Below are 71,490 nucleotides of genomic sequence, written 5' to 3' on the forward strand. Positions count from 1 at the left end.
GAATTAACACATGTGGAATTACAGTGCCTACAAGTAGTATTCAACCCCCTGCAGATTTAGCTGGTTGACACATGCGGAATTAACTTGTCATTGTGACATTTGTACTGTAGATCAGCCTGGAAGTGGGAAATGCACTGCAGCAAATTTTTTTTTTTTTTTTTTTTTTAAAACGTTAAAAGTTAATTCAGAGTGTCATTTATTATTCAACCCCTCAAACCACAAGAATTCTGTTTGGTCCCCCTAAAGTATTAAGAAGTAGTTCAGGCACCAAGAATAATGAGCTTCACATGTGTGGATTAAAGATCTCTTTTGCCAGCCTTTTCTGACTATTTAAGACCCTCCCCAAACTTGTGAACAGCACTCAGACATGGTCAACATGGGAAAGACAAAGGAGCATTCCAAGGCCATCAGAGACAAGATCGTGGAGGGTCACAAGGCTGGCAAGGGGTACAAAACCCTTTCCAAGGAGTTGGGCCTACCTGTCTCCACTGTTGGGAGCATCATCCGTAAGTGGAAGGCTTATGGAACTACTGTTAGCCTTCCACGGCCTGGACAGCCTTTGAAAGTGTCCTCCCGTGCCGAGGCCAGACTTGTCCGAAGAGTCAAGGCTAACCCAAGGACAACAAGGAAGGAGCTCCGGGAAGATCTCATGGCAGTGGGGACATTGGTTTCAGTCAATACCATAAGTAACGTACTCCACCGCAATGGTCTGCGTTCCAGACGAGCCCGTAAGGTACCTTTACTTTCAAAGCGTCATGTCAAGGCTCGTCTACAGTTTGCTCATGATCACTTGGAGGACTCTGAGACAGACTGGTTCAAGGTTCTATGGTCTGATGAGACTAAGATCGAGATCTTTGGTGCCAACCACACACGTGACGTTTGGAGACTGGATGGCACTGCATACGACCCCAAGAATACCATCCCTACAGTCAAGCATGGTGGTGGCAGCATCATGCTGTGGGGCTGTTTCTCTGCCAAGGGGCCTGGCCATCTGGTCCGCATCCATGGGAAGATGGATAGCACGGCCTACCTGGAGATTTTGGCCAAGAACCTCCGCTCCTCCATCAAGGATCTTAAGATGGGTCGTAATTTCATCTTCCAACAAGACAACGACCCAAAGCACACAGCCAAGAAAACCAAGGCCTGGTTCAAGAGGGAAAAAGTCAAGGTGTTGGAGTGGCCTAGTCAGTCTCCTGACCTTAACCCAATTGAAAACTTGTGGAAGGAGCTCAAGAATAAAGTCCACATGAGACACCCAAAGAACCTAGATAACTTGGAGAAGATCTGCATGGAGGAGTGGGCCAAGATAACTCCACAGACCTGTGCCGGCCTGATCAGGTCTTATAAAAGATGATTATTAGCTGTAATTGCAAACAAGGGTTATTCCACAAAATATTAAACATAGGGGTTGAATAATAATTGACCCACACTTTTATGTTTAAAATTTAATAAAATTCAACTGAGCAACATAACTTTTTGGTTTGTAAGATTTATGCTTCTGTTCATAAAACCTACTCTCATTTGCAGTTTGAAGGCTCTAACTTATTTGCATCTTATCAAACCAGCTAAATCTGCAGGGGGTTGAATACTACTTGTAGGCACTGTATATACTTCACAAAAAAGTGTGAAACAACTGAAAATATGTCTTATATTCTAGGTTCTTCAAAGTAGCCACCTTTTGCTTTGATGACTGCTTTTCACACTCTTGGCATTCTCTTGATGAGCTTCAAGAGGTAATCACCGGAAATGGTTTTCACTTCACAGGTGTGCCCTGTCAGGTTTAATAAGTGGGATTTCTTGCCTTATAAATGGGGTTGGGACCATCAGTTGTGTTGTGCAGAAGTCAGGTGGATACACAGCTGATAGTCCTACTGTTAGAATTTGTATTATGGCAAGAAAAAAGCAGCTAAGTAAAGAAAAACGAGTGGCCATCATTACTTTAAGAAATGAAGGTCAGTCAGTCCGAAAAATTGGGCAAACTTTGAAAGTGTCCCCAAGTGCAGTTGCAAAAACCATCAAGAGTTACAAAGAAACTGGCTCACATGAGGACCGCCCCAGGAAAGGAAGACCAAGAGTCACCTCTGCTTCTGAGGATAAGTTTATCCTAGAGTCACCAGCCTCAGAAATAGCAGGTTAATGGCAGCTCAGATTAGAGACCAGGTCAATGACACACAGAGTTCTAGCAGCAGACACATCTCTACAACAACTGTTAAGAGGAGACTTTGTGCAGCAGGCCTTCATGGTAAAATAGCTGCTAGGAAACCACTGCTAAGGACAGGCAACAAGCAGAAGAGACTTGTTTGGGCTAAAGAACACAAGGAATGGACATTAGACCAGTGGAAATCTGTGCTTTGGTCTGATGAGTCCAAATTTGAGATCTTTGGTTCCAACCACCGTGTCTTTGTGCGACGCAGAAAAGGTGAACGGATGGACTCTACATGCCTGGTTCCCACCGTGAAGCATGGAGGAGGTGTGATCGTGTGGGGGTGCTTTGCTGGTGACACTGTTGGGGATTTATTCAAAATTGAAGGCATACTGAACCAGCATGGCTACCACAGCATCTTGCAGCGGCATGCTATTCCATCCGGTTTGCGTTTAGTTGGACCATCATTTATTTTTCAACAGGGCAATGACCCCAAACACACCTCCAGGCTGTGTAAGTGCTATTTGACCAAGAAGGAGAATGATGGGGTGCTACGCCAGATGACCTGGCCTCCACAGTCACCAGACCTGAACCCAATCGAGATGGTTTGGGGTGAGCTGGACCGCAGAGTGAAGGAAAAAGGGCCAACAAGTGCTAAGCATCTCTGGGAGCTCCTTCAAGATTGTTGGAAGACCATTTCTGGTGACTACCTCTTGAATCTCATCAAGAGAATGCCAAGAGTGTGCAACGAAGTCATCAAAGCAAAAGGTGGTTACTTTGAAGAAGCAAGAATATAAGACATATTTTCAGTTGTTTCACACTTTTTTGTTAAGTATATAATTCCACATGTGTTAATTCATAGTTTTGATGCCTTCAGTGTAAATGTACTATTTTCATAGTCCTGAAAATACAGAAAAATCTTTAAATGAGAAGGTGTGTACAAACTTTTGGTCTGTATGTATACACAGTGGGGTGAAAAACACACAACACAAAATGCAGTTTTTAAATGAAGGTTTTTATTATTAAGGGACAAAGAAATCCAAAGCTAGAGGGCCCTGTGTGGAAAAAGTGATTGACCCCTAAACCTAACAACTGGTTGGGCCACCCTTAGCAGCAACAACTGCAATCAAGTGTTTGCGATAACTGGCAATGAGTCTTTTACAACACTCTGGAGGAATTTTGGCCCACTCATCTTTGAAAAATTGCTGTAATTCAGCCACATTGGAGGGTTTCCGAGCATGGAACGCCTTTTTAAGGTCATGCCACAGCATCTCAATCAGATTAAGTTCAGGACTTTGACTAGGCCACTCCAAAGTCTTAAAGAAGTTGTCCGCTACTATAGAACATGCCCCCCATTGATGTAAATGGTGGAAATAAGACTTTTAGCAAATACCTTGCACTGTCAATATTGCCGACTGCTCACAGGCATCACGTGACCCCCGGCTGCAGCCTCCTCTGGCATTTGCTGATGTCACGTCTAGTCGGGCGTGACCCAGTAACACGCTCCCTGCTGATTGATGGGCTGTGTGCAGGGTTTCTGTGGGCGTCACAGCCCAGCATCCACAGCTTGGTTTCCCAATGAATGCAGGAGAGGAAAAGCAATAGCGCCGCTCACAGGCAATATTGACAGTGCAAGGAGGGGGGCATGTTCTCTAGTAGTGGACAACCTCTTTAATTTTGTTTTTCTTAAACCATTCAGAGGTGGACTTCCTGGTGTGTTTAGGATCATTAAGCTGCTGCATAATCCAAGTTCGCTTCAGTTTGAGGTCACGAACAAATGGCCAGACATTCTCCTTCAGGATTTTTTTAATAGACCGCAGAATTCATGGTTCCATTTACCACAGCAAGTCTTCCAGGTCCCGAAGCAGCAAAACAGCTCCAGACAATCACACTACCACCACCATATTTTCCAGATGGTATGATGTTCCTTTTCTGAAATGCTGTGCTACTTCTACACCAAATGTAATGGGACATGGAACTTCCAAAAAGGAGCATCTTGTACTTCTAAGTCTTGTTCAGTGGTGGTCGGGCTCAGCCTCCCTTACCTCGGCCATGTCTCTGAGCACCTTTTACTGCTTTGTCTTGCTCAGTGGTGGTCAGGCTCAGCATCCATTACCTCAGCATGTCTCTGAGCACTGAAGACCTTATACTTCTTTGTCTTGCTCAGGGGTATTCAGGCTCAGCCTCCCTTACCTCGGCATGTCTCTGGGCACTGAAGACCTTGTCCTTCTGTGTCTTTCTCAGTGGTGGACAGGTTCAGTTTTCCTTACCACAGCCATGACTCAGAGCACTGAACACCTTGTACTTCTGGGTCTTGTTCAGTGGTGGTCGGGCTCAGCCTCCTCCCCTCAGTTGTATCTCTGAGAACTGAACACCTTGTAATTTTGTGTCTTGCTCAGCGGTGGTTGAGTTCAGCCTTCCTTACCCCGGCCATGTCTCTGAGCAGTGAACACCTTGTACTTCTTTGTCTTGTTCAGTGGTGGCCATGTCTCTGAGCACCTTGTACTTCTGTGTCTTGCTCAGGGGTGGTCGGGCTCAACCTTCCTTACCTTGGCCATATCTCAGAGCACTGAACACCTTGTACTTCTGTGTCTTGCTCAGTGGTGGTCAGGCTCAGCCTTCCTTGCCTCGGCTGGCCGTGTATCTGAGCACTGAACATCTTGCACTTCTGTGTCTTGCTCAGTGGTGGTGGGGCTCAGCCTTCCTTACCTTGGCCATGTCTCAGAGCACTGAACACCTTGTACTTCTGTGTCTTGCTCAGTGGTGGTTGGGGCCAGCCTCCCTTACCTTGGCCATGTCTCTGAGCACTGAACACCTTGCACTTCTGGGCCTCAAGGGAGGTTACAATTCTGGAAGATGACAACACTGGAGGATAATGGCTTCATGGTCGCTTCACATTTGATTCTTCTCAAATCTTTGGTAGATAATATGCGCCACTTTTTCACAACACGATTTTTTGCGACGCTGTTGACTATTTGCAACAAAACTTTTGATGGTTCTGTGATTGCGCACCAATATGTGAACAATTTCAGGAGTGCTGCCTTCCTTTGTAAGACTTCTAAAAATGTATAACTTTTCAGAGTCAGATAGTCATAAGTTACTTACCGGTAACGGGATTTTTCGGAGACCATGACAGCACCACGAGAGAGGGGATCTGCCCACCAAGGACAGGAAACCTACAGGCTTAAAAGGGGCGGCTCTCTCTCCCGCCTCAGTTTGGATTACAGAGCATTGAGAGGACCACCAGGTTAGTAGACATGGTAAACAATCAAAAATAATATTTTTATACAACACCACTAAGTGAGAAAATGATAATTAATAACTGAGGAGTGCTCCCATAAAGTGAAGGGAGGGAATATAAGGGTGCTGTCATGGTCTCCGAAAAATCCTGTTACCGGTAAGTAACTTATGACTTTATCGGTCGACCATGACAGCACCACGAGAGAATTGCAGAGATGAAGAAGTTTAGGGAGGGACCACAGCCTGGAGCACCCTTCTTCCAAATGTGAGGTCAGATGAAACACCCAAATCCAGTCTATAGTGCCTATAGAAGGTAGATGGAGAAGACCAGGTAACAGCCTTACATATGTCTTCCATCGAGACACCAGTCTTCTCCGCCCACGAGGTCGCCACTGCTCGGGTAGAGTGAGCCTTCAACCCCTGTGGCGCTTCCTCCCCGCTGGAGACATAAGCTACAGTAATAGCTTCCCTGATCCACCTAGCTATGGTGGACTTAGCAACCTTAACCTTTCTAACCCCTTGGTAGGAGATAAACAAGGAACTATCTTTCCTGAAAGCCTGGGTGACCTACAGGTACTTAATCACACATCTTCTCACATCTAAGGTATGGAATTCTGCCTCTTTTTGGTTACTTGGATTAGGACAGAACGAGGGTAGGATTATTTTTTGGAGTCTATGGAAACGGGAAGCTACTTTAGGGAGATATGCTGGGTCAGTTTTAAGAATTATTCTATCGTCCAGGATCTGAGTGAAAGGTGAAGCTGAAGACAGAGCCTGGATGTCACTAATCCTTCTAGCTGATGTTAGAGCTATTAGAAGCGCTGTTTTAAGGGAGATGGACTTAAGGGATGCCGAATCTATTGGTTCAAAGGGTGAACCAGATAATGCTTTTAGAACTAAATTTAGATCCCAGGTTGCTAAATTGCTTTTGATAACAGGCCTGGATCTAAACGCAGCTTTGATAAAGCGAGAAATCCAGTAATTTCCTGCCAGGTCACAGTTATATAGGGCACCTAAGGCAGAGACTTGGACCTTAAAGGTACTTGTTGCCAACCCCAACTCGAGGCCCTTCTGTAAAAGCTCAAAAATTTTTCCAATTGGCACCCTCTCACCAACTGTAGAACCAGAGAAAGATAAAAATTTCTTTCACGTTCTGGCGTAAATCCTGGTAGTGACAGGTTTTCTACTACGCATTAATGTAGCCACTAGGTTTTGGGACAATCCTTTGCATTCTAACAGAGACCTCTCAAGTTACACACCATCAAGTGGAGGCCAGGAGCTTGAGGATGGACTATTGGACCCTGGCCGAGGAATTCCGGAATTTCGGGCAGGACCCAAGGATCGGAGATGGACATGTTCCTCAGGCATGAGAAACAGGGCCTCCTGCGCCAAAAGGGGGCGACCAGAAGGACCCTCGCCTTGTCCTCTCTGATCTTTCTTAGGACCATGGGAAGAAGATTCAGTGGGGGGAAGGCATAGGCCAGACTGAAATCCCAAGTCACTTGGAGAGCATCCACTGCCAGAGGGTTTTCTCTGGGATTTAGGGAGCAAAAGAGCTCTGTCTTTCGATTTAGCCTTGTGGCGAAGAGATCTACCACCGGAAGCCCCCATTTTCGGACTATTTGGGAAAAAATGTCCTGCTTTAGTTCCCATTCACCTTGCCTCAGAGAGAAACAGCTTAAGTAGTCTGCCTTTATGTTTTCTTTTCCTTTGATGTGGAGGGCCATTAAGGAAAGGAGATGGCATTCCGAAATCTGAAAAAGACGATCCGTCACTCTCATCAGTGATCCAGAACGTGTACCCCCCTGATGGTTCACGTAAGCTACCGCTATCCTATTATCTGAAAGGATCTTAACGTTTTTATCATGAAAGAAAGGCAAGAAATGATTAATCGCTTTATCCACTGCTAGTAGTTCTTTAGCGTTGGAGGAAAGGCCCTTTTCCGTGTCTGACCAGGACCCCTGGGCAACCAAGTCCCCCAGATGGGCCCCCCACCCTCGGGAGCTTGCATCGGTTGTAATTATTTTAGTGACTCTAAATACCCAGGGAACTCCTCGTGACAGGTTCGCCTCATTCACCCACCACCGCAAGGATTCAAGTGACTGGGGTGACAAGGACATTCGTCCTTCCAAGTGCCCATCTCACAAAACTTCATTATGTAGGACGTCCCACTGTACAACCCTGGAGTGGTATTGTGCCACAGCACCCCGGGAAGGCAAGATGACAGGGTACCCAACAAGGACATCGCAGCTCTAAGGGACATGACTGGGTTTGATAATGCTTTCTCTACCAGGATTTTAACCTCTTGTTTTTTGGCTTCCGGGAGGAAACATATTTGAAGGTCTGAATCCAGCATAATACCCAAGAACTGCTGTATTTTTGAAGGCACTACCCTGGACTTCTCTAGATTTAGGATCCAGCCTAGATTTTGTAAGATGGAGGATACTAATTTTAGGTGATTATAACATTGGGAGGCTGAGTCTCCAACTATCAAGAAATCATCCAGGTAAGGGATAATTAAAATACTATGTTCCCTGACATGAGCCATGACTTCCGCTATAATCTTAGTAAATACCCTGGGGGCTATGGCCAGACCGAACGGTAAGGCCCTAAACTGGAACTGCTTAATTTCTCCAACTACGAGCAAAGCCACCCTAGGGTATTTCTGGAAATCCATATGTATAGGTACATGGTAATAGGCGTCTTTTAGATCTAATACTACCATGTAACAGCCTGAAAAAAGTAACTTTATTGTAGATTTAATGGATTCCATCTTAAAGGTGGGAACGAACAAAAACTTATTAAGGGCTTTAAGGTTAATAATGCACCTAAAAGAACCATCAGGCTTAGAAATCAAAAAAAGAGGTGAGTAGAATCCTAGCCCCTTTTCTGCTGTCAGGACATCTACTAGGACCGCTTTATGGACCAAGTTCAGGATTTCCACTTGTAGGGGCGTCTGCTCTAATACCGAGGTACGGTTTGGGGTCAAGATGAATCTCCCACGAGGAATCTGCCGAAACTCGAACCTCAGACCCGAACCTACCAGATCAAGGATCCAGTTACTAGCAGAAATTTTTGTCCAGGCAGGTAAGAAGCCCAACAGCCTCCCCCCTACCTGGGCTGCGAGTCATTGACTCGGTTGTCGGGGTCCCCGGTTAGAAGGAGAAGAGTCAAATAGGAGCCCTCTACCTTTCGGTCTGCGGTATTTCCACTTCTCGTGACCCTTCTCCTATGGACAGGACGTTTATAAGCGGGGGCAGACAAGCTAGGGAAACCTTTCTTTTTGTCACTGGCTTTATCCAGAAGTTTGTCCAGAACAGGCCCAAAAAGATGCTCTCCTTCACATGGAATAGTACAGAGTCTCGTTCTTGCTTGAATATCCCCTGGCCAACATTTAAGCCACAAGGCTCTACGGGCTGCGTTGGACATGGCGGCTGACATCGCTGCCAATCTGACTGAGTCCGCCGAGGCATCTGCCAGGAAGGCTGCTGCCCCCTGTAGGAGTGATATATTTGATAAAATCTCCTTCCTGGGGGTGTTATTTCTCAAATGGGATTCAAGTTGGTCCAACCATTTCATTAGGGACCTGGCAGTACAAGTAGCGGCAACCGCTGGCTTTAAGGCCCCCGCAGACATTTCCCAGGTCCCTTTGAGAAAGGTGTCAGCTTTCCTATCCAAAGGGCCCTTAAGAGCCCCCATATCGTCAAAGGGGAGAGAGGATCGCTTAAATGCCTTAGCTATAGCCACATCTATTTTTGGGGCTTTCTCCCAGGAAGAAGAAGCTGAGTCTTCAAAGGGGTATTTTCTTTTAAAGAACGGAGGAAGAACACCCTTTCTTTCTGGTCTTTTCCATTCTCTATGTATCAAGTCCTGAATCTTATCATTAAAGGGAAAACTTCTTCTTTTCCTTTGTCCCAGTCCCCTGAACATTACATCCTGGACTGATTTTTCTGGTCTGGCCTCTGTAATACCCATGGTTGACTGAATTGCTTTGATCAAGCCATCAACTCCATTAAGTGGGAAACAATGCTGACCCGCACCACTATCTGATGAAGTGGATGATGAAGAGGCTGAGTCGTCCGAGTCCAACTCATAAGCCGACGACAGAGAGTCATCAGGGGCTGGGGAGATCTGGTCTGTATCCACATTTACTTTAGTCTTTTTAGAAAGTATTTTACTAATTTCAGACCTGACCAAGGTTTTTAATCCTGAGGTCAAGCTAGGGGTCTCCTTCGCTAGCGTCTGATTTATACAGGACTGACACAATTTTTTGGGATACGAGTCGGGAAGGACGGTGTTACACAATGCACATTGAACATGCTTGGTCTTGGAGGTACACTTCTTCCCCTATTAAAAATAGAAGGGGAGAAGGGATACTCCATTACTAAGTGAACTTTCTCGAAGATCACTTACCCAGGTGGCTCAAAAGGGCTGGTACCGATTTGGAGGAAGGACCCTTCTCAGCCGGGGGATCGTCCCTGGAGGCTGCAGATTCGTCCATCCTGCTAGACCCAGGCGTTACCAGTAACACGAGGGCGATGCACTTTTTGGGACTCCCCAAACAGCCGCTGAGATGGTGGAGATGGCGGCTGCTGAACTTGCTGCTGCTCATTATCGGACTCCATGATGAGGAGAACAAGCTGGGAAGCCCTGAACAGTGGTGCTTGGGCCAGTTAAGTAGCACCTGTTCCACACCTCAGCCACCTGATTTTAATTGAATACATTCCCTTTTTTTTTTTTTTGCTCAGGGACGCTTGGCGCCCCATCGCCACGGTTAATACCGCACTTACAATTCGGTGCACGTGACCGGACTTCCGGGTCCCGGTCACGTGATCGCACAGAGGCGCAGTGACGTCATCGGGCCGCGACTTACAGGAGGAGGCCGGAAGTGCGCGCCCGCACGAGCCTCGCGCCGGGAAGCTCCAGTCGCCGCCGCTCCAGGTAGGCTCTGCCAAGATCAACGGGCCTGCTACCCCGGATCGGGGCGCAGCGTCGGATATCCAGCACGCTGACCTCCGCTGGGTGTCGATGGGGACAGCATCCCACGCAACCCGCATATCTTCAGGGCTATGGTGGGCCCTGCCACCCCAGATAGGGGCGCAGTCCCACTGCAGTCCGGATCAGACCAGGGGCAGACTCCTCCACAGAAAGGGGCGCAAACCTTTCTGAAGCAGATGATAAAAGGGCTGCCACCCCAGATAGGGGCGCAGCCCCCTGCTTATCCGGTGCCAAAATGCTGTGCCACTCCCAGACAGGGGTGCACCCACATAGCAGACGCTGGAGCTGCAGATCCCAGATAGGGGCGCTGCTCAACAGCCGTCGCCATCCGGTTCTTTCCACGAGCCTGAAATAGGTTACCTCCATCAAGGACAGGAAACCAAACTGAGGCGGGAGAGAGGGCCGTCCCTTTTAAACCTGTAGGTTTCCTGTCCTTGGTGGGCGGATCCCCTCTGTGGTGCTGTCATGGTCGACCGATAATCTCTTTTTTGGCCTATTGTGCCTGAGGAGAACAAGCTGCCTAATAATTCTGCACACATGGATAAAGAGTGGTGTATCACTAGCCCTCACCCCACAACTCCCTAATTACACAAATATTCATCACCTGATCTGCTTCATCCAATAAACATTCAAGTTTATACAGCGCAGAGTTGGAAAATCGGCATAAAAATGATGACACTCAGTTGCCAATAATTCTGCACAGTGTGTGTGTAACTACCTTCGTTCAGAACAGGGATGTCAAACACACAGAGGGCCAAAATGAAAAACTTGGACAAAGTCGCGTGCCAACCAGTATACAGTATAATGAGCCCCACATAGTCCTCCATACAGAATAATGGCGTCCACATAGTTCTCCATACAGAATAATGGCGTCCACATAATCCCACATGCAGAATAATGGGCCCCACAATGTTTTCCATACAGTATAATGGGCCCCACAAAGTCCTCCATGCAGAATAATGACCCAACATAGTGGTGGTGGTTCTGGTGTCGAGGGCCAAATACATTCACCCTGCGGGCCAGATTTAGCCCACGGGCCAGAGTTTGACACGTATGGTTTAGAACATACGTGTCAAACTCTGGCCCGTGGGCCAAATCTGGCCCACAGGGTGGTTTTATTTGGCCCGCAACACCAGAACCACCACCACCCCTATATGTGGGTCCATTATTCCTTTTGGAGGACTATGTGGGGCCCATTATACTGTATACTGGTTGGCCCACGAGTTTTTCATTTTGGCCCTGTGTGTGTTTGACATCCCTGGTTTAGAACATGACCTCATGCATGAATAAGTGGAATTAATGCATGCAATCCTGTCCAAGAACGACGTGTATCCTTCATTTATGTATGGCTCTTCCACATGTCTCTATATGTATGTAACGTGACATCCATATGTACCATGACCCTATCCATGTAGAGCGTATCTCCTCTATGTACTAAGGGGAAAGGTCTCTCCTTGTGGAGAGTCACATGCCTGATATGACAGTGTAAGGAGACATGTAAGCCATGCAATGCTCCTCTAAGAAATTAAATATGCAAATTTACTCTTCAGAGAGGAAGAAGACTAGAACTGTAGTGTCACCTACTGGAAGTGGCAATTTTAATAACGAGCCTTGTCACATGACGGAGGATAAAAGCCAAACCAGAATCTCAATATGCAGTCACGTTTCGAGGTGTTGCCCCTCTTCAGTGCAAAGCATGAGATCTGACTTGGCTATATAAACGGCCTCTGACTGTGGCCTAAGGGCTCATTACAGGGTCGATCTTGACTTTTAGGATTGCCACTTCCAGTAGGTGGCACTAGAGTTCTAGTCCTCTTTCTCTCTGAAGCCTCTCATACAGCCAAATCATATATCATGCTTTGCACTTAAGAGGGGCAACAAATGTCTGAAAATTGAGATTCTGATTTGGCTTTTATCCTAAGGCTATGTGCCCACAATGCATAAATGCTCCGGATTTTTCCTGAGCGTTTCTGCATCTCCCTGGCAGAAAAAATGGATGCGGATTGTACATGCGGATTGTACATGCGTTTTTCCTGCCAGGGACAAGCGGATGTGAAGCGTTCTTCACATGCATTTCCGCATGCGGGTTGTCGAGCGCTTTCCAAGCGATTTTAGCATCACTTGGAAAGTGCTTGACAACTTGGTCACACTATATAAATCCATGCAAACGGCATGGATTTATATAGTGTGACCAAGTTATAGTAAAAGAATGGTAAAAAATAAACATTATACTCACCTTCCGATGGCCCCCGGTCTCCTTGTTCGATGCGTCCGGTGTGTTAGGCGGCTCGCGGTGGTCTAAAAGGACCTTCCATGACGTCATTTAGTCATGTGACAGGTCACTTGACCGACGACGTCATGTCACATGACTAAATAACGTCATGGAAGGTCCTTTTAGACCACCGCGAAGCCAGGACGCATCACTATTGAGACCGGGGGCCATCAGAAGGTGAGTATAATGTATTTTTTTATTTTAACAACTTTTTTTTCTTTTTACAGGTACTATGGTACCTGGGTCTGGAGGAGAGTCTCCTCTTCTCCAGACCCGGGTACCATCCGCACATTGAATCGTTTAATATCCGCATGTGCCATGCGCATATTAAGCGATTCAATGCAAGTCAATGGCGGCGAAAACACCGCGATTACACAAAATAATTGGTAGTGCTGCGGATTTTTCCGTAATGATAATCTGCAGCGGAAATTTCCGCAGCATGTGCACAGCACATGCGGATTATCATTGGGGAACATGGCAGACCTTCTACCAAGCGTTTTTTTAAGCGTTTCTGCAGCGGAATTGCCGCTGCAGAAACGCTTAAAAAACGCATAGTGGGAACACAGCCTAAGTCATGTAGCAAGGCTCTTTAAAGGATCAATACTGACTTTTAGGATTGCTACTTCATTGCACTGGAGTTCAAATCCTCTTCCTCTCTGAGGAAGTTTGCATCCTCTAAGTACGTAAAATGACCACATAGAACAAGTCTAATCAAAGCGCGTAACATGACGTTTTCACATAGCATAAAGCTGCTACCAAAGAGGTCAATAGGGTAGACGAGTCTAGAACAAGACATAGTGTAATTGTGTGGTGCATAGGGGTCCGATTGAGACCTGTCCCCTTATACCCCGCTGTGGGTTTATGAGCGTTTATCTAAGAAGAGTCCAAAAATTCACTCCGGTGTTTCAATTTGTTGCATGTCAGTATCAGCTTAAGTATTTTGCAGTTTGGAGGTACATGCTGATTGGTTATTTAATATCCCTGATTTGGGACTCCAGATGGGGAAGGAGTGTTACCAGTGAATACATAGGTTAATAGGGGTTTCCTTTGCTGTACTAGCTCTTCTCCTATTTTACTGCTGCTCTCGGTGGGACTTGTGCTCCTAATCATTTAATTCAGCAACCAAAGTAATCATAAAACAGCAGCCGAGCTTGTAAAAAGGAGTCAAAAAAGTGGGGATGGGGATTTTCATCCCAAAACAGCATTGCCTCCTTTCAATGGTCATTGCTCAGGCTCATTCGCCTGCTTATCTGAATCTCTAATATTATTATTATCCGTGATGTCATCAATAATTTTTCAATTTAGACATATAAAAACTGGTAAAGTACAGAACCTTTTTGTTTTAGGCTCCATATAAATCTATAGGAATAAGTCATCTGATGGGAACATGAGAATATATAAGCGACCTGGCCGTATAGACAGAGGTGAACAGCTCCGTGGACGAGCCCAGACAGGATCACAGAGGTACCAGGGAAAAAGGATGTGTGTGAATGAGGCATCAAAATTTCCAGGGGTCCCTCCTCCCTTTCTCTCGGATATAAAGCTGACAGCAAACACCATTAAAGCTTTATTGACACCTGATTAACAGCAGAATAGATAATAACCTTATGGTACAATCTATCTTACATAGAAAACTTTACAGAGGATTTCGTAGATCTCTATTCCAAAATGTTTACATCCAGCAGATTCATTAAAATCAGAGTTGAGAGCGGAGAAGGAATAACTTAAGACACTGGAAGTATCATACATCAATGGGGAGGGGTATATATATATATTTATATGGGGAGAGGTATGCAATTATATCCTCGGTATATTGTTCTCTCCGGTGAGGCCACATTATTATAACACTGGCCGGATGTAACATGAATGACACAGGTAATGCTGCACTCATCGTCCTCTCCGGCCATCTTTCGCAGGAGGCTGCTACAGCGGAGCTTTATTTTGCTATGTGGTAGCCTAGGAGAACACAAGGGGACGAAGCTTCAGCGGCATCTACTCTAGATGAGATTCAGGGGGCCACAGCTAAGGATGCACCCCTCCAAAATAACATTACATTCACACCATTCAGCCCTCAATAGATGCCATTAGAGCTACAGCTCTGGGGAAAAAACACATTAAAGGAGCTGTCATTTTGCAGAGGGGAAGGGACGCAAGTCCTTCTCTGCCATACCTGCACACAGTGTTTGACAGCTCTACATGTGTAAACTGGAGGGACTCAAAGAAAGCAGGACACAGGCTTTCTCTATGAGTGTGGAGCTGTCAATCATTGTGTCGGTGGGAGGAGCAGAACTCTGACTTTCTTTTTAGGGCTCGCTCACACCAGCGTATAACTTGGACGAGTAATATCTGATGTTTTATAGAATAGCACTCGGACCAATATTATACTATGAGGCATGAGAAAAAAATTGCAGCATACTGCGAGAGGCTCTGCATATCGAATCACAAGTACCTATTCAAGTCTATGGTGTGTGTAAAACATCGGACTGCACTAAGATGTCATCCGACTGCAGTCCGATTTCCGTAGACACAGACAATGGATAAGATGGACAAATTAAGTTCTCCGTCTTCTCCGCACCTGTGATATGATTCACTCAGCCGACAGAATCGGATCACAGAAAAATGACACTCGTCTCAAACTCCAATCAGAGATTGAGCCGAGTGTCATTACCATAACTGATCCGATTCTCTCGAAAGAGAAAATCATCGCTTGTGTGAGGGAGCCCCAAGAGTCCAAAATCAGCAAATCACAAAACATCTATCCTAGAGTTCAACCTCTACCCCACTATCCTCAGGTGCCTTTAGATCTGACAGCCACTTCAAATACTGTTGGCTTTTTCTGCGATGTCCAGGATAAAACTCAAAAACCGCACAAAAAAGGAAAGGACTGGAGGACAAACAGGGCACTGCCATATAACATATACAGATATAACAAGACCCCTGTTTTACACAGTGTATTGACCTGAGACACATGGGTTGGAGGCTTCACCATGAACACCCATCAGGAAAGCCAGGTGGTGAAGTATTCCAAGGCTGGGGCACAGTTTTTGCTCTCTTGTGTCAGCCTAAGTAAGCAGCAGGGTCAGAGAATACAGAATGAATATTAGAGCTGACTAATAACCCATTGTTAATCAAATGTCTGCACAGTCCCTCTGTAGATGTACGATGTGGGAGGACCATGTGTCTGCAGATTTCAGTGCAGCCTTCGGGAGTCACGGGAACACTAACAGGAGAAAGGAAACAACCCATACAAAGAAAAAAAGAACCTTAAAATATTTTAGGGAGCCTCACACCCAAAGTAGAAAAAATAAAAATCTATAACACATTCGTTCCCTCCTTCTAAAAGTACCGGATCCAGAGTCTGAAAAGGAAACCGATAGCTTGGAGAAAAGAGGGACATGACAGCGGCCTCCCTTCTCTGCGCAGCCAACGACACAGACGGTCACCAACGATTAGGAGGACGGACGTGAGCCGCTTATCTGCTGTTCTAAAATCTTGAACACGATGCCGATGCGCAAGAAGAACTTCCTCAAGATGGCACGGAGCTCCGGGATCAGGTCAAACTGCATGATCTCACACAAGTGCGGGTAATACTTGGAGGCGTGAGCCCTGAACTAGAGAAGGAGTCACAAGTAAGCACACTGTACGTCACCCACACATATTAACCGTATACATTTCTTTCAACCGCAGCCCAGTTTTTTTTTTTACACTTCATTTTTTCTCCTTGTCTTACAAGACCCATAACTTTATTTTTTTAAATTTTCCGTTGGCATAGTCATATAGCGGCTTTTTTTTTTTTTTACCTCTACCGCTTCATTGGGATACACAGAAACCCATGGATATATGCTGCTGCCACTAGGAGGCTGAGACTAGGCAATAAAAAGTTAGCTCCTCCTCAGTAGTGTACACCTACCAACCGGAGCCAAACCGATCAGTTTTAGCTTGGTGTCAGTAGGATGCAGACATGGGGCTGCGGCTGCACCCATTTCTACCATACACCCCTGGTTGCCTGTGTCTCAAAATGAAGGCTAAGATAAAGAGATTTTACACTAAGCACCCAAAATCTTCAGTTTTGATCGACATAGTTCATTTTACTAGATAATGTTCTAAAAAATAAAAAAAAATGTTTTAAGAAAAAAAAAAAAAAAAAAGACCCTTGCAATTCCGCCATTATTTTCAGGATTTTGTTTTTACAGTGATCAATGTACGATAAAAGCGACCAGGCAAAATAACTCTTTGTACAATTACGGAGATACCAAACTTTTATACTTTTTTTGAGTGGTAAAAAACTGAATTTTGTATGAAAAAAAATAAAAAAAATATTTAGTGATCACCCTATGGGATAAATAATTTTATACATTAATAGATTGGACATTTACAATGGCAAAATACCAAATATGTTTATTTGGCACCTTTTTTTCTTTATTTTGATATTGGTAAAGGAGGGAGATGCAAACTATTTTTGGTACAATTTTTAATACTTTAAAAAAAAATTGTAAATTTTTTTTTTTTTTAGTACCCAGGTACTTGAATCTTTGATCGACTGATCGCTCGTATTATATACTGCAGTACAATAGTTTTGCAATATATAGTGAAAATCACTGTCTCCTTTGTAGTGCAACCTGTGACTGTGCTTCACAAAAGTATCAAGTAGGCGGCAAAGAGGGATTTTTTGTACTCACCGTAAAATCTTTCTTGGAGCCTTCATTGGGGGACACAGGACCATGACCATGGGGTGTATGCTGCTGTCGCTAGGAGGTTGACACTAGGCAAAAAAAGAAATAGCTCCTCCTCCGCAGTATGCACCCGCCTACAGGCACTAAGTTCACCAGTTAGTGGCTAAAGCAGTAGGAGAAACATAAAATAACCAACTATGCAATGCCCAACGGGGCACAACCGTGAAAACTGAATGAGATGCCCAACAGGGCCAACTGGACATATGCCCACAATCAGAGAGGGTGCTGTGTCCCCCAATGAAGGCTCCAAGAAAGAGATTTTACGGTGAGTACCAAAAATCCCTCTCTCTCTATCGCTTCATTGGGGGACACAGGACCATGGGACGTCCCAAAGCAGTCCCTTGGGTGGGAGAACACCAGATTGTCACAGACTATGTCAGATTGCGGGCAACCGCTGCCTGCAGGACTTTCCGTCCAAGACTGGCATCAGCCGAAGAATAAGTGTGGACCTTGTGAAACCTTGAAAAGGTGTGGAGTGAAGACCACGTTGTGGCCTTACAGATTTGAGAAGCCGAAGCCTGATGGCGAACCGCCCAAGAGGCCCCCACCGCCCGGGTGGAGTGAGCCCTTACTCCCGGAAGGGGAGGTTTGTCCGAGACGCGATATGCCTCCAAAATGGTCGAAAGTATCCAACGGGCGATGGTTGACTTGGAAGCAGGAAGACCCTTGCGATGCCCCTCAGGGATGACAAACAGGGCATCCGAACGCCGAAGGGAGGCCGTTCTAGAAAGGTACACACGTAGAGCTCTGACCAGGTCCAGTTTATGCAGGGACTTTTCCAGTGGATGCACTGGAGCCGGGCAGAAAGAAGGCAAAACAATGTCCTCATTGATGTGAAAAGAGGAGACTACTTTTGGCAGAAAGGAAGGCACCGGCCTGAGCACTACCTTGTCTTGATGGAAGACCAGAAAAGGCGACCGACAAGAGGGGGCTGTGAGCTCCGCAACCCTCCTAATCGAGGTAACCGCCATCAGGAAAGCCACCTTCCAGGAGAGAAGAGAGGCTGAGATGTCCTGAATGGGTTCAAACGGGGACTGTTGTAGAACGCTTAGGACCATATTAAGGTCCCATGGGTCCACTGGAGGGCGAGAAGGTGACGCCAGATGGGCCACCCCTTGTAGAAACGTCTTGACTTGAGGACGGCCAGCCAAGTTACGTTGGAATAGAATGGACAAGGCCGAAAATTGGCCTTTGAGAGTGCTTAGAGAGAGTCCCGCCTCCAGGCCAGACTGAAGAAAGGCCAAAATGACCGGTAACGAAAAAGACATGGGAGCCAGCTGATCCTTCTCGCAGTGACGAAAAAAGGCTCTCCAGGTTCTGTGGTATATGCGCGAGGTAGCGGGCTTTCTGGCGTTAATTAGGGTCTGAATGACGTTGTCAGCAAAACCCACCTTCTTCAACACCACGGCCTCAACGGCCATATCGTTAAATTCAGAGAACGAGAACTCTGATGAAGAATAGGTCCTTGAGAGAGGAGATCGGGACGGTCTGGTAGTCTCCAGGGGGAGTCGACGAGCAGGTTTACTAGATCTGCGTACCAGACGTGTCTGGGCCAATCCGGGCTACTAGGATTACCGGTACTCCTTCTGTCTTGATCTTTTTGATGACTCGAGGGATCAAAGGTAGAGGGGGAAAGTTGGAACTGTGACCATGATATGACTAGCGCGTCCTGAGAGATCGATAGCGGATGGCGGGACCGAGCTACAAAGGATGGAACCTTGTGGTTTAACCGAGACGCCATGAGGTCGTCGTCCGGCGTGCCCCACCGTAAACAAATTTGGTGAAACACCTCGGGATGGAGAGACCACTCTCCTCCTGAGGCAAGGCCCTGCCGACTGAGGAAGTCAGCCACCCAATTGTCGACCACCGGAATGTGGACTGCTGAGATTGCTGGAACTGTCTTCTCGGCCCAAACTAGCACTCTTGCCACCTCTTTCAAAACGGGCTTGCTGCGCGTTCCTCCCTGATGGTTTATGTATGCCACGGCCGTGGCATTGTCCGATTGTACACGGACTGGGAACCCTGCTAGGATCTCCTGCCAGTGAGGCAACGCCAGGTAGATTGCCCTCATCTCCAAGATGCTAATCGGTAGTGAGACTTCGTGGGGACTCCACCGGCCCCCCAACCGATGAGGCTGGCATCGGTCGTGACCACCTGCCAGTGAAGCGGTAGGAATGACCTTCCGGGTCTGAAGGAAGAGGGGCGGGACCACCACTTTAGTGACCCTCTCACTTGAAGAGGTAACCTGATGCGTCGATCTAGAGAGGACGGGTTCTTGTCCCAAGCTGAGAGAAGGGCCAGTTGAAGAGGCCGGGTATGGAACTGGGCAAACGGCACTGCTTCCATAGCTGCCACCATCTTTCCCAGGACACTCATGCATAGAAGAAGGGAGTGTGGACTTGGGTCAGAGAGAAGGTGGATCCCCCGGCGGAGAGTGTTTATCTTTTCCCTCGGAAGGAGGACCCGGGCAAGGGTCGTGTCGAACTGCATCCCTAAAAAGGTTATGAATTGAGATGGGACCAGGGAGGATTTGTCTGTGTTGATCAACCAGCCTAACCGAGAGTGTGTGTTCAAGGTGATCTGGAGGCTGTGGAGACAGTCCCTGAAAGTGGGGCCTTTGATTAACAGGTCGTCGAGGTAGGGGATAATTACAATTCCCCTGGCTCGTAGAATGCCCATGACCGTCGCCATTACCTTTGTGAAAACCCTCGGGGCGGAGGCAAGCCCGAAGGGGAGAGAAGTGAACTGGTAATGTGCGTTCCGGAAGGAAAATCGAAGGAACTTCTGATATGGTGCGCAGATTGGGATGTGAAGATACGCATCCCGAATGTCCACTGAACATAGATATTCCTCGGTTTCCATAGAGGCGATTACCGACCTGAGGGACTCCATTCTGAAGTGCCGGATGCGTACTTGTTGGTTTAGCTGTTTGAGATCCAGAATCGGACGTAGTGAGCCGTCCTTTTTTGGAACAACGAAAAGATTGGAGTAAAAACCTGAAAACCTTTCCTGAAAGGGGATGGTAACTATTACTCCTGAGCGCAGAAGGGAGGCAATGGCCTGAACGAAACCGGGGAGCAGAGATGGTTGTGGGGAGCGGGAGCTGAGAAATCGTGCTCCTGGGCTGGAGATTAATTCGATTTTGTAGCCGGAGGTAACAATCTCCTTGACCCAGGCGTCTTCTATTGCCAAGAGCCAAGAGTCTAGGAACAGAAGTAGACGGCCGCCCACCCTGGGAGAAGTCCCAGGTGGGAGTGACCAGTAATGCTGAGGAAAACCTGTTGGATCGTGAACGGGATCCAGAGGACTTGGAGGAGTGACCCTTTGCGCGCCAGTTGGGAGTGGGCCTAAAGGAAGGCTTACGTCTCTCCCGCTGTGCTGGGATACAGTCCTGTTGAGAGGAGGGGCTCGGTTGAGTGAACTGACGAAAGGACCGGAACTAAAGGGAACGTCTTCTAGGAAAAGGGCGTTTTGGTCTGGGTTGGGGAAGGGAGGTGCTCTTGCCCCCAGTGGCATCAGAAATGATCTGGTCTAACTTAGACCCAAACAGCCTGAGCTGTTTAGCCCATGCGGACACCGCTTTTGATACCCAAGTTGAGGCAAAGGAAGAACAAAGGGAGGCGCCAGCAGCCTCAAAGGCTGACTTAGCCACGGCCTCAACCTATCTATCCGTAGTGTCTTTAAGGGAGGAACCGCCTGGAAGAGACAGCACCGTTTTGGCTGAGAGGCGAGAGACAGGAGGATCCATTGCTGGGGACTCCGTCCATTTACTGACAAGGTCATGGTTAAACGGGTATAGCATGTTTAGCTGTCTCTTTCCTGTGAAGCGCTTTTCTGGATGCTCCCACTGTTTCTGAAAGACACCATCAAATTCTGCATGGTTAGAAAAAGTGCGTGCCGGGCGCTTAGTTCTCTTGAAGGAAACGGAGTGGTTCTGAGGAGGGCTCTCGTTCTCTTTAACATGCAGAGTCTGATTGACGGCCGTTATAAGGCTGTCAATCATGTCCTGGATCCTGGAATATTGGTCTGTGTCGGAACCAGAGTCTGAATCTGATGCAGAGTTAGATCCCAGGGCGACTTCCGGGGAAGAGGTGTGAGACGCAGGGAGCATCTTGGAGTCTGGAGAGCTGGAGGATGAGCTTGTGTGAGTCCGTTTCTGAGAACGTGCTCTAAGTCTGCCCTTGGGAGGAGGGGACAGGGGTGCCTGCGAAAAGTCTGTGGGAACGTTCGGAGCACTGGTGGCCGTGGATAACATAGGCAAGCGTTCTAAGACCTACACCAGAGATTGAGATACCTTGGTGAGGTCAGAGACAGACTGGGACATAGCAACAGCCCACTCGGGAGGAGAGGGAGTTCCTTCGTCCTGGGCGGCGGGGGGATCTTGGGGTGCCAGCATGGCAGGAGGTTTGCAGGTCAAGCAGAAAGCTGTTGTGAGACAAGCGGGCTACTTAGTACCGCAAAGAGCACAGGCGTAGTATGTGACTATGTGAGCGGGATGGACTGAAAGCTCCCTGGGTTTGGGCATATGTGCCTGACCAGGGATAGTGCAGAGGAGGGAGTCTGTGGGCAGGAAAGGGTGTGGGTAGGTGCGAGGGCAGAGCCTACCCGATCCTGAAGTAACCAGGGTCCCGTGTCCCCCGACGGAACTCCGGAGGTGAGGCTGGAGCGGGCCACTGTTGTAAGGCAGGAGGAGCAGAGCTGCGGTGAGGCAGAGTGATGGCTTCGGAGTAGAAGGTGGGGAGGAGCAGAGCACGCTGCCTTGATGACGAGGAGCGCCGAGGCTCTGAAAGGCGGAAGGGAAGGGGGCGGCTTGAAGGACCCGACCGTTGATAGGTCCGCGGGAAGGCTCGAGGGCGTGGCGGAAGTGTCACCATGCTCCTCGGCCCTGGTTGGGCGATTGCCGGAAGGGGCGTATACACGCCGGTAAGAGGGACAGCCCACCAGAGATGCCCCCTGACGGGGAAAGCGCGGGCAGTTTTGCCGCGCATAATGGGGAAGAAGGAGGGGGATGCTGAAGATGCGAGGAAGGGGGCGTGGCCCGGGAAGCGCTGCTGAAGTAAGCGCCATGTTTGTGAGGATGTGAGGGGGAGGAAGTGTCAAGCAGCGCTGGGGAACTGGGACATGCGGTTGAGAGACAGTAGGAGATGTACCTCTCGGTCCCAATACCTCTTCTTCCTCTCCCCTTCTGAGGATGATCACAGGAGGTCCTCCGTGTATAAGGGGGGGATCCTGGCTTGTCCTCCTTCCCGCACTGTCCGGTCCTGGACAGTGCAGGAGACTGTGTCAACTCCAGAATCTGGGGGAAGGTCACCCGCATGGACCACCATCTCCCTCCCAGGCCACTCTGAGGAGGGGGCGGGGGGGGGGGGGGACAGGCAAGGACTGGCCACCAGGAATCACCCTGAGACACCGTGAGGTGACAGGGGATAAGTCCTGTCCAGCGGGTCCGGGAGTGGGCGATGTGGGGGCTGCCACACTGCTCTCTTGGTCGCTTGTGAGATGGGTTAACAGGGGACACAGTGTTCCCTGTTAGTCATGAAGAGCTGTATCTGAAAAAGAAAGAACAAGTATTAATAAAACACAACAGGGTTGGATCTGTTAGGATTCAGGCCTACCTCCTACAGACACTAAGCTTAAACTGGTGAGCTTGGTGCCTGTAGGCAGGTGCATGCTGCGGAGGAGGAGCCATTTCTTTTTTTGCCTAGTGTCAACCTCCTAGCGACAGCAGCATACACCCCATGGTCATGGTCCTGTGTCCCCCAATGAAGCGATAGAGAAAAGAGGACTTCAGCAGACCCCCAAGCTACTGTGACAAACCATCGACTCCCCTCGCCATTGCATTGGAGATGGGGGCAGGATTAATGGACTCAATAACTGGGATCGCACCATTCAATTGCCCCATGAGAAAGTGGCGTGTTATAGGGGGACGGTTCGCTCATTATTTAAGGAGTGTATAACAAAGAATCAGCTTACCTTCTCATCACTAACTTTGAGGGTTTTGGTCAGGAGTAACAGCAGTAGATTGGTCCAAGCCTCTCGATGGCTTTCAGAATTTACAGTAATAAAATAAGCCAGGGCTTCGCTGCACACACTGTAACGACAGAGACAGACGTGAGAGAAGGAGAAACATCCGTCCACTGCCGCCTCCACTTGCGGATTCTCACAAATCTGGTTGAGGATGATTGGACATTTGGGCTATCACAACTCTTACTTTAGCAGCCGCTGCTCTATATCCTCCCAGGAATCTCTGCGCCGCTCATCTGTGTACATGCGGAACAGGATCCGTAAACAGCAGGCAAGGCTACTGGTCTCTTGCTTCAGTAGATTAGGCTTGGACTTTCCTTTAAATCCTAAAGAACAGGAAGTGGTTACAGTACCAGCTAAAGGGCAGAGGTCTTGGATCAGCAGCAGTGAAAAACCACAAAGACAAGTCCAGCTATACCTTTATACGCCCAGTCTGTTCCTCCGTTACTGAAAAATCAGTGTGTGAATTGATATGCAAATAAGACTGAAGAGCTATGGTAGATCTGAAGCCTCTGTCACTCTAGCTCTATTCCCCGCCCAGTGATGCCTTCTCCTGCTTCAGTGACAGCCTCTATTCTGGGTGACATCAGATAAGAGAGCTGTCATTCAAGCAGGAGGAGGCGGCACTGGGTGGGGGATAGAGCTGGAGTGACAATGGCTTCAGATCTACAAATAGCTCTTCAGCCTCATTGGCATATCAATTCAAATGCTGATTTCTCAGTAATGGAGGATTGGACTGGCCATGTAAAGGTATTGCTGGACTTGCCTTTGAAAGAGCTACATGTACATATAAATAGTTTGGAGGGTGAAATTCTGCTGACAGATTCCCTTTAAGTCTTATGCAGCCATACCTGCTCTCCACAGCGCCGTCCTCTGCTCATTATTAGAATTAAAGGCTTTGGCAAACGAGTGGGATTCTTGGAGGCAGTCCAATAACTTAAAGAGATGTGGTGTGGACATGAATTTGTACATTCCTTGGTCTTCATATTCAGCTTGGAAGTCTTCTGCCAGTGTATCCCTCTGTATAAGAAACATGGTGTAACTACAGCGTGACCCATATCCCCTTTATTATAACATTTCCACCATACATATCCATCCCGACGCATCCCCTCTAGTATAAGGATTATATATCCATCCCAACCATCCCACTCTAATATAAGAATTATATATTCGTCTTGATCCATCCCCCCTATAGTGTAAGGATTATATATCCGGCCTGACCCATACCCCTCTAGTATAAGTATTATATATCCACATTTCTATCCCATATAAAGACATTAAACCCAGAGCCCTATAGATCATAGCATATTAAGGTCTGACCTGTGCTGCAGCCATATGTTCAGCATCCTCTTTTCTGCTGGTACTTGGAAAAAAGACAATATTATCGATGGTCTGGATGAGTTCTAGCTGCACAACGCACTTTATAAGGAGCCCGGCAAATAACTTCTGGTCAGCAAGTCCTGAGCAAAGACAGAAACGTGATAAATCAGCGGCCAGTCACTACACAGGATGGAGGGCAAATCGCACACAGCACACTACACAGATGGACTGCATATGGCACTGGAGGGAGAGGGTAGACTGTGCTTCGTATGAGACCTTGGAGGGAGAGTAGTGTAGACCGTGCTATGTATATGACACCTGAAGTAGATGGTAGACTGTGCTCCATATGTGACACCTAAGGGAGAGGGTAGACTGTGCATCGTATGAGACCTAGGAGGGAGAGTGTAGACTGTGCTCCGTATGCGACACCTGAAGTAGAGGGTAGACTGTGCTCCGTATGCGACACTGGAGGGAGAGGGTAGACTGTGCTCCATATGTGACACCTGAGGGAAAGAGTAGACTATGGTCCGTATGTGACACCTGAGGGAGAGGGTAGACTGTGCTCCATATGTGACACCTGAGCTAGAGGGTAGACTGTGCTGCATATGTGACACCTAAGGGAGAGGGTATACTGTGCATCGTATGAGACCTTGGGGGGAGAGTGCAGACCGTGCTATGTATATGACACCTGAAGTAGAGGGTAGACTGTTTTCTGTATGTGACACTGCAGGGAGACGGTAGACTGTTCAATATATGACACCTGAGGGAGAGGGTAGACTATGCTCCGTATGTGACACCTGAGCTAGAGGGTAGACTGTGCTCCATATCTGACACCTGAGGGAGAGGGTAGACTGTGCTCCATATGTGACACCTGAGGGAGAGGGTAGACTGTGCTCTATATGTGACACCTGAGGACAGGGTAGACTGTGCTCCATATGTGACACCTGAGGGAGAGGGTAGACTATGTTCCATATGTGACACCTGAGGGAGAGGGTAGACTGTGCTCCATATGTGATACCTGAGGGAGAGGGTAGACTGTGCTCCATATGTGACACCTGAGGGAGAGGGTAGACTGTGCTCCATATGTGACACCTGAGGGAGAGGGTAGACTGTGCTCCATATGTGACACCTGAGGGAGAGGGTAGACTGTGCTCCATATGTGACACCTGAGGGAGAGGGTAGACTGTGCTCCATATGTGATACCTGAGGGAGAGGGTAGACTGTGCTCCATATGTGATACCTGAGGGAGAGGGTAGACTGTGCTCCATATGTGACACCTGAGGGAGAGGGTAGACTGTGCTCCATAGGTTACACCTGAGGGAGAGGGTAGACTGTGCTCCATATGTGACACCTGAGGGAGAGGGTAGACTGTGCTCCATATGTGACACCTGAGGCAGAGGGTAGACTGTGCTCCATATGTGACACCTGAGGGAGAGGGTACACTGTGCTCCATATGTGACACCTCAGGGAGAGGGTACACTGTGCTGTGTATGTGACACCTGAGGGAGAGGGTACATAATGTTATGTATGTGAATCCTAAGGGAGAGGGTAGACTATGCTCCTTATGTGACACTTGAGGGAGAGGGTAGACTGTTTTCCATATGTGACACCTGAGGGAGAGGGTAGACTGTGCTCCATATGTGACACCTGAGGGAGAGGGTAGACTGTGCTCCATATGTGACACCTGAGGGAGAGGGTAGACTGTGCTCCATATGTGACATCTGAGCTAGAGGGTAGACTGTGCTCCATATGTGACATCTGAAGGACAGAGGGCGAGCTATGCACTGTGTATTACACTACAAAGGGAAGACTTGCAATGTGTATTACTCCAGAGGGAGAGGATAGACTCACTTTCGTTGGGCTTCCCCCTCCAGTTCTCCTCGGTGGTATTGGACAGCTGGCTATGAGCCCTCTCAGAGGGATTCCTGTCCTGACTGCTTATTGACTGACGATCTATATCCAGATCCTGTGGAGCAGACAAAATAATACAATGCACAAAAGATCAAGAACACCATAAAGTCAAACCCTTAACAATACAACCGGAAAGAAAACATACAATGTGTTAAACTCACATAGCGCCTATCCGTGTTATCATCTTCCATCCCAGAAGGTCGCCATGTTAATAATCTAGAGAAAAAGAATCATATTTGATAAATGGACTTCACATACCTCCAGCACCATGTGCAGATGACTGCCCGACACTTACACACTTGGGATGGTGGTCCTGAAGATATCCAACATACAGGTACACGTCTGATGCCAGACCTCAGGACTAAACTTCTCTCCGTTCAGTATGACCAGGTTCTCTAGGCAATTGGTGCCCGATCTTGCCAGCTGCTCATTATCTGCACAGCACAGAAAAGAATAAGCAATGGATATAACCACGAGGAGCTCCTGCTGCTGGTACCAGTACACATTTGCCTCCATGTGACACACGGACCAATGAACGGCAACACTGAATACAGTGATGCATTGGGCATTGCCCCATCAGTTTTCCATACAACAGGCACCTGCACAGTTACATGGTCGCATCTCCACCTGTGATTACCAATCCCCCCCCCCCATGTATGTAGGCAGCAGGTGTCAGCGCTATTGATAAATGTGCACAGAATCCACGTGAAATGTAAATAAGGCATGAGAAGGACAAGCAGGGAGGTTCGCACCTTGTTTCACACACCAGTGTAGCTGGGTAAGGATATCAGAGAGCAGAACGCTGTTCAGGGCCTCATAGAATTGGGTGAAGACATCACAAATTGCGTAGAGAGCGTGGTTACAGGTTGTAGTCATCCACTCCGATTTCTACAAAAAGAAAAAAAGTTGGATTTTTGTTCTTCCTGTAAAATCACATGGTCGTTGAATACATTAGGGGATACAGGACCGTGGGTAAACAACCTGCCACTAGAAGGCTCGAGACAGGGTGAAGGATAAGCGTCGGCTTCTCCTGATGGGCTACACCCTCTCCTCGGACACCAGGCAACACATTTTAGTGCCAAAGGAAGTAGGTGAGCAACTCCAAAAAAAAAAAAAAAAAAGTAACCAGTAAAAATTCCACAACAAAAAAACAGAACAGAACACGACCTGAACCTGAAGAAACACACACAAGCAGCAGGAAACCATAACTGAACCCTGTGACAAGAGAAGGGTGGGAGCTGTGTCTCTACATGTATTCCACCAGAAAGGGATTTTATGAGAAGTAAAAAAATCCATTTTCTCATTAATAGCATTGGGAGACACAGGACAATGGAATGTTCCACACCAGTTTCAATGCGTAGGAGAAAAACAACAGCTATCCATGGGCATTGCCTAGCAGACAGGCCTGCAAAACCTCGTGTTCCAAGCTAGCCTCGGCAGACGCCATTGAGTGGATTTTGGTGAAGGTGTGAACAGAGGCCCGGGTGGCAGCCTTACAAGCCTGAGAAACAGAGGCCTGATGACTGAAGGTACCGTCACACTTAGCGACGCTACAGCGATCCAGACAATGATACGACCTGTCAGGGATCGTTGCTGCGTTGCTGTGTGGTCGCTGGTGAGATGTCAAACAGTCAGATCTTCCCAACGACGCAGCAATGATGCGGCGACCCGTAGCGACCTGTATAACAATGCATGCCTATGTGTTTCTGTGTCTGAGTCGTCAACAAGGTTGTTGGTAAGGTGTCAAACACACCGATGCATGCTACCCAGAGGGGCCTCAACGATCAAAAAAAGGTCCAGACCATTCCGACACGACCAGCGATCTCACAGCAGGGGCCTGGTCGCTGCTAAGTGTCAAATGTAGCGAGATCCCTGCTGAGGTCACTGTTGCGTCACAAAACTTGTGACTCAGCAGCGATCTCGCTAGCGATCTCGCTTAGTGTGACGGGGGCTTAAGAGGCCTCACCTGCCCTTTTAGAATGAGACGCTAACTGAAAGGGTGGAGATTTGTCTTTGTAGGCTTCCACAATAGTCGACCTGATCCCTTTAGTAAATCTTGTCTTGAAGGCAGACAGGCCTTTGTGTGTTCCATCAGGGATAAGAAAATGAAAGTCAGAACATCCAAAAGACTTCCGTAACCGAAAGGTAGGCCCTAATGGACCAGGCGGTGGAGAGAACATTCACATGTATACACTGGAGATGGACAAAAGAATGGGGTTGAAAAAAAAAAGAAAAAACAGTTTTTGAGGCACAGAGTCGAGTATGATTTTGAAATTTAGAGATACCACCTCCCTGATGTCCCAACCACCAAGAAAGTGATTGAGTGGTGAAACACCTTCATGTAGTGGACAGCTTTGTGGCCTTGAGGTGGTCCTGCCAGGAAGTAATTTAGGGTTGTATGAGGGTTGGGAGGACAACTTGTTGCCTTAGAGGAAGAGAAGTCAAAAGGGAGAGAAAACTTGTGGAGTATCTAGATGTCTTGGGGTATCTATATTTCTGGAGAAGCAGGGCACTCATGCCCCTAGTAGCATCCCTGATGGTCTTATCTATTCGCTTTCCAAAGAGCTTGCCTCCTGTGAAGAGGAAACTAGTAAGGGCCTGGACGCTGGTTCAGATCCTGGTCCTCTGACCAAAGTGAAGCAACAAACAACCACCAAATTGGCTGCAGTGTGGGCTGCAGGTTGTGCGGAGACAAGGGAATCCTCTCAAAGGAATTTTGAGAAGTGAAGCAAATGGGAAGAGATGGCAAGAAGATCCTCCTGAGGAGCGCCCGAAGATAAATTCTAGTGACGATTGCTTAGCCCATTCTGAACAGGCCTTGCTGAAATACACCTTTCTGAACAGGCCTTGCTGCAAAGGTAGGATGTAAGGTGGATCATGCTGTCTAAAAGGTCGCTTCTGAGAGGAAGTCTATCTTCTTATCCAGCGGGTCACTAAAGAACACCTCATCAGGGGCAAAGTAGTTTCATTAGAGACACACGCTACATGGGGAACCATGGAAAAGGAAATGGACCACATGGCAATTTATTCTTCCGCATATAGGAAAGATGGCCTCAAACCTCCTTAAAGAAGACATGCGCCTATCTGGGCATTTCCATTCTTTGACAAGTAGATAGACAAAGTTTTCACAGTTGGGAAAGGTGACCAGTTGGTGGCTGTGAAGACAGAAGGAGACAGTTTCCTGGGAAAGAGAGACAAGTGTGTCTTTGACCTGGACAGTGTCTCTCACTGCCAGAATAAGATCCTCCATGGCCCAAGCTAGCTTTGAATCCTGCTCAGATTCCACGCCTCAGAGGTGTCCCATGTGAATTCGGACAGTGTAGGGGAGGAGCGGTATCATTTGCTGTAGCTCTGTTCTGGAAGGGATCCGGGGCAGCAAAGGAGGAGAAGAGGGGGAAGCGCCTCAAGCTCTATGCCATATGTCTGATGACTGTGATTTCACTGTATGAACATAAGTTGCACTGTCTGATATTGGGCTTATGGTGATTTGAGACACAACAAACACTCAGGCACATCATGTTACGAGGCATCTAGTAATAGGAATTATGGGGGGGGGGGGATCAGGTAAATCTGCATAGGTTCTCACTCACCTCTATTTGTTGCTCCGGGAGTTTCATATTGTCAAATATCCGGAACACGATGCGGAACAAATCGTGCCACCAGTGATTCTCATAGGTGTGCCCATAACTTTTCATAATCTCAAACATGACAGTGAGGCCTCTGAAAAGAAATTAAGAAAAGTGAAGAAAGCCAACAGACAAATATATAAAGTGTTTTTTTCACATCTTGGAGATTTTTCCGTGTATTTCCAAGTAAATTGCAACACTTGAACTCAATGGAGAATAACCTCAGCAAATCTACGACCTATACGCTGAAAGAATAGACAAGTCTGCGCGGCAGGTCAAATCCCATCCACTTGTTCAAATCCCATCCACTTTGTCCTCAAATCCGGATGGTAAATTTACAGCATTTCCACTATGTGTGAACGTAGTCTAATGGTTAAGCCACATAATAAAGGACAAATTCTACATGGTGTCCTGCAAATTTGTTTTCATAAAGTTGAAACTTCAGCATAACATTTTTTAGGAAAACAGAAATAGTGGTCATGGGTGATATTCTCTTTCTGAACTTGTAGCACTTTATTTTCAATTTGTTACTACTTACTATCTCAGCTTCGTCTTCTACTGTTAATATCATGGGTTAAAGAGAGCAAAATATTACAATTCATTATACATTACCTTGTCCGCACATCCAGTTTACACCTGTTGATGATGCAGGAAAGCTCAAAAAGGATGGGAAACCAGCCACGGACCCAGACCCTGTCCCCGGGGGCCACATTCATGTCGTCGCTGGTGTACTCTCTAAGTGCCTGCAACAGATTAAGTCCCAATCGTCATTAACTGAATAAGATCATGGACCAGATAGTTAATGACTCGGGTGGAAGGTATATAGATGGAGGCTAATGTTCAAAACTTTGGACCAATGCAAAAGATCAAGGTGAAACTACATGCGAGACGTACACCGTGCTTTGGAGAGAACTAACCAACCATCACGCACCTGAGGCTTCTCCGAGACGTACTTCGCACAGTAACGGATGAGTCTAATGGCCTCCATGCTGGTGTCTGGGAAAGCAGCATTGCAGGCAAACTCTGACAAACACTTCACAGCGTCCTGAAAAGAGTCAATGGCTGACGGAAAATGGTGCTGGAAAACATTGGCTGGGGAGACAGATAGATGTGTTATAAAGATGTGCTGAATAGCTGTGCAGATACCAGACCAGCGCTATACTTACTGACAATGTGGTTCACAGTTTGGAACGTCAGCTCCACCAGGTTTCCGTTTGTTTCAGCCGCAGCCTGATAAAATACTGCAAATATGTTTTTCCACCCTGAGCGGATGTTCCCGGCTTGCATGTTCACCATCTGTGCCAGGCAGCGGATTACCATGTCCCGAATAGTGGGAGACCTAAAAAAATGGGGTAAACATTAGGCTTACAACACAGACTACAGGCACCAGATCCAACGATATCTTAAGACGTTACCTGTTCTTTTTCATTATGTGTTCAAAAGGACGCAAGAAATCCTTCTGGAAGCGGAAATTGGCCAACTCGTCTTTTTCCAGAAACTTCATAGATAACTGTCTGAGGGAATCCACGGCAAATATGGCAACATCTTCGTTAGGGTTGCAGCCAACCTGTCAGAACGACACAATAATAATCTAAGACAATAAAAAATCTATTCCCTGAGAACACGCAGTGCCCAACAAATTAGTGTCACTGACACAAAATATGGCCACATGTTTCACCATCACGGGACCGCATCGTCTAAGGCTATAGGCTGCGAGCATACATCACTAGAGCAGGCCAACAGCAGACGAGCACAGGGCCAGTAGTATTGATCACATAATATCTGATCAGGTCACGTGGGGATGTGGCTTTCATGACACCACACCAATGACTATGGCACTGGAGAATGACGAAATGGCTACTAAAAGGCTTGCAATACAAAGCCTAAAGTCAATAATTTACAATAATACAGGAACCAACACACAAGTATCATCAATTTCAACTATGAGGATAAAGAGCACAGGTCCTGTAGGGATTGAGGGACATGTTTAGTGTGCCGACTCCTCCTGCTCCCTCTTCGACCGCCTGCAATCTGGCTTCAGACCGCATCACTCGACTGAAACTGCCCTGACCAAAGTCACCAACGACCTACTAAATGCCAAATCCAAGCGACACTACTCCATCCTCCTCCTTCTGGACCTGTCATCTGCCTTTGACACAGTGGACCATTCCCTCTTACTCCAGATTCTGTCATCTCTTGGCATCACGGACTTGGCTCTATCTTGGATCTCCTCATACTTAACAGACAGGACATTCAGCGTCTCCCACTCACGCACCACCTCCTCATCTCGCCCCCTATCTGTCGGTGTCCCCCAAGGTTCAGTCCTAGGACCCCTGCTCTTCTCCATCTATACATTTGGCCTGGGACAGCTCATAGAGTCTCACAGTTTTTGGTATCACCTCTATGCCGACGACACACAGATCTACCTCTCTGGACCCGATATCTCCCCCCTACTAACCAAAATCCCACAATGTCTGACCGCCATCTCATCCTTCTTCTCGGACAGATTTCTAAAACTCAACATGGATAAAACAGAGTTCATCATCTTTCCACCCTCTCATTCACATCCCCCATCTGACCTATCTATCAACGTCAATGGCTGTTCACTCTCCCCAGTCCCACAAGCTCGCTGCCTTGGAGTAACCCTGGACTCTGATCTCTCCTTCAAGCCACATATCCAAGCCCTTTCCACTTCCTGCCGACTCCAACTCAAAAACATCTCCCGGATCCGTGCATTCCTCAGCAAAGACTCTGCAAAAACACTAGTGCATGCCCTCATCATACCCCGCCTCGACTACTGCAACCTCCTGCTCCGTGGCCTCCCTTCCAACACTCTTGCGCCTCTCCAATCTATCCTAAACTCTGCTGCTCGACTAATCCACCTGTCCCCCCGCTATTCCCCGGCCTCTCCTCTCTGTCAATCTCTTCACTGGCTCCCCATTGCCCAGAGAATTCAGTTCAAAACTCTAACCATGGCATACAAAGCCATCCACAGCCTGTCTCCCCCATACATCTGTGACCTAGTCTCCCGGTACTTATCTGCACGCAACCTCCGATCCTCACAAGATCTCCTCCTCTACTCCCCTCTTATCTCCTCTTCCCACAATCGTATACAAGATTTCTCCCGTGCATCCCCCCTACTCTGGAACTCTCTACCCCAACACATCAGACTCTCGCCGACCGTGGAAACCTTCAAAAGAAACCTGAAGACCTACCTCTTCCGACAAGCCTACAACCTGCAGTAACCACCGCTGCACGACCAGCTCTACCCTCACCTAATGTATCCTCACCCATCCCTTCTAGAATGTGAGCCCTCGCGGGCAGGGTCCTCGCTCCTCCTGTACCAGTCACTGACTCGTTCTGTTAAGATTATGTAAATGCCTTTGTTATGTATATCCCTATCACATGTAAAGTGCCATGGAATTAATGGCGCTATAATAATAAATAATAATAATAAGACGGCTCTAGGAGATTGACACAAGCCTTAAGTCCACCTTCCTACATTGCAGTATAAAAAAGAAAAAAACAGGGTGAGTGGCTCAGGGAACAAATAAGAATCACCTTGTTGAAATGGTCGCCAATCACTTGCCATATCCTCGACCACTGCAGACGGATGCGGTTCATGTTGTAGTATGAGATCTCCACGATCTTCTGTAAGCTGAACATGCGAGGCTGGTGGACAGAGGCCAGTTCATCCATAGACACGGCGCACAACCAGCGAACAAAGTCAACTGGAAGACACAACAGAAGACAATAATACTGCGACTGCATGCCGACATTTACCCTGACCAGAGACCCCTACATCCCGTGGGGGCTCACACCTACCTATTGCATATCCATCCAGTCGCGTGGAGCCAGTGAAGATCCTGCAGATACAAATAGGTTTTATTATTCCTGCAGAAATCCCATAACACATCGTATAATAACCAGATAAGCAGAATACAGGAAAGGAAACTGAGCCTTCCATAGTTCTGTACATGATGAGCCCTGGCAGTAAATAACGAGACTGTGGGTAAAAGATGAGGACCTGACAATGGGTCTACTGAAGGGTAACAACTCCCTGTGGGCTAAAGACCGAACCAATGATAATGCTAGAGTTTATGGAAGATTTAATGGATCCTCACCGGTCCACAGCGACAACAACACTCTGTGAGCTGGTCTCTCCAACAGATTCCTGGATGCTCGCCATTTGCTTCTTGTCAACCCCACCGCCGACCAATGTGCCTACAAGAGAGCCAGTATGAGAAAAACGGAGCAGTGGGACCCCCTCCAACAGCCCAAGGGAGATATACTCACTAAGTCCAAGGCCCATGAACTCCTCCCCTCCGGTGGTGTAGCTCTTAATAATACCTTCTCGCTCCCGGCCTCCCGCCGAGATGTAGCGTGTTTTAACTCCTGTACCGATTAGCTGAGCCAGTTCTAATTGACTGATGCACTTCAGAACCTAGAACATCGCACACACGACTCAAACAACTATCCCCAATCTGACGAGCAGGACAAGCGTTATCATGCAGGACTTCTCCCATCAGAGGAGCAAAACTAACCTCATGCCACGAGTTGCCCAGATAGTTGCCATCAGTATGAGCCACGGTGATGAGAGTCTTGATGGTGTCGATGTTCTTCTGCTTCATTTCTGTGATGCTGGAGCTGGCGGTCAACAGAGAGAAGCGAGCCAAGGCCTGGACATATGCATCTCTTTCCAACTTTCCGGAGAAAAGCAAACCAAGTCAGATGCAAGAAAGATTAAATAGCCCAGACTATATTACCACCTATAACAGAGAGGACATATGCAGGACTACTCACCTGCATGCCAAAGATGCAGGAGATCCTGATAGCACAGCGGATCCCCTCCAAACACAGGTTGGTTACTTCGTTATCATCACAATCCTGGAGGCCGATGCTATAAGCAGCAAGAAGCGGCGTCCACACGAGCTGCAGGGAACGCCAGTCATGAGACAGAATTCCTACCGGCCTTAATGACAAGTATCAGGACTACTTCACTTACCTTAAACATGGGCCTGACGTGCTCCAGGTGGGTGGCACTAGTGAATGGCGCTTTGGCATGGCTCACAGCTTCCATAAGAGCCTTGGCTGTTTTCGCCATTTGTTCCATTTCCATATTGTACAACAATCGACGCTCCTTCTCGCTAGCTACACCTGAGCACCAAAACACAAGATCCAGATACTTTTTTGGGGGGGTATCACAGCTATTGCATAAATCACTGCTGACAACAAGCCTCTATGTCATGTCTGAGAGGTTAACAACATCACTGATTATAATGGTAAGATAATTACACTGCAAGCAGCCTTATTCTATATGAATAGATATTTAATCTACTATTGCTGACAACCAACATGTATATCATGTCTGAGAGGTTGTCACAACTCTGCCCCATTACTGACATCACTAGATATGACAAAGTGATCAGACAAAACCCACACTGATTATACTACAGTAACAACTATTCATCTATTACTGTTGACAACCATCCTGTACATCGAGTCTGAGAGGTTGTCACAGCTCTTTCCGGTGATGGACATCAATAAATAGAACCTGTAATTAGATTCATAATGCCCAACCATAGGCAGCATTAAATCAGATCCCAGCTGCGTTATTGCAGACAGGCATATTTTTCTCTGAAATGCTCCGATATTTCATAGAAAACATGGTTTGAAAAGCCCGGCAGGGGGCTATAGGGAGAGACCTGACTAGCCAAGTGACGTCCAAGGTCAGCTTGGTCTTTCTCCACTCCGATTGACAGGTCTCTCCCTTTGTACACATATGGGACAAAAGAAAAAGACCTGTCAATCAAAAACTAAGCTGGGCGGGGAGAAGCCGGACAGTGACATTATCAGACTAGTTAGGTTTCCCCTTAATAGTTCCTGGTCAACTTTTCAAACTACATTTTCTCTGAAAAACATCAGTATTTCAGACAAAACATACCCATCTGCAATCACGCTCGGACAGCATGAATCAGGGCCTTTTAAATATCAAAGTAATTTTATCACATCACCAAAAATGAGATCCACATCTTAGACTACAAATGTCCCAGTTACAGACATCTATCTATATAAATCAAAATGTAAATGCTCGTTTGTTCAAAACCTTAAATTTCCGAAAGTTCTTCACCGATTGCTTTGAAATTTTGACACAACGTTGCATTCGAATACACGCATGTTTTTATATACTTACTATGTTTTTATATACCAGTTGTTGGACGTAAAAGCAACAGAGTGAGGGGGGTGTTATGAGCTCAGTCCCAGGCTGACTCTCTCCGGCCGCCCAGCATTCTCCCCCCCTTAGTGACATGTCATTCATAAACCCTTCTCCCTCTCCTTCATTAGCCCCAGCCGCTGCCTGTGCTCTGCTCCTTTCGTGTCCCCCGTGGTGGTTGGGGGGAAGGGGAATGACGAGACCATCTGTTCGAGGCCGAAAGAGGCTGCTGCTCATCATCGCCACCGCCTGAGACGCGGCCACCTCTGCTCTATGGCACCGCTGCTGCTGAGGCTTTTCCTATAGGTGAGTCTTATTTCTGACTGCGCAACAAAAAGCAGGGGAGGGAGGGAGAGAGAGAGGGAGGCTGCACGGAGAGGCGCAGGCCGTGGCCTCCGCTCTGGGCGCTGAGCTGGGCCCGGGCCTCGCAGCAGTGGGCGGATAGCGAGCGAGTGCAAATCCCACTGCGCCACCGGCAGGAGCAGCGCTATGATCTGACCGGTACCTGCCCGGGACATGTCAAGCAGATCACCCCCTCCTCCTCTGCCGCCTCCTGCCTTCATCTCTGCGCCCCCTCCTGTCACATACCCTCTGTACTAGGGAATTGCATAACTAGCAATCCCTGAAATGACTGGCTCCATTGTGACACCTGACTGTATCAAAATTTCAAAGGAATCGGTGAAGAACTTTTGGAGATTTAAGATTTTGAAATTTGCAATCACCATCAACAAAGCTCAGGGCCAATCTTTAGAATTGTGCAGTTTAAATCTAGACACGGATTGCTTCTGACATGGACAATTATATGTTGCATGTTCTAGAGTCGGCAAACCAGACAATCTCTATATCTACACAAACAATGGATCAACAGCAAATATTGTATACCCACAAGTATCGTGAAATTAAATATTTTAGAAACGTGCGCTTTCTCTTTTCTTTCTTTTCCATTTAACCAGACTGAGCCACAGCAACGCATGGCCGGGTACAGCAAGTCATTGAATATAATAGTGATATCAATACAGTCTGATCAGACACGAGAGCCACACATCTTATACTACAGTAACATCTATTCATCTATTACTGCTGACAACTAACCAGCCTATATATCATTCCTGAGAGGTTGTAACAGACCCAGCGCACAGTGTTTGTAATAATTACTTACTTGGTTTACTAGATTTGTTTGCAATGGTATGTTCCTTAGTCTCCTTCATCGCAATTTTCTTATCTTCAATCTCGTCAAAAATGGCGGAGAGATATTCCTCTGGAAGGTCCTTGCTGTCATTTATCCCTCGGTTCATTTTAATATATTGTTCTTTTGTCATTTTATTTTTCACCTGTAAACAAAGGATTGTCAACTCAGAGGTCAAACCAGAAAACAGACTCCACAGTCTCTTTTAAATGAAGCTTACCTGTGGACTGTGCAGATCGGTTGTCAGCATGATAATGGAGTAGGCCAGGACATAGGCTGTGTCCGCACTGGCAAACAACGTCTGTCTGCAGGGGGAGAACACAATACAAGGGCTCAGCCGCCATACCACCGCACAACTTGTCTTCTGCCCCTGCCTGACATTACCAGCCATCTTATATTCTAGGACAGGGGTGGAGAATCTCAGGCCCGAGGGCCGTTTACGGCCCTCGATGACCTTTTCTCCGGCCCCCGGGCAGATTCCTGGGGGCCGCATTTCTCCTGTGATGTATATACGGCAGCCCCATGTCTCCTGTGATGTATATACGGCAGCCCCATGTCTCCTGTGATGTATATACAGCAGTCTCTGTGTCTCCTATGTGATGTATATGGCAGTCTCGGTGTCTCCTATATGATGTATATACAGCAGAATCCCAGTGTATCCTATGTGATATATACTGCAGACCTCCCACTGCTTGAGGTCTAGAAATATAACATGAGCAGTGATGAATTTCTCACTGAGTAGATCTGCACTGTAAAATACATCTGTGTTAGGTACGACTTACTGATGTGAGTTCTTTACAAAACTCATCAGCAAAGAGTCGCCTGTGCTCCTGACCGACGCAAATTTTGAAAAGCAGTTACAAGTGGCAACATCATCCATACCACCTAACATCACAGCCAGTTAATTAAACGTTTGACCAAATGTAACAGGGTAAATTTCAAGTTGATAATTTTGTACAACCCCCCCTTCCCCGAGTGATGGTCTAAATAACCAAATTGCCCACGGCAGAAAAAAGGTTTCCCACCCGTGTTCTTGGATATGATTACAGCAGCCTTTGCTGGGGATGAAGTGACTAAGACCTTACCCCTGATTACACTCCAGGTATCTTGCTGCAAATTTCTCCATAAGTCGGTCAATTTTCTGGGCTTCCCCTGGCAGACGGAATCCTTCAAGGAACAGGCGTAGAGCAGACACAAAGTCCTTGTCACAGAAGTCCAGCTGGTCCACGTAAGAGTACATCACTTCTCTGTTAAAGCGGTTGTTTTCTCCAAGAAATTCCCCGATCATCGTCTGAGTCAGAAGAAAGGTAAACGCTACAATTAGCAATTAGGCTGACTAGTCAGGAGTCAGCCATGATGCTGCATTACAGATTTACCCCTGCTCATATTGCTGTACAATAGATTTGTCAAAACAGACCCAGGTCACATGTGGGTCACAGATGTCAGACCCCCAGCGATCATAATGTAATTGTACAACATGCAGCCTTGGGAAACCCAGTGTCGATATCGCTGGACAGCCGTCAGCGCTGGACGTAAGTATAGGTTGTGTATATTTTACACTGGGGAATATAGCAATTAAGAAGGGGTTATCAGAACAGTGGACAACGCCTTTAAGGCGACATTCCTACAGGGCTACAACTTGGGCTAAAAAAAAAATTATGCCATTGAGATACATTAAAAATGTTTGGCTTTTACAGGATGTTTCCCTGTAAATAAACTGAGAATCAGTCAGTAAGCTCGTTCTGAAAGTTTGTAAGTCGTATTTGTCTTTGCTGATTTATGACCACATCACAGAATTGAGCTGATCTTTAATGTGGTCATAAATCAGCTCAGAGGAGCTCAGGAAAAAAACAGATAAGAATTCACTTATGGATTCTCAGTTAACTCATTCTTCAGCCAGCAAAGTGCAGGGAAATAAAGGGCCCATATAAGGCAACCGATGCAAAATTTTTAATAAAACCCAACTGCAAAAATTATTTTCAGCCCAAAATAGATGTGTATCCTGTGGGTATGCCATACCCTCTACAGGTGTAATCTCATACAGTGCAATGAGAAATGTCACCTACAAAATCTAGCCGATCCTCCTGGTGCAGGAACTGTGCAATGTCCTGTGGGGTGGCCCCCAGCTTGCTCTGCTCCTGCAAATACTGGATTCCTCTCTTTGGTTTCTTGTTAAATCTGTGAATACAAAAGCAAAATCAGAATCAATGAAAGGGAAACCGGTTTACATGCACCACACCAGTGTGACCGGATCGCTGCTCACAGCTCAATCCCGTGCTCGATAATCTCCTTCTGCTGTTTGATCACTTCAAACTGTTCAGGGTCATCAGGAACGGAGGACTGGGTGCTGCTGATGCCGGAGGAGGCCGTGGAGTCCAGGGAACTTGGGCTGCTCCGGTGCCCCAAGATCTCTGGGGTCTTATTTTCTCCACCTTCAAAATCAGAGGATTTTTCTTGACCTATAATAAAATAATCTGCAAATAAATCAATAAAGAAGGAAGAATCTACCATATAAACAAGGAAAGATGCGTGTCGTGGATGTTACAGAGGGAACGAGACATTGCATAAACATTAATAACACTACAGCAAAAGGGTACAAATTCTCATGGTTATCCATGTCACAGCTATATAGTGCCACCGCCCTTACAGCAGATGGTGTCACAGCATGACCGCTTCCATAGTAAAGAGCTCTCTTCGCCACCACCCCTACAGTGGAGAGCTCCACTGCACAACTGCCCCTACCGTAGAGCGCTCACAGGCAAGACCACCCCTACAGTAGAGTTCTCCATGAAGTGACTGCCCCTACAGCCCTATAGCACAGAGCTCCACTGCGCAACTGCTGCTACACTAGAGGGCTCCATGAAGTGACTGCCGCTACAGTAGTGCTCCATGAAGTGACTGCCCCCGCAATAAAGGGAGCTGCGGCGTGACTGCCCCTACAGTAGAGAGCTTCACGGCTTGCCCGCACACTACATTACAGAGCTCCACGGCTTGCCCGCCCCTATACATTATAGAGCTCCACGGCGCGACTGCCCTACAGTAAAGAGCTCCACGGCGCGACTGCCCTACAGTAAAGAGCTCCACGGCGCGACTGCCCTACAGTAAAGAGCTCCACGGCGCGACTGCCCTACAGTAAAGAGCTCCACGGCGCGACTGCCCTACAGTAAAGAGCTCCACGGCGCGACTGCCCTACAGTAAAGAGCTCCACGGCGCGACTGCCCTACAGTAAAGAGCTCCACGGCGCGACTGCCCTACAGTAAAGAGCTCCACGGCGCGACTGCCCTACAGTAAAGAGCTCCACGGCGCGACTGCCCTACAGTAAAGAGCTCCACGGCGCGACTGCCCTACAGTAAAGAGCTCCACGGCGCGACTGCCCTACAGTAAAGAGCTCCACGGCGCGACTGCCCTACAGTAAAGAGCTCCACGGCGCGACTGCCCTACAGTAAAGAGCTCCACGGCGCGACTGCCCTACAGTAAAGGGCTCCGTGGTGCGACTGCCCTACAGTAAAGGGCTCCGTGGTGCGACTGCCCTACAGTAAAGGGCTCCGGTGGTGCGACTGCCCTACAGTAAAGGGCTCCGTGGTGCGACTGCCCTACAGTAAAGGGCTCCGTGGTGCGACTGCCCTACAGTTGAGAGCTCCACGGCGCGACTGCCCTACAGTTGAGAGCTCCACGGCGCGACTGCCCTACAGTAGAGAGCTCCACGGCGCGACTGCCCTACAGTAAAGAGCTCCACGGCGCGACTGCCCTACAGTAAAGAGCTCCACGGCGCGACTGCCCTACAGTAAAGAGCTCCACGGCGCGACTGCCCTACAGTAAAGGGCTCCGTGGTGCGACTGCCCTACAGTTGAGAGCTCCAAGGCGCGACTGCCCTACAGTAAAGGGCTCCACGGCTCAACAGCCCTAGAGTTGAGAGCTCCACGGCGCGACTGCCCTACAGTAGAGAGATGCACAGCGCGACCGCCCAATAGTAGAGAGCTCCACGGCGCAACTGCCCTACAGTAAAGACCTCTACAAGCGCAACTGCCCTACAGTAAAGACCTCGACGGCACGACTGCCCTACAGTAGAGAGCTCCATGGCATGACTGCCCTACAATAGAGAGCGCAACGGCGCGACCGCCCTACTCCATAGTGTGACCCCCCTACAATAGAGAGCTTCATAGTGTGACTGCCCTACAGTAGTACAGTAGTAGTACATTTTATACTTGATGAATTGCACAAACAATATCAGCATCATAACCACATCTCGCCTAAGGGGGAAGCAATGACACCTCACCTAGATTGGATAGGTGGTTGGGGTTGACGTAGAGGTCCTTGCTCCACTCCACCATACATTTCAGGATAGACACCAGGCAGTCTAGACCTTTTTTCCTGAGACTAAGCTCCTGCAAAAGACAATATAAAAGGAAAATCAGATGATTCAGGGCCTCGTCCTCCTTCGAACACCCAGCACACCATAGATTATAGTCCACTCTTCAAATACAGCAGCTGTCTTGTTGTTGGAAATTCACCAGGGATGGAAAAGCTCTTCTGATCCAAAAGTCACACTGTCTGATTAATCAATCCTTAAGGTCGCAATAAAATTTAAAGGAGTATTATCATCTGAGATATTTATGGTATATCAAAAGGATAGGTCACAAACGTATGACAGTTTCCGGTTTTACTCCCAAGACTACATTGTTACATCCATAAAACCAGTATGATGATGGGTCCTACACTACACCTATATCTGTATACTGAGCCCACGGGCATTAATAAGGCAGATTCTGAGAATATAAGAAATATTGCAGAACCATTGAAGTCTGATCACATTAAAGCTGGGGCTACACAATGACTTTGGTCATGACACAGATCACAATGCAGCATTGCAAGGGTGAATGGAGTCACACTGGACCTGCAAGGTAACGCAACAAGAAACTCACAAAAAAAACAACTGGCTCTGACTTGCTTGTTCCTGTTTTAATACCATGACGACCCCAGTGGCATACAGTGATCTTTGAGAAAGCAGACCTAGCCACCATGTAGTCCCAGTCTAAGTGTTTACACACTCTGGTTAAATCGGTTTTACCGGGGTACTGCAACAAAAATACTATTCAACAACAAAGTGTGAATACATCCAAAACGGAGAGCAGAATGTAATACCTAAATTAGGTTACCATCATCACTGACTCAGCCGGAGGTACACCAGCATACCTCCTGCTCCCATAATCAGCCCCCTAGGTAAACCCCTTTGCCCCTCACATTCTCACCTGAAGAGGGGTCATTCCCAGTTCATGGCCACTCCTTCCCTGAGCAATTTTCGACAAGTCATTTACAAGACGTTCAAATATATTAGCAGCATTTAAGTCACAGTCATAGTTCACGTAAATGTCGACAACGCACTGAGCATCTGAAAGAGAAAAACTCCCATTAATGGAAACATCATCATCATCATCATGAAGTAGCAGGTGTCTATCATTACTTTAAGTCTGTAATTGAGCCGCCATCTACAGACAGGAGACTTCAGACAGGAAAGCAGGAGATGCAGGTTAAGGGAAGAGGTCGCTAATTCAGTGACCGGGCAGCAACTATTGACATTTATTATTAGCAACTTACATCCATCACTGCAGGGACCATAAATCATGTCCTCACTCCTGCCTATATACGACCAACCAATGTGGGATTTGGGGGTCACCCTTGAGAATTGTGTGTATATAAACCTGTTTAAGAAACCAGTAGTGCTCCTGTCCGTGTGTCTCAGCTGCAATGCCAGACATAATCAGGTAGGGTAGAGGGTGTTTTTAGGAGGGGAAAAAAAGCCAATTTTTCTAAAGCGGAACAAAAGGGGATAGTAAACAGTTAACAGACGTTTTTTGTTGGAAGGTCCGTGACAATAAGCCAATCACACGGCAATTACCTATGATCGTAAGGGAACACAACAACAAGTGTTTAACTCGCCCTCTCCGCCACTACAGGATTAATGAGAAACTACATGTTACCCATGGAAATAAATGTGATGTTTATGTAATGCATGAATGTGAAGGGGACTTCAGAACGAATTAAAGGGGTTGTTCTATCTTGTTAAATGGGTAACTTTGCAAAGTCATTTTAAAAACAAGCAAGTTTGCTATTCATTTCTTAATGAAAAGAGGGATTTTTGGTACTCACCGTAAAATCTCTTTCTTGGAGCCTTCATTGGGGAACACAGGACCATGGGTGTATGCTGCTGTCGCTAGGAGGTTGACACTAGGCAAAAAACAAATAGCTCCTCCTCCGCAGTATACACCCGCCTACAGGCACCAAGCTCACCAGTTAGTGGCTAAAGCAGTAGGAGAAACATAAAATAACCAACTATGCAATGTCCAACGGGGCACAACCGTGAAAACTAAATTAGATGCTTAACAGGGCCAACTGGACATATGCCCAAAATCAGGGAGGGTGCTGTGTCCCCTAATGAAGGCTCCGAGAAAGAGATTTTACAGTGAGTACCAAAAATCCCTCTTTCTTTATCGCTTCATTGGGGGACACCGGACCATGGGGCGTCCTAAAGCAGTCCCTTGGGTGGGAGAACACAAGATAGCCACAGACTAGGTCAGACTGCGGGCAACCGCCGCCTGCAGGACCTTCCGTTCAAGACTGGCATCAGCCAAAGAATAAGTGTGGACCTTGTAAAACCTTGAAAAGGTGTGGAGTGAAGATCAACTTGCGGCCTTACAAATTTGAGCAGCCGAAGCCTGATGGCGAACCGCCCAAGAGGACCCACCGCCCGGGTTGAGAGAGCCCTTACTTCCGGAGGGAGAGGTTTGTCTGAGACGCGATATGCCTCCAAAATGGTCGAACGTATCCAATGTGCAATGGTTGACTTGGAAACAGGAAGACCCTTGCAACGCCCCTCAGGGATGACAAACAGGGCATCCGAAAGCCGAAGGGAAGCAGTTCTAGAAAGGTACACACGTAGAGCTCTGACCAGATCCAGTTTATGCATGGATTTCACCCGTGGATGCAATAGGGCCGGGCAGAAAGAAGGCAAAACAATGTTCTCATTGATGTGGAAAAAGGTGACTACTTTGGCAAAAAGGAAGGCACAGACCTGAGCACTACCTTGTCTTGATGGAAGACAAGAAAGGGCGACCGACATGAGAGGGCTGCGAGCTCTGCAACCCTCCTAATTGAGGTAACAGCCATCAGAAAAGCCAGCTTCCAGGAGAGGAGAGAGGCCGAGATGTCCTGAATGGGTTAAACGGGGACTGTTGGAGAACGCTTAGGACCATATTAAGGTCCCATGGATCCACCGGAGGGCGATAAGGCGGCGCCAGGTGAGCCACCCCTTGTAGAAACGTCTTGACCTGAGGATGGCCAGCCAAGTTACATTGGAATAGAACGGACAAGGCCGAAACTTGGCCTTTGAGAGTGCCCACAGAGAGTGCCGCCTCCAGGCCAGACTGAAGAAAGGCCAAAATGACCGGTAACGAAAAGAACATGGGAGCTAGCTGATCTTGCTCGCAGTGACGAAAAAAGGCTCTCCTGGTTCTGCGGTATATGCGCGAGGTTGCGGGTTTTCTGGCGTTAATTAGGGTCTGAATGACGTTGTCAGCAAAAACCCGCCTTCCTCAACACTGTGGCCTCAACGGCCATGCCATTAAATTCAGAGAACGAGAACTCTGATGAAGAATAGGTCCTTGAGAGAGGAGATCCGGACGGTCTGGTAGTCTCCAGGGGGAGTCGACGAGCAGGTTTACTAGATCTGCGTACCTGATGAATCTGGGCCAATCCGGGGCTACAAGAATTACCGGTACTCCTTCTGTCTTGATCTTTTTGATGACTCGAGGGATCAACGGTGTAGGGCAGCTGGAACTGAGACCATGACATGACTAGCGCGTCTTGAGCGATCGCTAGCGGATCGCGGGACCGAGCTACAAAGGATGGGACCTTGTGGTTTAACCGAGACGCCATGAGGTCGACGTCCGGCGTGCCCCAGTGTAAGCAAATCTGATGAAACATCTCGGGATGGAGAGACCATTCTCCTGAGGCAAGGCCCTGGCCGACTGAGGAAGTCGGCTGCCCAATTGTCGACCCCCAGAATGTAGACTGCTGAGATTGCCGGAAGTGTCTTCTCAGCCCAAACTAGCACTCTTGCCACCACTTTCAAGACGGGCTTGCTGCGCGTTCCTCCCTGATGGTTTATGTACGCCACGGCCATGGCATTGTCCGATTGTACGCGGACTGGGAATCCTGCTAGAATCTCCTGCCAGTGACGCAACGCCAGGTAAATTGCCCTTATCTCCAAGATGTTGATCGGTAGGGAGACTTCGTGGGGACTCCTCCGGCCCTGGACCGTGTGGTGAAGGAAGACTGCCCCCCAACCGATGACCACCTGCCAGCGAAGCGGTAGGAATGACCTCCCGGGTCTGAAGGAAGTGGGGCGGGTCCACCAGGTTAGTGACCTTCTCACTTGAAGAGGTGACCTGATGCGTCGATCTAGAGATGACGGGTTCTTGTCCCAAGTCGACAGAAGGGCCAGTTGAAGAGGCCGGGTATGGAACTGGTCAAACAGTACTGCTTCCATAGCTGTCACCATTTTTCCCAGGACACTCATGCATAGGAGAAGAGAGTGTGGACTTGGGTCGGAGAGAAGGTGGATCCCCCGATGGAGAGAGTTTATCTTTTCCCTCTGAAGAAGGACCCAGGCGCGGGTCGTGTCGAACGGCATCCCTAGAAAGGTTACACGTTGAGATGGGACCAGGGAGGATTTGTCTGTGTTGATCAGCCAGTCTAACCGAGAGAGCGTGTTCAAGGTGATCTGGAGGCTGTGGAGACAGTCCCTGAACGTGGGGCCTTTGATTAACAGGTCGTCGACGTAGGGGATAATTACAATCCCCCTGGCTCGTAGAATGGCCATGACCGTCGCCATTACCTTTGTGAAAACCCTCGGGGCAGAGGCGAGGCCGAAGGGGAGGGAAGTAAACTGGTAATGTGCGTCCTGGAAGGAAAAGCGAAGGAACTTCTGATATGATGCGCAGATTGGGATGTGAAGATACGCGTCCTGAATGTCCACTGAACATAGATATTCCTCGGCTTCCATCGAGGCGATTACCGACCTGAGGGACTCCATTCTGAAGTGCCGGGTGCGTACTTGTCGGTTTAGCCGTTTGAGATCCAGGATCGGACGTAGTGAGCTGTCCTTTTTGGGAACAAAAAAAGATTGGAGTAAAAACCTGAAAACCTTTCCTGAAAGGGGACGGGAACTATTACTCCTGAGCGCAGAAGGGAGGCAATCACCGTGAGCAGATATTTCCATGCGTGGGTGATCTGATCCGCTAGGTCAGCCAGATCGTCCGGGGAAGCCCCTGTTAAGATGCCCTGCCTAAGCTGTTTGGCCCATGCGGACACTGCTTTTGATACCCAAGTTGAGGCAAAGGAAGGACAAAGGGAGGAACCAGCAGCCTCGAAGGCTGACTTAGCCAAGGCCTCATCCTGTCTATCCGTAGTGTCTTTGAGGGAGGAACAGTCTAGAAGAGACAGCACCGTTTTGGCCGAGACACGAGAGACAGGAGGATCCACTGATGGGGACTCCGTCCATTTGCTGACAAGGTCATGGTAAAACGGGTATAGCATGTCTAACTGTTTCTTTACTGTGAAGCGTTTTTCTGGATGCTTCCAGTTTCTGAAAGACATCCTCAAATTCTGTATGGTTAGCAAAAGTGCGTGCCAGGCGCTTAATTCTCTTGAAGGAAACGGAGTAGTCCTGAGAAGGGCTCTCGTCCTCTTTAAAGTGCAGAGTCTGATTGATGGCTGATATAAGGCTGTCAACCACGTCATAGATCTTGGAATATTGGTCCGTGTCGGAACCAGAGTCTGAATCTGATGCAGAGTTAGATCCCAGGGCGACCTCCGGGGAAGAGGTGTGAGATGCAGAGAGCATCTTGGAGACTGGAGAGCTGGAGGATGAGCTTGTGTGAGTCCGTTTCTGAGCACGTGCTCTCAGTCTGCCCTTGGGAGGAGGGGGCAGGGGTGCCTGCGAAGTGTCCGTGGGAACGGTTGGAGCACTGGTGGCCATGGATAACAAAGGCAAGCGTTCTAGGACCTGCACCAGAGACTGAGATACCTTGGTGAGGTCAGAGAGACTGGGACATAGCAACAGCCCACTCTGGAGGAGAGGGAGTTCCTTCGTCCTGAGCGGCGGGGGGATCTTGGGGTGCCAGCATGGCGGGAGGTTTGCAGGTCGAGCAGAAAGCTGTTGTGAGACCCGCGGGCCACTTAGTACTGCAAAGAGCACAGGCATAGTATGTGACTATGTGAGAGGGACGGACATAGAGCTCCCTGGGTTTGGGCATATGTGCCTGAACAGGGAAACTGCAAAGGAGGGAGCCTGTGGGCAGGAAAAAGTGTGAGCCGGTGCCAGGGCAGAGCCTACCCGGTCCTGAAGTAACCACGGCCAGTGTCACCCGTCCGAATTCCAGAGCTGAGGCTAGAGCGGTCCGCTGTTGCCAGGCAGAGTGGTGCCGCCTGAGTCAGGAGCAGAGCTGCGGTGATGAAGCAGCCAGGCAGAGTGATGCCGCCGGCGTAGAGGCGCAGGGCAGGAGCAGACCGCACTGCCCTGATGACGAGGGGCACCGAGGCTCTGATAGGTGGAAGGAATGGGAGCGGGCTTAAAGGACCCGGCTGCTGATAAGTCCCCAGGAGAGCTTGTGGGCGTGGCGTAAGCGTCACAATGCTCCTCGGCCCTAATTGGTCGATTGCCGGAGGGGGCGTATACCCGCCGGTAAGAGGAACGGCCCATCAGACACGCCCCCCCACGGAGAAAGCGCGGGCAGTTTTGCCGTGCATAATGGAGAAGAAGGAGGTGGGGAATGAGGAGGACGCTGAAGATGCAAGGAGAGGGGGCGTTGCTCGGGAAGCGCTGGTGAAGTAAGCACCATGTTTGAAGTGAGGGGGGGGCTGGGACCTGCGGTTGTGAGACAGCAGGAGAGATTGTAACTTTTTGTCTTTTTAAGGTCCCGATACCTCTTTTCTCCCTTCTGAGGATGGTCACAGGAGGTCCTCCGTGGATAAGGGGGGGGTCCTGGCTCTTCCTCCTTCCCGCACTGACCGTACTGGACAGTGCAGGAGACTGTGTCGACTCCAGAATCTGGGGGAAGGTCACCGCAGGGACCACCGTCTCCCTCCCAGGCCGCTCCGAGGAGGGGGCTGGGGTGGGGAATAGGCAAGGACTGGCCACCAGGAATCACCCTGAGACACCGTGAGGTGACAGGGGACAGGTCCTGCCCAGCGGGTCCGAGAGTGGGCGATGTGGGGGGTGCTACACTGCTCTCTCGGTCGCTTGTGAAATGGGTTAACAGGGGACGCAGTGTTACCTGTTAACCCTGAAGAGCTGTATCTGAAAAATAAAGAACAAGTATTAATAAAACATAACAGGGTTGGATCTGTTAGGATCCAGTCTACCTCCTACAGACACTAAGCTTAAACTGGTGAGCTTGGTGCCTGTAGGCGGGTGCATACTGCGGAGGAGGAGCCATTTCTTTTTTGCCTAGTGTCAACCTCCTAGCGACAACAGAATACACCCATGGTCCTGTGACCCCCATTGAAGCGAGAAAGAAATACTCTTTGTTCTCAAGAATGGACAAATTTTTAATTTTATAGTTTACTGCTCCTTGCCTTGGCTACCGGCCACTGCTGCAGTCAGAGGTGGCCTGTTTAACAGGCAAATAGTACGCTCTTTCAAGCGCTGCTCTGAAGCCGACTGCAAGCTTCAGTCCCCCTGTACTCCTCTGATGCTGAAGAGGCAAGAGGGGGAGAGCGCACAGTTTGGGTCAGCGGAACAACCATGCCGCTCATCCAAACAGTTAATCGTTAGGAGCGTACGGCCCCAATGGTGGGCTTCTGAACAGAAAACCACTTTACGTTCTCTGTAGTCGAAAGGTAATGATCATCAATTATCCTTTACCTGCACAAATCCTCGTCAGGGTCTGTATCACCATCCATTTGTGCTCAAATGAACTTGATGAAGTCTCTAGTATGTTCAAAAATATTTCTTTGAAAAACACCTTTAAAAGAAAAAAGAATCTAAATAGGGTGAAGATCAACGCCCTCCAAGCCAGCGCAGGACGGCACGTGAAGCTGCAGCTTACCTCCACCTGCATTTTTAGATGCATCTTAAAATTAGACAGCAAGCTGAGGAATATGGCCAACGAGAGTTCAAAAACATCGGGTACAGAGGACACCCCGTTTTTCGATAAGGCTACACAGAGGTATTGCTTGATTGCATTGATGAACATTTCATGGGTCCTAAAGATGGGGCCGGCATTTTGCAATACTGACAGGAGGAGTTGGAGAGAGAGGATCTTAGAGCGGAGTTCATGGGACCTGCAAAACAAAAACAAAGTCACATGTGCAGACCTATACAAAAATTATATAACATGTATGGTACAGATTGTATAATATGTATGGCACAAAAGAATATATGTCATATTTAAAGGGGGCAGTCAGAAGCTATTGGTGTATAAGCAGTGGCCTTAATACAGATAGGAGGTTTGTACAGCTGCCATGAAGATGCCATTCATGAAAGAGGAGAACATTTTATGTGGCATTTCTAATGATGCGTATTATTAGCAGATAAAGTGCTATCTAGGCCTAAAATCAAGCAAGATCATGTTATGTGACATGGGACTGCCTCCCATTTAAGGCTGATCAGGAGTTCACTTACTTAGGGTCTGGAGGTCCATCTCCCAGAGGCTTCATGGATAGTTTACAGAGTGAGCGAAACACTAGGAAAGCATCTTTTTGTAAGATGTGTGTAAATCTAGCACCAGAGTGTTGGCCGGGAAGGGAATCAGACTCCTGAATAAGAGAAAAAAGATCAAATGACATTGGATCCAGTAGATTATGTTGTGATCCAACCAAAAATGTCTGGAGATCACTGCTCCAAATATAGAAGGGGCTGTCATACCAGATAATCCGTGGAAGACACAGACTGCCCGTCATCTGCTATTCCATTACTGTGGATATTCTCAGGTGGTGGGAGGTCAGCGGTTTCGGAGTCACAAGGTACACTGGCTGTAACTTTCTCTTCAGGCTCTAAGGAAGGAAATCATAAAAGATAAGAAACTATGTCAGCAGTTTCCGTTATCAGTAAAGTTCATCACTTTTAAAATGTCATCTTCATTACAACAACCCCCAAATTTCTAGATGTTGCATTACTAATTAAAATATCCCATGAAGAATTAGTAAGAACCCTCATACCTTGAACATCAGATTCATTTGGTAGCTCCTGTGTTCTGTCCACCTGTACTGGCACCTCATGCGCACCATCCACCTGTGCTTGCACCTCCTGAGTCCCTTCTGCCTGTGCTGGCACCTCCTGAGTCCCTTCTGCCTGTGCTGGGGTCTCCTCAGCGATGTCCTTCTGTTCTGGAAGCTCCTGCAAAGCTTCTGCCTGAGCTGGTGCCTCCCGTACAACTTCCATCTGTGCTGGAACCTGCAGTGCCCCGTCTTCCTGTGTTGGTGCCTCCTTAAGCACTAGATAAGAGAAACTCATATGATAACCTAAGCTTTTAATGTCCTACTGACACAATATATATTCAAAGTTACAACAGAGTCGTTTGATCACACACTTTGGGGCCGTTCATCAAGACTTGCATAGCGCACACTCGATATGCGCCAATACTGATGGAGCACAAGAGGCACCAAATTTATTAAAAGGCATACGCCACTTAATGAATTTGGTGCTTCTTCTGAGTGGCACAAGTCTCTATGCCCTGTACTGGAAATGCTGCTCTAGGCAGGGAGACTGGAAGTTTCGATGAATTGGCCAGGTGGGGGTCACACCCATCCTGCCTCCTCCTCAGCTCCGCTCATTTCGGCGGAGATTATTCAAAGTGGCGTGAAGATGCAAAAAGCCACAACATTTTTGTGCAACTTTGTGTTGCACAAAAATGTTGTGAATTTTCTACAATTTTACATCACTTTTGTGGCATTAAAGCTTTAACCCCTTAAGCCCCGAGGGTGGTTTGCACGTTAATGACCAGGCCAATTTTTACAATTCTGACCACTGTCACTTTATGAGGTAATTACTCTGGAACGCTTCAACGGATCCCCCTGATTCTGAGACTGTTTTTTCGTGACATATTGTACTTCATGACTGTGGTAACATTTCTTTGATATCACTTGCGTTTATTTGTGAAAAAAACGGAAATTTGGCAAAAATGTAGAAAATTTTGCAATTTTCAAAATTGGAATTTTTATGCCCTTAAATCAGAGAGATATATCACACAAAAGAGTTAATAAATAACATTTCCCACATGTCTACTTTACATCAGCACAATTTTGGAACCAAAATTTTTTTTGTTAGGGAGCTATAAGGGTTAAAAGTTGACCAGCGATTTCTCATTTTTCCAACAAAATTTACAAAACCATTTTTTTAGGGACCACATCACATTTGAAGTCACTTTGAGAGGTCTTTATGACAGAAAATACCCAAAAGTGACACCATTCTAAAAACTGCACGCCTCATGGTGCTCAAAACCACATTCAAGAAGTTTATTAACCCTTCAGGTGCTTCACAGGAATTTTTGGAATGTGTAAGAAAAAAATGAACATTTAACTTTTTTCACAAAAATGTTACTTTAGACCGAATTTTTTTTATTTTCACAGGGGTAACAAGAAAAAATGGACCCCAAAATTTGTTGTGCAATTTCCCCTGGGCACGCAGATACCCAATATGTGGGGAAAAAACACTGGTTGGGCGCACGGCAGGGCTCGGAAGGGAAGGAGCGCTATTTGACTTTTTGATTGTAAAATTTGCTTGAATAATTAGCGGACGCCATGTTGTGTTTGGAGAGCCCCTGTGAGCCCAAACATTGGAGCTCCCCCACAAGTGACCCCATTTTGGAAAATAGACCCCCCAAGGCACCTATCTAGATGCATAGTGAGCACTTGGAACCCCCAGGTGCTTCACAAATTGATTCGTAAAAATGAAAAAGTGTTTTTTTTTTCACTTTTTCATTTTTACGAATCAATTTGTGAAGCACCTAGGGGTTCCAAGTGCTCACTATGCATCTAGATAGGTGCCTTGGGGGGGGGTCTAGTTTCCAAAATGGGGTCACTTGTGGGGGAGCTCCAATGTTTGGGCACACAGGGACTCTCCAAATGCAACATGGTATCCGCTAACAAATTGAATGGAAAATCGGCTCAAATTGTTAGCGGACACCATGCTGCGTTTGGAGAGCCCCTGTGTGCCCAAGCATTGGAGCTCCCCCACAAGTGACCCCATTTTGGAAACTAGACCCCCCAAGGCACCTATCTAGATGCATAGTGAGCACTTGGAACCCCCAGGTGCTTCACAAATTGATTCGTAAAAATGAAAAAGTTTTTTTTTTTTCACTTTTTCATTTTTACGAATCTATTTGTGAAGCACCTAGGGGTTCCAAGTGCTCACTATGCATCTAGATAGGTGCCTTGGGGGGTCTAGTTTCCAAAATGGGGTCACTTGTGGGGGAGCTACAATGTTTGGGCACACAGGGACTCTCCAAATGCAACATGGCGTCCGCTAACAATTTGAGCCGATTTTCCATTCAATTTGTTAGCGGACACCATGTCGCGTTTGGAGAGCCCGTGATGTGCCTAAACAGTGGAGCTCCCCCACAAGTGACCCCATTTTGGAAACTATACCCCTCGAGGATTTTATTAAGGTATATAGTGAACATTTTAAACCCAGAGGTACGACACAGAATTTGTTTACATTAGGTCATCATATTGAATAAGTTGTCATTAGTCTTGAGTGCAAGTGCTCGCTACTTGAGTTTGCATCGGGTACTCAGGTATGCACCATGTACAGCGTGTGCTCGAGTGACATGCTCGAGTCCCTGCTCCGCATGTTTCACGGTAATTAGACACCCAAAAAAAAAAACATGCGGGGATCGCTCATGCATGGCAGGCAATCCCCGTAAAGTTTATTTGGCCGCGAAGCATATGGGGCAGAGACTCGAGCATGTCACTCAAATACCCACGATACTCAATGCATACCAGAGCACCCGATGCAAACTCAAGTAGCGAGCACTTGCGCTCAACACTAGTCGCCATATCGTCATCTTTTTTTCTTACTTTTGAAAAAAATCCCAACCCCATGACAACCCTAACCCCAACCCTAACCGTAGCACAACCCTAACCGTAGCACAACCCTAACCCTAGCACAACCCTAACCCTAGCACAACCCTAACCCTAGCACAACCCTAACCCCAAACCCAGCCCTAACCCTAGCCCAATCCTAACCCAAGAGTTTATTTTTGACGCCGTTCCTCGTGCGGTATAAGTGATTAGACGACTTTATTCTTCGGGTCGGTGTGATTACAGCAATACCAGAATCATATGGGGTTTTTATGACTGACAGCTGTCACACACTATAAAAGACGCATTTTTTGTAAAATCTAGTTTTTGCATCGCCATATTTTGAGAGCTATAATTTTTCCAGATTTTGGCAGACAGTCATGTAACGGCTTGTTTTTTGCGGGATGAGTTGATGTTGTTATTGGTGCCATTTTCAGGCACGTGACATTTTTTGATCGCTTTCTATTCCGATTTTTGGGAGGCAGAATAAACAAAAACCAACAATTCAGGAATTGTTTTTTTGTTTTTTTTTATTCTGTTCCGCGTGTGGTAAAATTGATAAGGTAGCTTTATTCTTCGGGTCAGTACGTTTACAGCGGTACCACATTTATATCGTTTTTCTATGTTTTGCACTTTTACATAATAAAAGCAATTTTACAGAAAAAATTATTTTTTAGCATAGCTTTATTCTGAGAGCTATAACTTTTTTATTTTTCGGCTGATGGAGCAGTATGGCGGCTTGTTTTTTGCAGGACGAGATAACGTTTTCAGCAGTACCATTTTTATTTATATTTGTCTTTTTGATCGCGTGTTATTCCATTTTTTGTTTGGCGGTATGGTGATAAAGCATTGTTTTTTGCTTGTTTTTTTTTTTTTACCGTGTTCACTGAAGGGGTTAACTAGTGGGACAGTTTTGTAGGTCAGGTTATTCCGGACACGGCGATACCAAATATGTGTACTTTTATTTTTTTTTATAATATTTATTGATGGGTACATTATATTTTTATTTTTGGTGGATTATTCATTTTTTTTTTTTTTTTTATATTTTTGCAATTTTTTTTTTTTTTTTTCACTTTCTGAAAGTTTATATACTTTATTACTTTGTCCCACTCTGGGACTTTCACTTTTTTTTCTCTGATCACCTGCATGGCACAGGAATGCAGCACCATCCCTGTGCCATGCAGGCTGTCAGCGCTGCACAGTGAGAAGATTGTTTGGAGATGCACTGCGCATGTCCAAACAATCTTCCTGCTGTCTGGTGACCCGGATGTTGTCATGACGACATCGGGTCGTCATGGCAACAACCGGGAAGCCTTTGCAGACAGCGCTGGAAGCCGGAAGAGGAGGTGAGTATCTGCGATCACCTCCCCTTGCCACCGCAATGCTGCGATCGACTTCGATCGCAGCATCGCGGGGGTTAATGTGCTGGGAGCGGTGCAGGACCACTCCCTGCACATAGTATCGGGTGTCAGCTGTGACAATCAGCTGACACCCGGCGGCGATTGCGCCCGCACAGCCTGTGTGCGCGCGCGATCGCCATGACGTACTAATATGGGTCTGGCTCTTAAGTCCCAGGGCACAGACGCTTATTAGTACGTCAAATGTTGTTAAGGGGTTAATGAATTGGCCCCTTTGTTTTTATTGTATGTGTCCTTCCTCTACCATCACTGCCCTGGGTCCCTTCCGCTGTCTTTGAGGCTCCTAATTACATCACTAATAAATACACGTTTTCTAAAACATTCTACTTCAGACTGTGGTCTTGCAATGCATTTACAAAACAGTCCTTTACACAGATTAGCTGCACCTCCTCCATATCGTAGGAGGTTCAGGTGATTACAGCCTCCGTTCTGGCTATAATGGAACAAGTCCAGCTCACCTCCGTCCTCTTTTTGATGGCTGCCATTGGTGACGCTGCTGCTTGTAGGTGTAGGTGGAGCGCTCAGAGGATAGCTGCCTTTTCTGAATACAGTAGCTGGAGAGCCCATTAATTTGTGAGCAGCAGGAGAATAAAGCTTCTGTTTTGTATAATCTCGATCGTTGACCTATAAGAATACACAAAATTTATCAGTAACACAGTGAAGGGTCTCAGAGATAATCACTTTCATGTAAATCAGGTATCAGGTTAAGTTCTTACTGCCTGAGTTTCCATGCGGATGAAGATGACATTTAGCATCTGCGTCAATGTGGCCTTGGCAGTGGTCTGATTCACTAGGTTTTTGCTGGCAAGGTATATGTTGTAACATGTTCGCACAGTGTGCAGGACGGTGGCCTCGTGGATCTCAACATATGGAGAGGTAACAACAGTCAGGAGAGCCTGGATAAGTAAGAACAGCGATTGTTATCAAGTGCAATGTAGTTAAGATTGTCCCAGCTTTGTCATGGGTGAACTTCACCGTGTTTCAGAGATCAGACACTATGAGGAAGGGCCCCCTGATAAAGATATGGGCGAAACGTGCGTTGGGGCAGCGAGGTGGACAGAATATGGGCACTAACTCTAATAATACAGGAAAATACCCGTCCAGCATGATCTAAATCCTTTAAGTCAGCAGATATTGATTCCCATTTCAGACTAATAGTCTTGTGAACTTACAAGCATCCACTCTGCACTTTATATATAACACATAGCACTTTGCCTATATCACTGGTCAGTATCACATTGAATGCATGGGTTTATTTATTTGCTGGAGGAGAGAAGAGGTGAGCATAATTGTTTACTTTTTTGTGTGCCACGTGACGGGGATCAGGGGGTGCCAAGCATACCAGGATGGAGGCGTGCAAAGCATACCAGGATGGGGGATGAGGGGGGCCATACATACCAGGATGACGGAGGCCATACATACCAGGATGACGGATGAAGGGTGCCATACATACCAGGAAGAGAGATGACGGGTGCCATACATACCAGGATGGGGATGAGGGGTGCCATGCATACCAGGATGGGGATGAAGGGTGCCATATATAGCAGGATGGGGGATATTAACCTATAAAAGTGTCAGCAGCAGACGCCCTCCCCCTTAACAGGGCATCATGACCACATTTTTTGCTTAAATTTTTTTCTATTTGCCTCCTCTAAAACCTAGGTGCGTCTCATGGTCCGGTGGGTCTTATAGTCCGAAAAATACAGTTTGTATTTAGCCATATATAAATTGGATTACCTTGGCAGCAGTGGTATTTGTGTCCCAAACTGCATTGTTGCAATTTCACTTCATGCATGTCTTTTTTCTCGCTTTCATGGAAGCACTTCATTTAAATGATTTAGTGTTTTTTCTTTTTACTAATAAAGTGATTGTGGTTGAATACTCATATGTTTTTCAAAGAGTTTAATTGCCTTTTGAACTCAGTGCAGTATGTATAGTTGAGTTATACCTAACACGTGTATTGATTCCAGATGAGAGTATAAGTACAAACAATGAGGAAGGGGGTGTAAACCAACCAAATCATTAACACCAAAAAAAACAATCAGGTTCTGGGTTTTATTCTACGAAAAGGTCTCTAAAAAAAAAAAAAGAGCTCCGATATGACAGGCAGCCCCTCATTTTCTTTGGACAAGATGCAAGTCTCACCTTGATGATCTGGAGCTGCACCCCCTCATCTGTCTGGGGGCCCTGGAAACAATTGCAGATGGTATCCACTATGCGATCAATGAGGCGTTTCCCGGCAATGCCTTTATCTGGAGCGTTGCCAGTTATATGACCGTAAGCAATTAGTTTCTACGAGATAGGAAGACAGCATAAAGGTCAGAGTGAAGTGCTATGGATGTACAGTACAATGCTTAGAAACAGATTACTTATATATACACTGCTCAAAAAAATAAAGTTAACACTCAAATAACACATCCTAGATCTGAATGAATGTTCTGTACAAAGTTGAATGTGCTGACAACAAAATCACACAAAAATCATCAATGGAAATCAAATTTATTAACCAATAGAGGCCTGGATTTGGAGTCACCCCCAAATTTAAAGTGGAAAAACACACTACAGGCTGATCCAACTTTGATGTAATGTCCTTAAAACAAGTCAAAATGAGGCTCAGTATTGTGTGTGGCCTCCACGTGCCTGTATGACCTCCCTACAACGCCTGGGCATGCTCCTGATGAGGTTGCGGATGGTCTCCTGTGGGATCTCCTCCCAGACCTGGACTAAACCATCCGTCAACTCCTGGTCAGTCTGTGGTGCAACGTGACGTTGGTGGATGGAGCGAGACATGATGTCCCAGATGTGCTCAATCGGATTCAGGTCTGGGGAACGGGTGGGCGGGCCAGTCCACAGCTTCAATGCCTTCATCTTGCAGGAACTGCTGACACACTCCAGCCACATGAGGTCTGGCATGCTCCTGCATTAGGAGAAACCCAGGGCCAACCGCACCAGTATATGGTCTCACAAGGGGTCTGAGGATCTCATCTCGGTACCTAATGGCAGTCAGGCTACCTCTGGCGAGCACATGGAGGGCTGTGCGGCCCTCCAAAGAAATGCCACCCCACACCATTACTGACCCACTGCCAAACAGGTCATGCTGAAGGATGTTGCAGGCAGCAGATTGCTCTACATGGCATCTTCAGACTCTGTCACATCTGTCACATGTGCTCAGTGTGAACCTGCTTTCATCTGTGAAGAGCACAGGGTGCCAGTGGCGACTTTGCCAATCCTGGTGTTCTGTGGCAAATGTCAAGCGTCCTGCACGGTGTTGGGCTGTGAGCACAACCTCCATCTGTGGATGTCGGGCCCTCATAGCACCATCATGGAGTCGGTTTCTAACCGTTTATGCAGACACATGCACATTTGTGGCCTGCTGGAGGTCATTTTGCAGGGCTCTGGCAGTGCTTCTCCTGTTCCTCCTTGCACAAAGTCGGAGGTAGCGGTCCTGCTGCTGGGTTGTTGCCCTGCTACGGACCCCTCCACGTCTCCTGGTGTACTGGCCTGTCTCCTGGTAGAGCCTCCAGCCTCTGGACACTACGCTGACAGACACAGGAAACCTTCTTGCCACAGCTCGCATTGATGTGCCATCCTGGATGAGCTGCACTACCTGAGCAACTTCTGTGGGTTGTAGAGTCCGTCTCATGCTACCACGAGTGTGAAAGCACAACCAACATTCAAAAGTGACCAAAACATCAGCCAGAAAGAATTGGTACTGAGATGTGGTCTGTGGTCCCCACCTGCAGAACCACTCCTTTATTGAGGGTGTCTTGATAATTTACAATCATTTCCATCTACTGTCTATTCCATTTGCACAACAGCATGAGAAATTAGTTGTCAATCAGTGTTGCTTCCTAAGTGGACAGTTTGATTTCACAGAAGCTTGATTTACTTGGAGTTATATTCTGTTGTTTAAGTGTTCCCTTTATTTTTTTGAGCAGTGTATATATACATATCTCACAGGTAAGCAATATACATCAGTGGGTGCAGAGCCCATCAGGCACAACCAAACCTATATATATATATCCCATAGCTGGCCTAACAGAGATATTACCCGTGCATGTAACCGGCTAAACTGCTGGTACTAGTTATGCCATATCAGCTTTGCAGTGTCTGCCCACCCGTGTGTGCTAAGTACCTGCAAGCAGTCCAGGGACGTGCTGACCACTCGAGGAGACTTTAGTTGACATGCCAACTCAAACGGAAGGAAATATCTATCGGCTTCGATGAATTTAGGTTTAAAGGGAGGAGCGGATTCATCCCTAAAAGGAGTGGAAAGGAAATTAGTCTTATAAAATAAAAATCTGTTGCATGGGAGGAAGAGGCAGACGCTGTGCACGTCACACTTACTTCTGCGGTTCCAATTCAGCTTTAAGTTCATCTGCAAAAACAGAAAAATAAAAGACATAGTTAACAAGAAGCAACGTGAATGCAGATCTGATATATTGTAACAGACAGACAGAAAACATGTCACACTACTGTCTTCATCTGACCTGCTACACAAGCAGCAATCAATGAATACTGCAGAGACATATTATGCAGCCACAGAGCAGAATGTCCTCACCCTGCAAATGGCTGCAGGGGATAGACAGAAACAGTGCAACCACTATTCTCATTACCAGGTAGCCCCAGCCACGTAGGTACACAGCAACACAAATCCCTCAGTCAGTCCTGTATCCTCCACGCCACTGATAAATTGCTCACTATGGACACCTACTGGCACAAAAGGAGTAGGAAGCAGGAGGACTATGGAGGTGTCCACCATCTACATGTGAAAAATTAAAGGGGTTAGCCAAGACTTTGGAGTTGTTGGCTAAGAACTTACCAACAGGTTGTTGCTCATTACCAGCCTGTTCGGCCCTGCAACAATCTTTTCCAGCTCAGTCAGCGATTCTCAAGCTTCATTTGACCTCACGTCAACAGAGCTGCTATTTCACTTCTGGGCTGCCCTGTCGACAAGGTTGCCACTGACTACGTCATGCTGATTGACAGCTGGCTCAGCCTAACGCAGCGGGGAGACGGTTGTCAATCTGAGAGAAGTCAGCAGTGACGCCCTATGAACAGAACAGAGTGATAAGAGAAGTTGCTGCTCTGTCCATGTTACGTCACCGGTAACAAGAGAATTGCTTACAGGAGAGATCCTTGTCCATTCTGAGCTGGAACAGATCTTCGCCAAAAAAACAAAGTCTCGGACAACCCCTTTAAAGTTAGTTGAGCAGGGAGGTCTTCCTCTCCACCTTTACATTAATGTTGATGAGCAGTATTGTCCATATGTAACCGCTTCTCAACAGAGTCCTATATTAGGATCAGAAAACGGTGTTATACAGCTGGAACCTTTCTCAAACAGCAGCAATCAAAACCAGCTCCAAACACTGCTGCTTAACCACTTACAAGCCAATGCCCATTTCTGACAGTGGCACGCATGGTTGCATGTCCATGTGGTACCGATGGGTTACCATGAAAATCACTGACACTTGTACTCCCATGTTTATAGGAGGTCCTCATTTTTAATATATACTGCAATATTCAAGTGTAAAAGTCCAATCTTTGAAAACATAAAATGAATTAACCTATATAGTAAATGGCAAAAAGAAAAAAAAAATCTAAATGCCAGCCTTGGTGTTTTCATTAATAGCACATCGTCAAAAAAAAAGGAATAAAAACAATGGACCCAATTTATCAAAGCTTTCACTCTTGAATTCTTGATTAAAAGCTTTGAAAAGTTGCAAAAATTAGGCGAAACTAGAGGTTGCACCAAAAATTTTGCGACTTTTGGCGTTTTCACGCCAATTTGTACCAGCTGTGACAAAATAGGAGAAATAGGGGCACGGGAAGCCACACCACTTCTAATTCATAACGAGCTGTGGAGTTCCTTAAGCCAGAAATCTCACTCCATTACATGAGTAAAGTAAGATTTCTGGGGTAACACACACCACTAGTCAGATGCTCCAGATTCCTGCAGAGACATGCACCACTTCAGGAGGGTCTGAGTTTAGTACGCCACTTCACCAGCACCAGTGTGAACAACGCCAGTCACAATGAATCAGGCCCATTTCAGTTTGACATGTGAAAAACAAGTCCTCACACATCTCAGAAACCACCAATAGCCTCTTCAGAGAGGAAGAGGATGTGAATTCTAGCACCACCTAGAGTCAATATTGACTCTTTTATAAGACTTGCCACATAACTTAGGGTAAGAAGCCAAACTAGAAACTTAATTTGCAGACATGTATTTCGGGCTGTTTGCCCCTCCTCAATGCAAAGCATGAGATCTGATTTGGGTGGGTGAGAGGCCTCTGACAATAGGGTCTATATAGGTAGCGCTAAAATCCAAGAGGCTATTTGCATATTTAAATTCCCAGAGGAGCCTTTATGGCCTATGTGTCTCCTTATGCCGGCTTGGAACTGTTCACAAGGAGAAATGTTCCCCCTTAGGACCTCAGAAAACGCCAACACAAGCCCCCAAATAATTTTTTTTTAAACCAAACTCAGATTTTTTATTTTTAACCATTAAATTATAAAAAAAAATCATAGTTCCAGGTCATTTTTATCACAGCACAACGAAAGCGGTAAAACAAAAAATGACGGAATTATTTTTTTTTCAATTTTCATGCCACTAGAATTTTTTTCCACATTTTTAAGTACTTTATATGGTGAAATAAATGCTGTAGTTCAAAACCACAACTCATCCTGCAAAAAAAGAAAAGCCCCAATACAGCTTTGTCGACAGAAAAAATATAAAGGGTAATACTCTTTAAAAAGGCGAGGAAAAAAAAAACAAAAGCGTAAAAAAAAAATTTACCTAATCGGGGAGGGGTTTGAAGAGCAGCAAAATGTGCACAGATCACATTTAAAGGAGAGAAGCAAAAATATGTCAGGTGCTCAAATGTGATATTAATATAATATTGTAGGAGCAAGTATCAGCATGCTGCGGACACACAGAAGTTCCTTGTGCAGCACTATGTAAATAGCCAAGCTGCTGATGGAAATCCATCTGGGAAACAGCTAATAAAAGAGCGCCTCAATAACAGCACAGAGCCGCAAATAAAGACGCCATGACGGCTGCATACAAAAGAGATGACAAACAAAAATGCATTTTTAAAAATACTAGGACACTCATTGAATCTAGCTATGCTACAGTGATTCATGTCACAAAGTTAGCAACTCTTAGGAGGAGGATCATTCTCCCCTAGTAGAAATAAGCCGATCACTTTGTGCAACCATGGCCATGAACATGTTCTGCGCAAACTGAGCTTCCGGGATCCCAGCCTCAGGTTATTATCAGCAGGGCCGTGTTGAGGAGCTCAGGAATTTCTTGGAGCTCCTGTTGGACCATGAACCGGGATTGTCCGAATTGATAAGCTCATCTCTATCCCTTAGGCCTCATTCAGACTTCAGTGTTTTTCACGTATCCAAAAAAAAAAAAAAATGGTTCACATGTCATCAGTGTTTTTCACATATGGATAAATAAAAAATTACAAAGTTTCTCCTATCCTTTTCAATGTTAAAGGGGTTGGGGCTTGGGGTTCCAAGTGACTGCAGGCTTGTGAATCCTCACAGCGCACACACTGCGCTCTGTCAGGATTCTCTGGCACCAGGAGTGGTTAGACACAAGTATGTAATTTGCATAAGTGCTAATTGAGGGAGGCCGGACATGTCTAGTTGGAATGTGAAAAGATGCAATTAAATACTTGCAGATCACAAGACAGACCGTTTAAAGGGCTAGAGAATCATGACAGTACGCAATGTGAGGATTCACAAGACTGAGTATGAGGGTTGATATCAATGCTCAAACGTAATACATTTGTCACAAGTTCCCTCCAATCTCACATCTGTTACACGTCCACTCCTCTTCCCCTCGTACATAAGTCGAGCGTCCCCTCCTCCTCCCCTCGCACATCAGCCGCGCATCCCCTCCTCCTCCCCTCGTCCATGTCGCGCGTCCCCTCCACCTCCTCCCCCTCGTCCACCTGTCGCACGTCCCCTCCTCAACCTCCTTCTCCCCTCGTCCATCTGTCGCGCGTCCCCTCCTCAACCTCCTTCTCCCCTCGTCCATCTGTCGTGCGCCCATCCCTATCCTCCCCTCGTCCATCTGTCGCGCGTCCCCTCGTCCATCTGTCGTGCGTCTCCTCCCACTCCTCCATCTGTCGCGTGTACCCTCCTTCCCTCGTCCATCTGTCGCGTGTACCCTCCTCCTCCTCCTCCCCTAGTCCATCTGTCGCGCGTCCTCTCCTCCTTCTCCCCTCGTCCATCTGTCGCGCGTCGTCTCCTCCTCTTCCACTTGTCCATCTGTCGCGCGTCCCCTCCTCCTTCTCCCATCGTCCATCTGTCGCGCGTCCCCCTCCTGCGCGTCCCCTCCACCTCCTCCCCTCGTCCATGTGTCGCGCGTCCCCTTCCCCTACTCCCCTCGTCCATCTGTCGCGCGTCCCCTCATCCTCCTCCCCTCGTTCATCTGTCGAGCGTCCCCTCCTGCTTCTCCCCTCGTCCATCAGTCGCGCGTCTCCCTCCACCTCATGCGCGTCCCCCCTCCTCCTCCTCCCATCGCGCGTCCCCTCCAACTCCTTCCCTCGCCCCCTCCACCTCCTCCCTTCGCCCCTCTGTAGCGCGTCCCCTCCACCTCCTCGTTCCTGTCGCGTGTTCCCTCCACCTCTTCTCCTCGCCCCTCTGTCACGCGTCCCCTCCACCTCCTCCCCTCGCCCCTCTGTCGCGCGTCCCCTCCTCCTCCCCTCGTCCATCTGTCGCGCGTAACCTCCTCCTCCACCCCTAGTCCATCTGTCGCGCGCCCCCTCCTCCCTCTCCCCTATCTGTCGCGCGTCCCCTCCTCCTCCTCCCCTCGTCCATCAATCGCGTGTCCCCTCTACCTCCTCCTTCATCCATCAGTCGCGCGTCTCCCTCCACCTCCTGCGCGTCCCCTCCACCTCCTCCCCTCGCCCCTCTGTCGCGCATCCCCTCCACCTCCTCCCCTCGCCCCTATGTAGCGCGTCCCCTCCACCTCCTCCCCTCGCCCCTGTCGCACATCCCCTCCACCTCCTCCCCTCGCCCCTCTGTCGCGCGTCCCCTCCTCCCCTCCCCTCGTACCTGTCGCGCGTCCCCTCCACCTCTTCCCCTCGCCCCTCTGTCGCGCGTCCCCTCCACCTCCTCCCCTCGTCCCTCTGTCGCGTGTACCCTCCTCCTCCTCCCCTAGTCCATCTGTCGCGCGTCCTCTCCTCCTTCTCCCCTCGTCCATCTGTCGCGCGTCACCTCCTCCTCTTCCACTTGTCCATCTGTCGCGCGTCCCCTCCTCCTTCTCCCATCGTCCATCTGTCGCGCGTCCCCCTCCTCCTCCTCCTGCGCGTCCCCTCCACCTCCTCCCCTCGTCCATGTGTCGCGCGTCCCCTTCCCCTACTCCCCTCGTCCATCTGTCGCGCGTCCCCTCATCCTCCTCCCCTCGTTCATCTGTCGAGCGTCCCCTCCTGCTTCTCCCCTCGTCCATCAGTCGCGCGTCTCCCTCCACCTCATGCGCGTCCCCCCTCCTCCTCCTCCCATCGCGCGTCCCCTCCACCTCCTTCCCTCGCCCCCTCCACCTCCTCCCTTCGCACCTCTGTAGCGCGTCCCCTCCACCTCCTCCCCTCGCCCCTCTGTCGCGCGTCCCCTCCACCTCCTCGTTCCTCTGTCGCGTGTTCCCTCCACCTCTTCCCCTCGCCCCTCTGTCACGCGTCCCCTCCACCTCCTCCCCTCGCCCCTGTCGCGCGTCCCCTCCTCCTCCCCTCGTCCATCTGTCGCGCGTAACCTCCTCCTCCACCCCTAGTCCATCTGTCGCGCGCCCCCTCCTCCTTCTCCCCTCGTCCATCTGTCACGCGTCCCCTCCTCCTCCTCTTGTCCATCTGTCGCGCGTCCCCTCCTCCTCCTCCCCTCGTCCATCTATCGCGTGTCCCCTCTACCTCCTCCTTCGTCCATCAGTCGCGCGTCTCCCTCCACCTCCTGCGCATCCCCCCCACCTCCTCCCCTCGCCCCTATGTAGCGCGTCCCCTCCACCTCCTCCCCTCGCCCCTGTCGCACATCCCCTCCACCTCCTCCCCTCGCCCCTCTGTCGCGCGTCCCCTCCTCCCCTCCCCTCGTACCTGTCGCGCGTCCCCTCCACCTCTTTCCCTCGCCCCTCTGTCACGGGTCCCCTCGCCCCTCTGTCACGCGTCCCCTCCACCTCCTCCCCTCGCCCCTCTGTCGCGCGTCCCCTCCCCCTCCTCCCCTCGTCTATCTGTCGCACGTACCCTCCTCCTACTCCTCCCCTAGTCCATCTGTCGCGCGTCCCCTCCTGCTCCTCCCCTCGTCCATCTGTCGCTCGTCCCCTGCTCCTCCTCCCCTCGTCCATCTGTCGCACGTCCCCTGCTCCTCCTCCCCTCGCCCATCTGTCGCGCGTCCCCTGCTCCTCCTCCCCTCGTCCATCTGTCGCGCGTCCCCTGCTCCTCCTCCCCTCGTCCATCTGTCGCGCGTCCCCTTCCCCTACTCCCCTCGTCCATCTGTCGCGCGTCCCCTTCCCCTACTCCCCTCGTCCATCTGTCGCGCGTCCCCTCATCCTCCTCCCCTTGTTCATCTGTCGAGCGTCCCCTCCCCCTCCTCCCCTCGTCCATCTGTCGCGTGTCCCCTCCCACTCCTCCATCTGTCGCGCGTCCCCTGCTCCTCCTCCCCTCGTCCATCTGTCGCGCGTCCCCTGCTCCTCCTCCCCTCGTCCATCTGTCGCGTGTACCCTCCTCCTCCTCCCCTCGTACATCTGTCGCGTGTACCCTCCTCCTCCTCCCCTCGTCCATCTGTCGCGTGTACCCTCCTCCTCCTCCCCTCGTCCATCTGTCGCGCGTCCCCTCCTCCTTCTCCCCTCGTCCATCTGTCGCGCGTCCCCTCCACCTCCTCCCCTCGTCCATCTGTCGCGCGTCCCCTTCCCCTACTCCCCTCGTCCATCTGTCGCACGTCCCCTCATCCTCCTCCCCTTATTCATCTGTCGAGCGTCCCCTCCTCCTCCTCCCTCTCCCCTCGTCCATCTGTCGCGCGTCCCCTCCTCCTCCTCCCCTCGTCCATCTATTTCGCGTCCACTCCTCCTCCTTCTCCCCTCATCCATCTGTCGCGCGTCCCCTCCTCCTCCTCCCCTCGTCCATCTATCGCGCGTCCCCTCCACCTCCTCCTTCGTCCATCAGTCGTGCGTCTCCCTCCACCTCCTCCTTCGTCCATCAGTCGTGCGTCTCCCTCCACCTCCTCCTTCGTCCATCAGTCGTGCGTCTCCCTCCACCTCCTCCTTCGTCCATCAGTCGTGAGTCTCCCTCCACCTCCTCCCATCGCCCCTGTCGCGCGTCCCCTCCACCTCCTCCTTCGTCCAGTCGCGCATCTCCCTCCACCTCCTGCGCGTCCCCTCCACCTTCTCCCCTCACCCGTCGCGCGTCCCCTTCACCTCCTCCCATCGCCCCTGTCGCGCGTCCCCTTCACCTCCTCCCATCGCCCCTGTCGTGCGTCCCCTCCACCTCCTCCCCTCGCCCCTCTGTAGCGCGTCCCCTCCACCTCCTCCCTTCGCCCCTCTGTAGCGCATCCCCTCCACCTCCTCCCCTCACCCCTCTGTCGCGCATCCCCTCCACCTCCTCCCCTCACCCCTCTGTCGCGCGTCCCCTCCTCCTCCACCCCTGGTCCATCTATCGCGCTTCCCCTCCTCCTCCACCCCTGGTCCATCTATCGCGCGTCCCCTCCACCTCCTCCTTTGTCCATCAGTCGCGCGTCTCCCTCCACCTCCTCCCTTCGCCCCTCTATAGTGCATCCCCTCCACCTCCTCCCCTCGTTCCTCCTCCCCCCTCTGTCGCGTGTCCCCTCCACCTCCTCCCCTCGTTCCTCTGTCGCGCTTCCCCTCCTCCTCCCCTCGTTCCTCTGTAGCGCTTCCCCTCCTCCTCCTCCCCTCGTTCCTCCTCCCCCCTGTCGCGCGTCCCCTCCACCTCCTCCCCTCGTTCCTCTGTCGCGCTTCCCCTCCTCCTCCCCTCGTTCCTCTGTCGCGCTTCCCCTCCTCCTCCCCTCGTTCCTCTGTCGCGCTTCCCCTCCTCCCCTCGTTCCTCTGTCGCGCTTCCCCTCGTTTCTCTGTCGCGCTTCCCCTCCTCCTCCCCTCGCCCCTCTGTAGCGCGTCCCCTCCACCTCCTCCCTTCGCCCCTCTGTAGCGCGTTCCCTCCACCTCCTCCCCTCTCTGTCGCGCATCCCCTCCACCTCCTCCCCTCGCCCCTCTGTCGCGCGTCCCCTCCTCCTCCACCCCTGGTCCATCTATCGCGCGTCCCCTCCTCCTCCTCCTTTGTCCATCAGTCGCGCGTCTCCCTCCACCTCCTCCCGTCGCACGTCCCCTCCACCTCCTCCCTTCGCCCCTCTATAGCGCGTCCCCTCCACCTCCTCCCCTCTCTGTCGTGCATCCCCTCCATCTCCTCCCCCCTCTGTCGCGCGTCCCCTCCACCTCCTCCCCTTGTTCCTCCTCGCCCCTCTGTCGCGCGTCCCCTCCACCTCCTCCCCTCGTTCCTCTGTCGCGCTTCCCCTCCTCCTCCCCTCGTTCCTCTGTCGCGCTTCCCCTCCTCCCCTCGTTCCTCTGTCGCGCTTCCCCTCCTCCTCCCCTCGTACCTGTCGCGCGTCCCCTCGCCCCTGTCACGCGTCCCCTCCACCTCTTCCCCTCGCCCCTCTGTCACGCGTCCCCTCCACCTCCTCCTCTCGCCCCTGTCACGCGTCCCCTCCACCTCCTCCCCTCGCCCCTCTGTCGCGCGTCCCCTCCACCTCCTCCCCTCGCCCCTGTCGCGCGTCCCCTCCATCTCCTCCCCTCGCCCCTCTGTCGCGCATCCCCTCCACCTCCTCCCCTCGCCCCTCTGTCACGCATCCCCTCCACCTCCTACCCTCGCCCCTCTGTCGCGCGTCCCCTCCACGTCCTCCCTTCGCCCCTCTGTCGCGCGTCCCCTCCACGTCCTCCCTTCGCCCCTCTGTAGCACATCTCCTCCACCTCCTCCCCTTGCCCCTGTCGCGCGTCCCCTCCACCTCCTCCCCTCGCCCCTCTGTCGCGCGTCCCCTCCACCTCCTCCCCTCGCCCCTCTGTCGCGCGTCCCCTCCACCTCCTCCCCTCGCCCCTCTGTCGCGCGTCCCCTCCACCTCCTCCCCTCGCCCCTCTGTCGCGCGTCCCCTCCACCTCCTCCCCTCGCCCCTCTGTCGCGCGTCCCCTCCTCCTCCTCCTCCCCTCGCCCCTCTGTCGCGCGTCCCCTCCTCCTCCCCTCGTACCTGTCGCGCGTCCCCTCCACCTCCTCCCCTCGCCCTGGTCACGCGTCCCCTCCACCTCCTCCCCTCGTCCCTCTGTCGCGCGTCCCCTCCACCTCCTCCCCTCGTTACTCTGTCGCGCGTCCCCTCCTCCTCCCCTCGTTACTCTGTCGCGCGTCCCCTCCTCCTCCCCTCGTACCTGTCGCGCGTCCCCTCCTCCTCCTCCCCTCGTACCTGTCACGCGTCCCCTCCACCTCCTCCCCTCGTCCCTGTCGCGAGTACCCTCTACCTCCTCCCCTCGTTCCTCTGTCGCGCGTCCCCTCCTCCCCTCGTACCTGTCGCGCATTCCCTCCTCCTCCCCTCGTAACTGTCGCGAGTCCCCTCCTCCTCCTCCTCCCCTCGTACCTGTCGCGCGTCCCCTCCTTCTCCTCCCCTCGTACCTGTCGCGCGTCCCCTCCTTCTCCTCCCATCGTACCTGTCGCGCATCCCCTCCTCCTCCTCCTCCTCTCGTACCTGTCGCGCATCCCCTCCTCCTCCTCTCGTACCTGTCGGGCGTCTCCTCCTCCCCCCCCCGTACCTGTCGCGCCCCCTCCTCCTCCTCTCGTACCTGTCGCGCGTCCCCTCCTCCTCCTCCTCCTCCCCTCGTACCTGTCGCGCATCCCCTCCTCCTCCCCTCGTACCTGTCGCACGTCCCCTCCTCCTACTCTCGTACCTGTCGCGCGTCCCCTCCTCCTCCTCCCCTCGCACCTGTCGCGCGTCTCCTCCTCCCCTCGTACCTGTCGCGCGTCCCCTCCTCCTCCTCCCCTCGCACCTGTCGCGCGTCTCCTCCTCCTCCTCCCCTCGTACCTGTCGCGCGTCCCCTCCGTCTCCTCCCCTCGTACCTGTCGCGCGTCCCCTCCGTCTCCTCCCCTCGTACCTGTCGCGCGTCCCCTCCTTCTCCTCCCCTCGTACCTGTCGCGCGTCCCCTCCTTCTCCTCCCCTCGTACCTGTCGCGCGTCCCCTCCTTCTCCTCCCCTCGTACCTGTCGCGCGTCCCCTCCTTCTCCTCCCCTCGTACCTGTCGCGCGTCCCCTCCTCCTCCCCTCGTACCTGTCGCGCGTCCCCCTCCTCCTTCCCCCCTCGTACCTGTCGCGCGTCCCCTCCTCCTCCTCCCTTGTACCTGTCGCGCGTCCCCTCCTCCTCCTCCCCACCTCCTCCGCTCGTACCTGTCGTGCGTCCCCTCCTCCTCCACTCGTACCTGTCACGCATCCCCTCCTCCTCCCCTCCTACCTGTCGCGAATCCCCTCCTCCTCCTTCTCCCTTCGTACCTGTCGCGAGTCCCCTCCTCCTCCCCTCCTACCTGTCGCGAATCCCCTCCTCCTCCTTCTCCCTTCGTACCTGTCGCGAGTCCCCTCCTCCTCCTCTCCTCGTACCCGTCGCGCGTCCCCTCCTCCTCCTCCTCCTCTACTCGTACCCGTCGCGCGTCACCCCCTCCTCCTCCTCTCCTCGTACCTGTCGCGCGTCCCCTTCTCCTCCTCCTCCTCTCCTCGTACCTGTCGCGCGTACCCCCCTCGTACTGTCGAGCGTCCCCTCCTCCTCCTCGTACCTGTCGCGCGTCCCCCCCTCCTCCTCCTCCTCCTCCTCCTCGTACCTGTCGCGCGTCCCCTCCTCCTCCCCTCGTACCTGTCGCGCGTCCCCTCCTCCTCCTCCCCTCGTACCTGTCGCGCGTCCCCTCCTCCTCCTCCCCTCGTACCTGTCGCGCGTCCCCTCCTCCTCCTCCCCTCGTACCTGTCGCGCGTCCCCTCCTCCTCCTCCCCTCGTACCTGTCGCGCGTCCCCTCCTCCTCCTCCCCTCGTACCTGTCGCGCGTCCCCTCCTCCTCCTCCCCTCGTACCTGTCGCGCGTCCCCTCCTCCTCCTCCTCCCCTCGTACCTGTCGCGCGTCCCCTCCTCCTCCTCCTCCCCTCGTACCTGTCGCGCATCTCCTCCTCCCCTCGTACCTGTCGCGCGTCCCCTCCTCCTCCTCCCCACCTCCTCTCCTAGTACCTGTCACGGGTCCCCCTCCTCCCCTCGTACCTGTCGCGCGTCCCCTCCTCCTCCTCCTCCCCTCGTTCCTGTCGCGCGTCCCATCCTCCTCCTCCCCTCGTACCTGTCGCGCGTCCCCTCCTCCCCTCGTACCTGTCGCGCGTCCCCTCCTCCTCCTCCTCCCCTCGTACCTCTCGCGCGTCCCCTCCTCCTCCTCCTCCCCTCGTATCTGTCGCGCGTCTCCTCCTCCTCCTCCCTGTCGCGCGTCCCCTCCTCCTCCTCCCCATCCCCTCGTAACTGTCGCGCGTCCCCTCCTCCTCCGCTCGTACCTGTCGCGCGTCCCCTCCTCCTCCTCCCCTCGTACCTGTCGCGCGTCCCCTCCTCCTCCCCTCGTATCTGTCACGCGTCCCTCCTCCTCCTACCCTCGTACCTGTCGCGCGTCCCCCCCTCCTCCTCCTCCTCTCGTACCTGTCGCGCGTCCCCTCCTCCTCCCCTCGTACCTGTCGCGTGTCCCCTCCTCCTCCCCTCGTATCTGTCGGGCGTCCCCCCTCCTCCTCCCCTCGTACCTGTCGCGCGTCCCCCCCCCTCCTCCCCTCGTACCTGTCGCGCGTCCCCTCCTCCTCCCCTCGTACCTGTCGCGCGTCCCCTCCTCCTCCGCTCGTACCTGTCGCGCGTCCCCTCCTCCTCCTCCTCCTCCTCCTCCCCTCGTACCTGTCGCGCGTCCCCTCCTCCTCCCCTCGTACCTGTCGCGCGTCCCCTCCTCCTCCCCTAATACTGGTCGCGCGTCCCCTCCTCCTCCCCTAATAACTCTGTAGCGCGTCCCCTCCTCCTCCCCTAATACCTCTGTCGCGCGTCCCCTCCTCCTCCCCTAATACCTCTGTCGCGCGTCCCCTCCTCCTCCCCTCGCACCTGTCGCGCGTCCCCTCCTCCTCCCCTAATACCTCTGTCGCGCGTCCCCTCCTCCTCCCCTCGCACCTGTCGCGCGTCCCCTCCTCCTCTCGTACCTGTCGCGCTTCCCCTCCTCCTCCTCCTCCCCTCGTACCTGTCGCGCGTCCCCTCCTCCTCCTCCTCCCCTCGTATCTGTTGCGCGTCCCCCCTTCTCC

The 71,490-nt window shown here is 49.6% G+C and overlaps 1 protein-coding gene across 1 annotated transcript; it reads right to left on the minus strand.

The window, feature by feature from the left end:
• Positions 1–14,207: 14,207 nt before the first annotated feature.
• Positions 14,208–59,710, minus strand: ARFGEF2 (ARF guanine nucleotide exchange factor 2). Its single transcript, XM_073682644.1, has 39 exons — positions 59,656–59,710; positions 59,513–59,543; positions 59,301–59,424; positions 57,311–57,457; positions 55,882–56,061; positions 55,624–55,789; positions 50,886–51,161; positions 50,593–50,720; positions 50,350–50,483; positions 49,775–50,009; positions 49,591–49,690; positions 42,917–43,056; positions 41,944–42,052; positions 39,931–40,126; positions 39,734–39,845; positions 38,753–38,958; positions 37,888–37,972; positions 37,641–37,812; positions 35,273–35,424; positions 35,071–35,199; positions 34,812–34,970; positions 34,564–34,711; positions 34,392–34,491; positions 34,093–34,133; positions 33,829–33,998; positions 31,683–31,834; positions 31,434–31,606; positions 31,199–31,359; positions 30,880–31,010; positions 30,232–30,361; positions 27,394–27,529; positions 26,937–27,075; positions 26,803–26,857; positions 26,582–26,696; positions 24,731–24,870; positions 24,262–24,430; positions 23,598–23,736; positions 23,360–23,477; positions 14,208–16,264 (listed from the first exon to the last, which is right to left on the minus strand). Exons 1-39 carry the CDS (start codon positions 59,693–59,695, stop codon positions 16,103–16,105), a joined length of 5,400 nt encoding a protein of 1,799 aa, XP_073538745.1. The 5' UTR covers positions 59,696–59,710; the 3' UTR covers positions 14,208–16,102.
• Positions 59,711–71,490: the final 11,780 nt, after the last annotated feature.

Source organism: Phyllobates terribilis, unplaced genomic scaffold, assembly GCF_046119375.1.
Source record: "Phyllobates terribilis strain yellow unplaced genomic scaffold, ASM4611937v1 Scaffold_5__5_contigs__length_657084704, whole genome shotgun sequence".
In the NCBI taxonomy this organism is placed as follows: domain Eukaryota; kingdom Metazoa; phylum Chordata; class Amphibia; order Anura; family Dendrobatidae; genus Phyllobates; species Phyllobates terribilis.

What these genes read in the sequence shown, in the direction of transcription:
- ARFGEF2 (XM_073682644.1), bottom strand. Translation starts at nt 59,695, where the DNA reads ATGTCTCTGCAGTATTCATTGATTGCTGCTTGTGTAGCAG. An exon ending in GCTGAATTGGAACCGCAGAA is followed by an intron (nt 59,425 to 59,512) that starts GTAAGTGTGACG and finishes CACTCCTTTTAG; the next exon opens with GGATGAATCCGCTCCTCCCT. An exon ending in TACCTGGAGTGTAATCAGGG is followed by an intron (nt 37,973 to 38,752) that starts GTAAGGTCTTAG and finishes CTCCCCCTGCAG; the next exon opens with ACAGACGTTGTTTGCCAGTG.